We start from the raw sequence: 72089 nt of genomic DNA, 5'->3' as shown, positions 1-72089 counted from the left end.
ATTTCTATGTCAGTTTTGGAAGAGCGACGAGGCATATATACATTTAACATGAAGAGCACTAATTGTTTGGACAAACTCTGACACTTGGAAGTCTCCTTTCAGAGGCACTTATAAGTAGTAGTAGTAAGGAAGCATAACGCTATATGGATGAACGACTCTATACTAGTAAGAGCAACATTAGGCGGAGTTGCCTTGTTGTCACATCATCACGTTATGTATCATTTAGTTCATTCCTGAAACTTTATACCAATGTCAATTTCATTTTACCGCAACCGTTAGGAAAAGTTAGTGAGTGACTGAGTGAGTGTGTGAGTGAGTGAGTGCGTGAGTGAGTGAGTGAGTGAGTGAGTGAGTGAGTGAGTGAGTGAGTGAGTAAATATTTAACGTCACATCGGCAATATTGCAGCCATAGGGTGACGAGAATGATTAATTATAAAAATACAAATGAATTGATAGCACATACATTGTAAAACCCTGTCAACGAAGGACAGTAAAACTAACTAGAATATCACAGAGTAGAAGGTAAAACTAGTGAAGAGACCTAAAACAATGTATCTATAGAGGAAAGTACAATATAAAAATGAGCTATAGGTTGCCAACAACTGAAGGTAGATCACCATACTAAGGACCATGGGGACTTACAGTACATTTGCCTCCTGCATGGACCCTAGTTGGATTTACATCATCCCTTCAGCTGTTAGCAATTTAGACAAATCTAGCCATAAAGTAAAAACACACTTATTCAACGATTAAAAAGCTGGAAAACTGAAATTTACTTCAAATGTTTTTGGACTTAAGTACCCTCTCCGGAGGACAATTATTTTACGGTACTTCAACACCCTTTGAGGGTACAGCCACTAACGATTTGAGTTACTATTTTAATCTGCCAATTTTAAAATATTTATCAATTTACAGTTCAGTTAACAAATCTAATTCCTTTAAAAATGCAATATTTAAATGAGGACTAATATTGCCTAAAAGATCCTTCATAGATTGTGAACTAAAATACTGATCCCTTGTAATGGAATGCTCAACACCGTAGGGGAAACAGCCGTCGGTGTTTCAGTACGGCGTTTTCAGTGTGTGAGGTCAAACGGAACGAATTCCCCCAGGGTAATGTACATGATTGAACACGTTCTTATTTAGGTATCCTTCTGCTTTGTGGTGTGCACTAAATTCACAAGTGTGGCCTTATAGGCAGTGACCGTATCATGGCAGATAACGACACACTGAATTGACATCATGCAACATAGGAGATCTATGTAGCGAAACTTTCAGTTAAGCGTATCAAAGCTCGGGGAGACAATGGGCTGCGTCGCTAGTCTTTCAGAGAAGAGGAGGGATTACCTTTATGGCACTTCAACAGTTTTGTAGCAATATCGTGACCAGAAAATACATACACAACAACACATACAACACACGTGTTGTAAGCAGAATGTCACCACAAGTGTGTGAGTTAATATTAAGCGCCATATTGCAGCCATGTTTTTATTTATAAAAAACATTATATTATTTTTATTACATTTCATCAGTTTACTGATGAGCATACACATACATACATGACAACCATTATATACTAGTAGACAATTACATACATAACATAATGGTTGAAATACAATTTAAAGGTTGCAGAAGTATGTCTAATGGCATGAAGGCAAAATGTTGGCAGTTCAACATCGTCTTCGATATATTTAATGAGATGGTCTCTTTTTTAGTCAAGCTGTGTAAATGTTTTACCTTGTGATCTTAATGCTGCGGATAAGTGCACCACTGCTCTGTTCCACGTATCAATATATAATTTATATATTATTAAATCCGACTCTAATGGTGGTTTTATGTGACGTTTCCACACAACTGATCGTTTCTTTTTCTTTTTTAGAAGAAAAACAACATATACATACATTTGAGTATACTTAATTTGTTTTAAAAAGTATCTCGTTTGTTTTTGAAAGATATTTGTGAATAATGCTGCATTGAAAACATCGATGTTTACAGTTTGCAAGAGCTCTGAAGACTATTGTCCAGCCTTTGTCGTGTTCAGTTTCCTCTAGTTCATTTAACCACTGAAGCATGATATTATTCTACTCAATTTTCGCATCTAGCAACATCTTACATATTAACAGAAGTTACTTTACAATTTGTTCATATTGTGTAATGCCTTCCTATTTCAAGAAATTATTTTGCAATCAAATTCCGAAACTGAAATAGACAGTTGATTAATTATATCTTCATCATCAAGTTCGGATACAATTTGTTCAACAACCGATTATAGATTCAAATCGCTATTATTGCTTTGTATTACAAAGGCGTAAGGGCAGTAGATGGAACTGGGAAACAAATACACGTGCAGTACGCGAGAAGCGCTTACATAGGCCTACCTTACCAGTTTTTATTGCGCATACCCCACGTAATATAAGTCAGTTATAGCGATTTGAAACTGTGATCGTTTGTTTGTTAAACAACTTTTATCCTAAGCTGGATACTGGGATGTGAAATATGGAATTAGTAAGGAAAAAATATGAGGAAATTTCACTTTATTTTATCTACTTTTTTGTTTAAATTGAAATTCATCTTCGGTGCAAACACACTATAATAGAATTATTAATTGAAATTCATCTTCGGTGCAAACACACTATAATAGAATTATTAATTGAAATTCATCTTCGGTGCAAACACACTATAATAGAATTATTAATTGAAATTCATCTTCGGTGCAAACACACTATAATAGAATTATTAATTGCTACATCTTGCTAGGCCTTTGCTGCTTGCCGAGATAACAGCAACAAGAAACATCGACTGGGAATTATGATGAACAATTCAAAGATTAGTATTACACATGTCAGGAGGCAGTGGGACTTATGACACTTATGACGGTCAATAACTTAATTTGGCAATGGCACTGCGAAGATGCAGCCAAATACCATCGTGATTTGTCATCCATTCCGAAGGATATATGACCCAAGATATTTCTCTCCACGAAAAACCATGTTTACTCTGAGAAAGTGGGATAAATTCAGATTTTTTTCCAGATAAAAAACTAAAGGTCACGGTTCTTCTATATTTTCGGGAATTATCATTCTAAGTTTGTTGTATATGAATAATGTTTAGGCGTTTGAAACTGAGTGATGTGTGCGAAACCGCAAGTAATCTTGACGAAAGAAGTGACATTACATACAAGATTGGATTCTTACTTTGACGTATCTGAGTCGAGCACGGATTACTGTCATGGTAGAAACAGAGCTAACACACATTGTTTTTGCAACGTGTTGGGACGGCTGTAGATTGGTAACGTCATGATGACACACCAGTGTCACAACATTAGTAATACTTGGTTTTATAACGTTATTTTACACCGTAATAACGGCATTGCAAATGTATGTTGACGAAACGCTATGCTTCGAGCTCCTAAAACCGTTACAACAACGTTTCTTAAATCTTGGTGTCACAATTGACCAAACGGGCCAGATTTTAAAGATCAAGTACTTCAGTTCTTCTAATTCTTACCGTGTTTATTTTGCACTGCGAGTCAATATTGGTTATCATTAAAAAGTTCACGGGTTTCATATAGAAGATATTTATTGAAAAGTATAAGAACATAACCATCTTACCGGCTTGTGCCAGATGGACTAAGCAAACGGGCCGATATATCCGTTCTAAATGCCATGTCAAGGCGTACAAAATATTTCGGCATGCTCGAGACTGGAACAGAAACACAAACTCATCTCTATCGTGTTTCCATACGTTTCCAACACGTGGAAACACGAGCCTACGACCGGCCACCCACGCATTACGTCTCGTCAGCGAGACAACCACATTATCTATTCAATGAATCAACTAAAAACTGCCAGTCTTAGGATTGTGCGGAAACGACTAAGAGAGCACAACATTCGACCCGAACAGCCTGCAATACGTCCAATATTGCTACAACGTCATCGACAAGCTACTCTTGCTTGGCATAGACACCTACAGGGAAAAGACTGGAATGGCGTTTTGTTCCCTGACGAGTCAAGATATCATGTGCACAGATCAGATGGCAGGCCAACAGTGCACAAAAAACGAAGTGAACGGAATATTGATGCCCAGTTTCAAACCATACATATTTCGATGATATCCTGTGAGCAGTGTTAATGGAAATAAATGCAAATATCGTACAGTATTCGTACAGAATACTATCGTTTCTCATTATATAATGGTATAACATCATATAATACACACTTACTTCAGTCCAGTAGTACAGAATTTATTACACTGTCTTCGTTTGTCCAATTGAAGTGAGCAGTACAAACGGTACCTTTAGCCAGTATCTGATGTCGCTATAAAGAAATCCTGTTTTGCTTGTGGTGACCACCTGGTCGCTGCTGTTGCTGTTGAGTCCACAGGTGCGAGTCCTGGTCTCAAAGTTGAAAGACATGCACACTGACATCAGGCACTCTGAGGCACAGGAATAGACGGACGATGTCCCAAATATGACATAATTCATATGCGCTTCTAGAACTGAAGAAGCGTCGAAGCAAGTGCGACAACAGCACAGTCCTACATATGATAGGACTAGGACTCCGGAAAAGAGAGTAAAATGCATTTGCATGATCTATATGAAACGAGAAAAATATCGTAGGAGTATTATTAGTTAATTTTGAACAAGCTAACAATCTCTGTCCGATCTCATTCTTCAAGTAAAATATTATGTGTCCATCCATAGTCGTGTCTTTAGGTGAAGAGAGCTATGTATAATCCCTCGGTGCGTACAAGTGGATGAGTTAAAATAATTCATTCACTGTCTTATCGTGACTAAAACAAGTTGTAAATTCACCATAAGTGCATGTCAATTATAAAAACCACTGTCAAAGGTGTAAAACCATCTAGAATATCACAGCATTTCAGAAATAAAACTGGCATCTATCCCTAAAATTGGATTTCAAATTCGAACAAGACAGTGGGCTAAAGAACGCCAACAACTGAAGGTAGATCGCCATAGAAGGACCATGGGGACTTACTGTACGTTTGCCTCCTGAATGGACCCTAGCTGGATTTACATCATCCCTTCAGCTGTTTGCAAATTAGACACATCCAGCCATACTTTAAAAATACACATATGCTACGTGGAAAGTTTCAATGTACTTGTTTTGGAACTTACGTACCCTCTCAGGAGGACAATGATTTTAAGCTTTAAGCCCGAGGAGGATACAGTCACAAGCAATCTGACTTACTGATTCAAACTTCTAATAATAAAATATGTATCTATTTACAAATCATTTAACAAATCTAATTCGTTTAAAATGCAATAATAAAATGAGAACTGACAATATTAGAAAGATCCGTCATAGTTCATGAGGGGGCGGTGGGGTAGCCTAGTGGTTAAAGCGTTCGCTAGTCACGCCGAAGACCCGGGTTCGATTCCCCACATGGGTACAATGTGTGAAGCCCATTTTCTGGTGTCCCCCGCCGTGATATTGCTGGAATATTGCTAAAAGCGGCGTAAAACTAAACTCACTCACTCACTCACTCACAGTTCATGATTTGAAATAGCTATCCCACACTGAATATATCTATTGGAAGTTGTCTTTTTGTTTATACTGAAATACCTTAGCAACGTCCTTCTTAGACATTTACTTGACATTTGTTATTGAGTATTTACAAAATCATGGAAGAGAACGTTAGATCTGAACCTCCAGGCAAATACGTACTCATTGATTTACTACAACACTATATTTACCCAGTGATAGCTGTGTGGATCAGTTTTGATAAAATCAATGCAATTAATTTTCCTGATTGTCATTTGAGCAGGTTTGTTTCAATGCCGGACAGTACATAACTATTTGCTCCAGGCAGCAAAGTATAGATCCAATACTTTCTTCTTGATAACGATCGGTTTTTTTTCAAGTGTAACACTCAAACGTTCACAGGCAAAAGATCGACGACAACCCTGTTGATCTATCACGTGTTGACAAACTTGAAACGTGTGTGAAAGCCGCAGTTTCAGAGTGTTATTACATCTGAGACTCAGAATCTTAATCACACATATAGGGAACTAGAAAGTTTTTGCACTGCTTTGTGACCAAACTACGAGAGATTTTGATGATGTTTTCTATGTGAAACATCTATCTGAACACTTCTTAGTGAAACTGGTGACCAAATTGTCAATTAAAAATCAAAAAACGTGTGACCATTTGTATTTTGTTATTGCCCACACCTCAACAGCTAAAGAAACCCTTGAAAAACAGACCGTTGTTAATTAAATTGAAATACGGGCACAATGATCTAGCCACTTCTTCACATATACCGTTGTATCACGGTTCAGAGGATGCAAAGCTTCTAAATGTTGGACAGATGTTGTACTTGATAATGCAATCTGTTAGGACAAATGCGGTGTTCCCATCTTTGCATTAATTATTAATCTTTGAAATCATACGTGTATTCCTCTAACATAGTATGTGTATGTATATTCATTTGGAGGTAATGTGATAAGGGTCTTTATTTGGATTTCCAATGATTTGATTGGAAATTCGGGACCAACTATTATCTTTCATCACTTTCCACATATTTAGAATCTATTGTGAAAGTAATATTTTCCATCACTGATGACCATAAATACTAGCCGCACGTCTATCGAATACCGTGAGACTTACTACTATATTGTGTGGTGTATATAAAGTTATTTATGGCTCGGAAACCGCCACAGCCCGTTATGCAAAGTTGTCTTCATAATTGTGAAATACTGCTGGGTTCAAAGCAAGAGATGGCTCTTTTATATGCTGAATACAAAACGTCAATGCCAGAGGATAACTAATGTCGTTTCTACCAGTGGAACAGTTTCTGTAGTTGAAGAAAACAAATTCCCCAAGATACAAAATGTGCTCTTGTTCGCAGAAACATGCAGAAAATCGTTGTTTGTATTCCTCCTATATATTTTTAAACTGATAGCAAAATTCAACTAGCGGGGAAAAGAATGTTTCGCTTTTCCAAATTGATCGGTTGAATTTCATGAAATGCTTTAATGGGGTTGCTGAAAACACACAACAGGAATGCCACAGTTGATCCAGGAAGAAAGAGAGAGAGTCACTAGAAGCGCCGAAATGGGCGCTACCCTAGCTCATATTGCGCGAACGATCCGCTGCACACCACTCACAGTCCAGTGCTCCGTTGTTCAAAACATCCTTATCTCTTAAGGTCAACCTTATCTCTAAGATTACAACCATAGACCTTTACAAAGGTTAGTCTCCGCTGCACGAAAGAACCTTAACTAAAGTTAACCTTAAGTTAAGGTTGATAACTAAGGTTGGTCCGACCCAACCTTAGCGTCTCTAAGGTTGGGAAGAGAATATATATTGTACACCGAAATTCAGAGAAGTTGAGGAAGCAGAGTGTACAGAGAAAGCACGAGTCAACTGGACACGCTGAATTCACGTGGTAACCAGGGACGCTTCCATACTCCTGCTCAGCCTTAGTTAAGGTTACGGCTAAGGTTGGAGTCCGAGTTAAGGTAGCCCTAAGGTTGACTTGTGCAATGGGCGTATCTTTTTCTTAAGGTGATCGTAACTCTAACCTTAGTCTTTAAGGTTGTTCTTCTCTAAGGTTGTTCTGAACAACGGAACACAAGCTTTTACAACGACACGGGCAGACTGGTCGGACCCAGGACATACCCTGGAGTGAAAAACCAAGAAGTCCACTACATCCGGACGATTCACTTACGCATCCGTTTTGTGACAGCAAGGGCAAAAGCGGAAACGACACTGCGTCTTGGTATCAGTCGACGTACAGTGTCTAAAAGACTGCGTGCAATATTAATATGGGCCCACTGGCCCTTACATGGCACGACCTTTACCCCTCGACATTGATTTAATCGACTGCCGTGGACACAGTTTACAGGTGGTAAGTATGGAATTGGCGACGAGTCCTATTCACAGACGAAAGCTGCTTCAGCCTGTACCATAATGATAGCAGACAGCTTAGGTTGAATGAAGGGTAGACGTTCATTCAGGGGAACACATTTTGATTGAGGGGGAAGAAAAAACACAGAATACATGCAATTGAACCATAAGAAAACGTCGACGTCAGATAATTGGGTTTAAATCTGCACATTTCTTTGTCTTAGACTAATATCTTTAGCGATTAGCAAAATGTCTTTGAATTGTGATCCTGATTTCAAAGTTATCAGCACCATAAGATTCGAGCTTCCAAAGCTGATATTTCAGGAGAATACAGAGAAGAAGCGGCTTTTGGACATGATGTTAATCACTATCAGTTATTGAAACATCTTCGACACATTTGTATGAGGCATTGGAGGAATTCGGGGTATGGGTTTTCAGAATGAGTGTGATGTACATGCTTAGACTACCCATTGGGTTGTATATATCGGACAAGATGTAATCTATTCCATGCAACAACCAAGACAAAATGTGCAAGGGTCAAAGTGGCTGAAAAAAATCATTGTTCAATCCGCATTTGTTGTTTTTCTTCATGGTTTTGTATCTGTGAAGAAACCAAATGGAGATATGATTAAAGAACTTTACAAGTCGTTTACTAGAAAAGGATTACTGCCAGATCGATGACTGATGCCTCTGAGGTCAGTGGTAAACACTGCGTATAAACCGACAGTGACGTCACTTTATTGTTCTCAAGGGACACTGTTTCTCGTAATATCGTCAAATCTGACACAATCTCACTTCCCCGGGCATTTATATGAATAATGTCCCTCTGCACCAGGCATTATCTTAATAATGTCCTTCTATCCCGGACATTAATTTAATGCCCCCCCATGCACGTGCATGACACGGTCAGCGCCAGAGGCAGGAACTTAGAACATTTCTGTTAAATAATCAGTCTGTTGTTATGGGACCTGATGGTCAACTAGGTTGGACAAAGGCCTATCAAATTACTACCTTGCAGCGTACCATTATATCAGAGGGATATTGCAGAGAGAAAAATGTTGATAGAAGACATCCTAGGGCTGAGCATCAATCCTTGAGCCCCTCCAGTTTTGCTAGTGACCAAAAAACATCATTCCATAAGATTAACATGCAGCTTAACATGCTGAAATCTTCAAAGTGTCGCCATGACTTTGAAAATTATGTGACAGTGACAAGAATAGACTGGGCGCTGCGCCTTCTCAAGGTAAAGCTTGGTGTTAAATATGAAAATCCAGGGAAATGTTCTTGAGATATCTCACCGGTGAAGTTCCGGACTAGAATAGGTCTTCAACAACCCATGCTTGCAACAAAAGGCGACTATGCTTGTCGTAAGAGGCGACTAACGGGATCGCGTGGTCAGGCCCGCTGACTTGGTTGACACATGTCATCGATTCCCAGTTGCACAGATTGATGTAGATCACAGGATTGTCTGGTCCAGACTTAATTATTTATAGACCACCGCCATATAGCTGGCATATTACTGAATGCCGAAACGCGCTCGTATCCAATAAATTTGTTTAAGAGATCTTCATGTTATGCACGTGCAGTATCAGCAAAACTTCTATAAAAAGTGACGGGTTTTCGGTTTCCATAGTTCAGAGTTAAGCCACCAACACGCATTAAAGTGATGTCCAGGCTGAATGAAGCACAACGCAACAACGTCACTGGTAGTTTGCAAGCAGGTGGATTCTCCATCAGATGTTGCCAGAGCTTTGAATGTCCATCAAGCGCCATCACAAGGCTATAGAAGCGTCACCAACAACATGAATCAACTCGTGACCGGCAATGTACCCCGCTTACGGGCGATGTATTATTTTCAATGTACCCCGCTTACGGACGATGTATTATTTTCAATGTACACCGCTGGGAATTCCGATAGTACTTTTTTTTACCTCGAATAACCTCGAGGGTACATGAGCCCATGGCCCCCTCGCGACCACTAAACAACTTATATTGTAACCTTGAATGCAATACGCGAATGAGTAAATATTTAACGTCACATCGGCAATATCACAGCCATATCGTGACAAAAACAATTTATTCAATAAAAAGTGAATACACTTGGAAGATGAATGCAATAAGTGACTGAAATATTTCTTTGTCATATTTTTCATTGTGTTGTTAAACTGCAATAAAACTAAAGATATTTGTCGCTGCAAATACTTCCAGAATTTCTGAGGGGGGACATACAATATTCACTCACGCACTGTCCCCGTAGGTTTGTCGATGGGAATAAACGTTATATATAATATTATAATAAACGATGTTTATGATTCTGACTCCCAATAGTCTGACGCAAATATAAGTGTAGAAAATTCTATTCGGTATCCTTCAAGCTGTGGTTTAGGTGGAGAGAGACCCGTGAGAGAAATCCGTGGGTCATGATTAGAAAGGACATTTCGTCTCAAAATATTTACGTGCAACAGCGTGTAATTCCAATGCTCATGATATACTATTGGTAAAATAATAAACTCTCAAATGACACAATTATGATTAGGGGAGAACGACATCACACCTTTATTCTCAGAAGACTGGTTGAATTGAATTTGAGTTTCGATTGACTGTAACGGTATGTGAGTCAGTGAGTGAGTATGGTTTTACGCCACCTTTAGCTATATTCCAGCGGGGAACAACAGGAACTGGCTTCACACATGTTACCCATGGGGGCAGTGGGGTAGCCTAGTGGTTAAAGCGTTCGCTCGTTACGCCGAAGACCCGCGTTCGATTCCCCACATGGGTACAATGTGTGAAACCCTTTTTCTGGTGTCCCCCGCCGTGATATTGCTGGAATATTGCTAAAAGCGGCGTAAAACTAAACTCACTCACCCCCATGTTACCCACGTGGCTGTAACAATACACAAAAATAGCACAGTTACCTCTAGTTATCTGCCCTTAAGTTTCAAGTACCCTACGTCTTATCATGTGAAATAAGAAATCAAACCATTCCTTTATACAAACACATAACTCCTACAGAGCTTCACACATGCGAACATGCTTTGTAATTCAAATGCAAAATATTCTTTTTGACAAATCGAAATGAAAGAAAAGGCTTGTTTCAGAGATTTGCTAACAAATATTATAGTCTAGTCATACAGACGACACAATACAAACTGTTAGCCTATCAACAGCTTTAAAGAGCCAAAATGAATGTAGTAGTAGGTGATCGTAAAAAACGGACTATTTGCGACCATACACTTATAAGTCTCGATATATGGTGCATTGGTAACACTGTTCATGAAACGTGCGTGCGCAGGCATGTGTGTGCATTGTCCACCAATGAAATGTGTCATTGTTTAGACAAATTAAGTCTTCGATACATCCTGTGTTGGGTTTAGTTCACATGGCTGTAACAGTTCAGTCTTTCCTACATATCTACAAGTGTATCGCATATGCCGAATACGAATCATTGGGGAATATAAAACTCCACATCGCTGCCGTTACGCTAAGTATAATGGAATGACATAGATTATTGTCATGGTTTCCCTGCAAATGTCATCTTCGACAATCGGTTGTACCACACTGTAGCGATAATGCCATGTTGGTTTCGCTCCATATTCTTTCTAGGGCAGTAGAAACACTGTCCACTCGCACAGTACTTTTTGACCTTTAATTCATCGGGTTTAATACTATAACCGAATCGAGGCGTGTGAAAAATACGAGTCGACAACGAACCATGATGTGATTTAGCGTTGCGACAAATCATATGAAGCATTATCCAATGAATGAGATTACTTCATGTTTCATTCGAATAATATACAGGCGATTTCATTCTGATTTCCCTTGGTGTTATAAAATCCATGCTACCTTATGAAGAGAAGGTTAAAAATCACAAATAGCATTTACTGTTGGGTGAACACAGACAGAGTCTCAACAAACTCACTTAAACATGAAGATAGCGATATACTTTTTTGTTAGTGATTATACCGACATTAAACACGTCGTTTGCGTTACAGTGGTATGTGTTAGGATGCTCCAATTCTTTGTGAACGGAAACTCTCAGCTCTTTCAATATCAAAACAAGTTATCAAACATAATGTGTCGACAGCCAATCAGTTGTATGTTCTCCTGTGATAGAGATTGCTACCGAGAGTCAGTCTGTTGAGGTCACAGAGTGATATGGGCCGAGGAGACGATGGCATTCCCGTTGACCGATACTGTTTCTAAGATCTCATCTGGGTACCTGTCAGTGAAGTTGTGTATACTTGAACCATCCACAACAAGCTGCAAATGTAACATATTCGATTTATCCAGGGTACTCTAATTCCTATCCATTTGTCATGAATACCCCGAACTCATTCGATACCACAGGTTCGTTTGGAAACGGTTTTGAATGATTGAACAAACTTTGAATGATACCTTTGTCTCATGATCAAGAAACATCTTTAAACCCATTCACAGTTTACGTCATACAAAAAGATATAATAAACGTATCATATTTAAAAATTAGTAGAAGAGATATGATAGGATTATGGGTAATCAACATTTATATCCGTTCAAAGTTAGGAACCAAAGGACAATTGTTATGCTCCACGCACCCTTTGTTTGTTCCCTGAAAATATAATAAAGCGTAAAAGTCGCAGGACATTCTTGTTCGGAAATGGTAGCGTATATAATCGCATTTATTGAGAGAAAAAATCATTATGATCGTGAATGACTGGAATCCATATCAGCACTGACCTGTATGTTATCACATTGACTATTATTGATTTGTTTTGTAAGCATCACAGTCGTGCTGACAGATATCTCAATAGCAGGGGGGAAAAAGACTGGCATGGCATGACATAAAGTAAAGACATAAGACTGCTTTACTTATCCATGCAGCAAATGACACACCCGGAAAACAGCACTGTGATCTCTGACTGAATGAATGGCGACAAAGCGACACAATGATGTGTGACAAAGAACAACATACCATGTACATTCCTTGTACGAGTCGTGTCTCCACCAGAGACTCGACATTCACTGATAACGGCACCGAGTTAAGTGGTATCTCTGTTTCCCAAACACCAGAGACGAACGAGTTGAACACCAACTTGTTTTGATCCAGTCGGAAGCCGATATGACACAAAATATTCCCCCCTCCGCAAAAGTCCACGTGTACTCTATAAAAGATGGAGAACATTGTCAGTGTGTGTTTCCAGATGGAAGACAGGACAAGTTCACGGTTCATCAAGCTTTTCTGTTCAGTGGGAATCATCATTCAAAGCTCGTTGATTGATGTCGATGGAAAATATTGAGGCGTTTGAATCAAAGATGTCTGTATTAGAAACCGAATGCTAAATTTCAGCTACGGAATGAAATCAGAAGTAGAAGTGGATTCCTACTTTAACCAATCAAAGTCAAGCATTGCTTAGTGTCATGAAATCCATTAGGGGTCATGAACAGACTCGCTGTGTGAAAATCACTTTTCTAGTGCCCACAACTATTCAGTTCATCACACTAATTCATAACGGGAGCGTCAGTATCTTGCCTTGCAACGGCCGTAAGTGTGATGTTTATTGCTACTGTGAAGTTCCTGGAATTCCCACACGGTAAGAACAGCTGGACGTCAGTCGACTGTGGAAACTAAGAAAATGATATTTATAGCAAGTGAGGGGGTTAATATTTAACATCACATCGGCATTATGTCAGCCATATCGTGACCTGAACATATGTGATATTGGAGTGGAATATATGTATATTATATAACCCTGTTGACAAGGAAACTAAATTACTAGATTACCGCAATTAGAATTAAACCTAGCGTTGAAAGTTAAAACTAATAGCACTATTTGGACAATACGATATAAAACAGGCTATAGATTGCCAACAACAGTAAGTGAGAGAGTTACTATTTGACGTGACATCGGCAATATTTCACCTATTTCGTGACAAGAACAAACATGAATATAAAGAATATGTATGCATTTTAAAAACCCGTCATCAAAGTACGGTAAAATTATCACACTTAAAACTAGCATATGAAGTTAAAATTACCAGAACAGTTTGGACAAGACAAAATATAAAAATAGGGTATAGATCACCAGCAACACATTCTAGGGGCCATGGGGATTTTCAGTACCTGCATGGACCCTAGCTGGATTTACAGCATCCCTTCAGCTACCGGCGACTGTAGGAGCATTTAGTCGAATTTTCAAAATACCAAAAATTCCATGTTTAAAAAATCATGATAAGTGAAATTAACTTCGAAAATCTATGGCCTTACGTACCTTCTTAGGAGGACAAATGTTATTTATAAAATACGCTTCGCCAAGTTTGATATTTAATTCATCCTGTAAGTACTCACCATCTATGGGACGTATGTACCCGCTATGAAAAGTGTTGCATGAATATGCATAAGGTTGTTGGAAATTAATTAGCCAAAATCGGTTAATCATACAAAACATACTAAACAGTGAGATTGGTTTTACTCTTAACTAGTCTCTACGTAACAAAATACATAGCAGATTCATACGGCATAATATATGAGCACAGACGCAACATCGTAGTTACTGTGCCTAACTGTCCCTTATGTTTCCTGTCCCTGAATATTTTGAGATGGGTCGTGAATGAAATCATGTTAAATTCTATCTTTCTCTGAGTACTTCTTCAATCTGTTGTTGAGATACATGCACTCGTCGAACACCAGTTATTTTTCCACAAAAGGCCAGAAACGGACCTTGATCCAAAGATCAAATGCGGTCAAGATCTTCCATCGCTGCTACAACATAACCAACTTACTGGGGTGTCCCAGATGTACTGAGCGCAAGGGCCGACGGATCCATTCCAGTTTTCTGATGACTGGCAAACTCTGCTGTTACTTGTGGTGCACAACATGAAGTTGTCCCTGCAAGTGTACACTGCAACTGCTCCTTCGTATACACCATCATAATGCACCTCAGCATTGGCAACAGCAGGTGGAGCACCACAGCCTTGAAACTCTTATCAAGAGAACGTGATAAAGTGACATTAGCTGCATTGGCCATGATCACTTTTATTCTTGTTTCAGTGCAAAGGGGTTTTACCAATGCGTTTTGGGCAGTATCAGAAAAGGGCAACAAATAATACAATCATTTAGGTTCTGTTGGTTTGGTCAAACGTTCCTACCGACTGAACTGATTCTCAGCATGCATCTTTTCAAACTGCATCATAATTTCAAACATAATTATTTCAGAAAAAAATTATAAAGAAAAAAGGGAGAAACATATTTTAAAGTCAATAGCTTACCTGATTCACATGATACACGACCAAGTCTGTCTATGTGACATCTCGATGTTGGACAAGGATTCTCCGAACAGGCGCCAGCAAATGACTATTTAAAACAATGCATTCATGTAGTTAGAGTGCTTCCATTATAAACCGGCCAGTTGTTTCAAAGTAATGATTTCGAATAGCTGTTGTTTTGGAGTAGTTCTATGAAGACAATGCAGCCTGTGTTAGACCAAGTTTTCACGTCGACTGAAACTCGTTCCGGTGGTGAAACAGACAAATGAAAAGCTCGGGATATACGACTCTATTCGACCGAAGTGAGCTTCTTAAGTAATATTTCAGCCATATCGTGGCGAGAACACATTTGGCATTGAAAAGGAAGTATGTTATGTATAATACAATATAAAATTGAATATATTATAATAACATGTCGCCAAAGGACAGTAAAACAACAAGGATATCACAATTACAACTAAAACTAGTAAAACTAGAAAAACTAGTATTGTTTTCCTCAAAGCACAAATAGCACTATTTGGAGTATACAATGTAATATGAATAGAGATTAATACAAGAGCGAGTGTGTCATTGCTTTTACGAGACGGGTGTCAAAAGAATATGACACACTCGCGAGTGTGTTAATGTCTTTACTACCTATTTGTATCTAAGTTTTTATTTCTAAACAACTCCACGTAAAACGAAATCGGATGTTGTCGCTTGACGTAAAGGTCAAGGTCGCGTAAGAATACAGTGATACGGCACTATGGACGTAAACTCCCTGTGTAATGCTACTAAGAAAAGAACTCGACATACTGACTAGCTACTGTTGCACGAGTACAAAAATACAAGCACATTTTGAATTGAAATTTAAGTAAGTAACTGTAAGAATTGTATAATTGGAAACAGTGTTAATGGGAAAGTTATTCGTCGTCTGAAGAGTCACTGAGAGGAGAGCGAGCAACACGGCGACCGTTTGTAACAGCTCGGTCTCACTCACTGCCATAGAAGACTCAACATCAGCATTACTTGACAAGGCTTTGCTTGCTTGCTTGCTTTGCTTTGCGACATGCAGTGGGATGTTAGATTTATTTCGGACAAACTGCCGAAGACGGAACGATTGAAAACGCGCGACGCGAGCATGGAAACATGGCAGGCTGATTTTCGGTCGAAGAAAGGTGTGAATAATTGTCCACACTCTGTACATTTTTATGTCCAGACACTTGCATGATTTGCGTTGGAGCTACGTTATTGTCTTGCAACTTCTGAATCAAATGTTTGCGAGCACTGTGATAAGTTAGCCGTTTGCTGCCATTGACGTGTGCTCCACTTGTCGCTATCGAGCCGAATTTTTTTTCTTGAAATTTTATATCAATAAACAAGGTATGTGAAAAATTGTTTGTTTGTAACGTTTGGTATTTGATAGCATTTCGTTGGTTTGTTCTCGCAGTAGCGAGACTGAACATTCGTAGTAAATTTGTAGTAAAAAGTTATGAATGAAAAAAGTAGTTCCACATTCCAATGAGGTCATGGAGGTCATGCTCGGATAACTGACCAATGAAATTCGTTTTAGGCTTTATTACACGTGTGCAACATATGATTTTTATGTACTCGGTTATGTTTCACTGTATGGATAATAAAATACAATACAATACAATATATAAACAGACTCTAGGCTAAAATTTTAGAGTATCACAGGTATATAAAACTAGTAAGCTGTCGTAAATTTGATCATTATAGGCAGTGCAAACCAAAAGCGGGATACAGATCGCCAACAACTGAAGGTACATCACCATACTGGGGACCATGATGACTTAAGTACTTTTGCTACCTTAAACCACTATGACGTCAAGTGTAACCACCCAAACACATTCCAAACAAAGAGCACACAAACGTCAGCCTGAAGCTGCATGACTTAGTCTGTGTTGAGATCTGGGGTAGGTCGCCACGACTGTCAAAACTCCACCACGTAAGGCTGGAGTCCGTCGGCTGAACTGTTGTGGCAACATACTGGTGGTAGTAAATGAAATGCATGCCATGCATATCATCGGGAGATGGTTTTTATTCCCCTCATTTTTTTTAAAGGGTACACTTTGCTCAGTGAAACTTTCTTGCATAAAATGTCACAATATGAACTATTCAAGGCATTTCGAGACAAAAATGTGCTTCTTGGCAAATGTTTGGTTGGATTGTAACGCTCGATGTTGTTAATGTAAATGCCACAACTTGCATCCTTGATGTTGATGCAAATAAAATATCTTGCGTCCTTGATGTTCATATGAATAACGCATATGGGAGCTTGCATCAGTGTTGATGTAATTAAAACATCTCGCATGCTTGATGTGAACAAACGATTTTGCATCCTTGACATAATGTGAACAAAAGATTTTGCATCTTTGATGCTGATGTGAATATCAGATCGTGCATCTTTGATGTTGAAGTTATACCCGAACTTGCATTCCTTATGTGGATATGAATATAAAATTTTACATACTCGATGTTGTTTTTATACCAGAGCTGGCGTGTTTTTTTTTGTTGTTTTTTTGTAATACCAGAACTTGTATTCTTGATTTGGATGTGAATATCAGATCATGCATCCATAATGTTCATGTCACAACTGTTATGGTTTAAACATTACTGAGATAAAAGACTTGTGAGAGCCATTGAAACGAGCAAAATAAATAGTTCAAAATGCTCAGTAATATATTGAACATATACTGAATGTCAGAAATACGAAATACGATACTGTTCGGTCACAAATCTAAAATATTGACTCCCAAATCTAAACTATGAACGCGCCAAAGTTTTGATATTCCCATTAACAACAGATGTACAGATTGAAGATTGTTAACAGCTGTGAAAGATCGATATAGATGAGGATTCTTGAGAGGTGGTCTTGAAACGTTCATGTTAGCAGACAGATGAGCGTAAATCTACAATAGTAGACCTCCTATACGTTTCAGCAACCCTCCCTTATATAGACAGTATACGTCTGAATTTTGAAACGAGCATGCCACACTGTAACCATATAGAAATTATTCACGGCTTCAACAATCCCCAGGCAACTCTTTACATATGACAATACACAGCCTACGTTCTAAGAGTGAGTTCAAACTCAAATCTATCACTTTAAACTTGTGTGACCCATAAAAAAATATTTATTAGATAATTAATAAAAACAATTAACACAAACACGTCCTCATAACAAAAACACAAATTCATGATGTAGATACAATAGAATCATTGATGTGGATGTAAGTAGTACTTGTCGACGTTGGCTAAATTATCAATAGCGAGTGATTGAGTGAGTTCAATTTATTTGTAATATATTGCAAAGATATTTTCAGTGCGACGTTGGGTGAGAGAATGCTCATCTGCCTCAACGTAGAGGCGGTCAGCGTTCTAATTGTGGATTGATACTACAATCTCTGTCAAAATGTTGAACCTGATACTACGTACAGTGACAGACAAAACAGTGTTTTGTGGGACGCACTGATCCCAATTATAATGTTCAGACAGGGTCGAACCTATAGTCTGGCAGAAAATGTTTCAGGACGGTGTTTGGTTTCCAATTTGCTAGGAGGCTGTATAATTCTTCTACCATTGAGGATTTTAATTGTCATAATTTATCACTCGATAATAAGAAAGCTGTCATTATTTCAAGTCACAACAACACCTCACTTGTCAAGGGTGTTGAGGTACTTACAGGAACATCGACCCGGTCATGCAAATAGGCAGGTCACATGTCACATTCTTTCATTATGCTCGGCAGGTCATGTAACGTGCCTGAAAGCACGTGCATTTTGCATTAGTTAACGGTGTCAATACCGGTGTAGGGCTGAAGGGGTCATCTCAAAATGTCACATAATTTATATGATGTTTTCAAATTGCTATTGCGATTGTTACGAATGTGTATTTTATGTACATTTTGTTATTAATTCAGTAGTAATTATTATGGGTCACAACGTTTAGTGTTTTGAATAATAATTATAATGGGTCACAGTCCGTATAATAGATGATCCGCATTTTTAGGATTCAGGTTTTCCGGGAATTACCTGCCCTTGACTTCCTGTTTGTTTGCTTCGGGGAGACATTCACTCTCCTACCCAGAGTTCCATGTGGCGAACCAGCATAGTATCTCTGCCACAGGCAAGAAAGATGTGACGATTCCTCACATCTTACACAGTCCATCTGATAGTATGTATACAATTTCTCAACTTCTTTATTTTTGATGAGTCTATACATCTGGCATAGGACTCCAGGCAAAGGTGTAATACAGGCAGAAGTTGGTGGTTAATTAGTAACCACATGAAATGTCAGTATATACAAAAACTAAAACTATCCATGCTCAGGACACCGCGTGACCAGCCGATTGACTGAACTAAGGGCAGAAGTGGTGTTTTTGGCAAAGCAACGCTGTTCCAAGCTTTAGTTGCCCTAACCACCAGGATCTTGTTCTCCACCAACACAGAGGCGCAACCTGTGGCAAACAGGCTGATGGACCAAACATAACACCCCCCGTTCACAACGGGGGCTTTATAAGTTCTTACCGTTTAAGCCCGTTGTGCCGTCTCAACACACACAGAGAGTAGAGTGGGAAACTCAAGTAGGTATAAACAAATTACATGAAATAAAACCCTCCATTGGTTACACCTACTTGGGTTGTCAGTCCCGATTTGAAGAGGTCATTTTGCGGCGATGTCGTATTGGCCACACACGATATACACATGAATATTTGTTTAAAGGTGAAGATCTTCCGTTTTGTATCCCTTGTGATGAAAGAATCACAGTCAAGCATGTCTTGCTTGACTGTGTTGAATATTCCATCACAAGGGATAACTTTTTTAAATCAAGAACTATGAACGATCTTTTTAGTAATGTTAGTGCTCATTTAATCATTGCGTTTTTAAAAGAATTAGACCTGTTACATGACTTGTAAACAGATAAATATTTTATGATTGGAAGTTGAATTAGCAACTAAGATTGTTAGTGGCTGTATCCTCGAAGGGGGTTGAAGTACCGTAAAACTATTGTCCTCCTGAGATGGTACGTAAGTCCCAAAACATTTGAAGTCAGATTAATCTTCCACTTTTTTAGTCGTAAAATATGTGTCATTTTAAATTTTGGCTAATCTTGCATACACTCACCAGCAGCTGAGGGGATGGTGTAAATCCAGCTAGGGACCATGCAGGTAGCAGAGGTTCTGTAAGTCCCCATGGTCCCTAGCATGGTGATCTGCCTTTAATTGTTGGCGATCTACAGCCCGTATTTTATATTGTATTGTCCAAATAGTGGTATTTGTTTTAACTCTCCACACTAGTTTTAGTTGTACCTGTGATATTCTAGTTGTTTTACTGTCCTTTGACGACAGGTTTTTATAATGTATACATATTTCATATCAGTAACAAAATGTTCTCGTCACGTTATGGCTGAAATATTGCCCATGTGACGTTAAATTTTAACTCACTCACTCACTCACAGAGTAGAATGTAAATGTAAAACATTGCAAATAAGGATTAGCAGATTTAAACAATAATACCATTATACATGTATACGCAATCACTTGGATGAAGCAATCCGTAATATGGAATGACTCAACTTCGAAGGAACCGACCTGGGTGAACCTACTTGGGGTAAAATGACCCCCAACCATTATTAATGTATCATATACCACATGCTTGATGGACATTTAGACGTTTGAAGGTAATATAGCAACGTTTGGTATATATTTACAACTTCTTTATCATCTACAACAAATAACATATGATATATGCTAATAATGCATTATATGATTTACCAGTACCTTTGGCCAGATGCTGATGTCGCTGAACACAAATCCTGGCCGATCTGTGATGGCCACATGGTAACTGCTCTTGCTGTTGAGTCCACAGGTGCGAGTCCTTATCTCAAAGTTGAAGGACATGCAGACGGATGACATCAGACATTCTGAGGCACAGGAATAGACGGACGATGACTTCACTTTCCTAAATACATAATGTTCCATATGTGCGTCTACCTTCAGAACAGAAGACGCTTTAAAACAAGTGTCGCAACAGCCTAATCCGATACAAGATAAGACCAGGATCCCGGTAAAGACAGCGAACTGCATCTTTCTGCTTTGTGACAAATCATGCATTTGTAATGAATGTTGTATAAACTACAATATGTAACCTATGATTACTCTAGCTGAAAGCAAACATGGTCAACAAACAACATGTCCTCCCAACGTTGTGTCTTCAGGTATGAAACACCTGGTGGATAAAGCTCTTTTGAGTTGTCTGCGAGCTGAACGTCATACAGAACTCAGTTATAATTGATTAGAATTCGTAATAATTCATTCAAGTAGGACGCCGAGAAACACATACAATAGGTTAGCGGTTCACGTTGCCAATATGGTTTCCATTTCTTTGTTGCCATTTGAGCAGCTAGATTTGAACGGAGCTAACTGCACCAGGCAAAACATGCCTTCAAAGAATGCGTTTAACTGACACAGGAAAAGATAGCAGACACAAAAATATATCGCAGCTCAATAGATACTCATCCATTAGCGTTTCTGTACGAGTGATATTTTTGTCACATCGGCAATATTTCAGCCATATCGTGACCAGAACAATTAATCTTTATATTCAAGAAACTAAAAGCCTATTGACAAAGAACTGAAACTACTACTGTATCACACATATCTATTTAAACTGGTAATTTAATGTTTTAACACAAACCATGACTTATGAAACTCCAAACAAACAACTAAACGTTTTCTTGAAAATGACCCTGCTGACAACGACCTCAGACTGTCCAAACCAAATGATTACTGATCACAATGTGTTGTTATGGAGACAAATGATTTAATACCATTAAAACTGAACCCTTTTGCAGTGTCTAAGTGTATCCAAGGCATTGCCGGCGATGTGAAGAACATTGAAAGATTGCGTTCTGGTTCGCTGTTGATTGAGTGTGCCAAAAGACAACAGTCAAATAACCTTTTGAACACCAAAACTTTTGTATTTCTCGGCTCATGATACCCTTAATACGAGCAAGGGAATTGTTGAAGATCGCGAGCGATTTGCTTTTCTTACCTGTCGGAACTAGATATCTCTCCGAGATGAAGGATCAGGGTGTAATTTATCTTAAACGTTTCTCAACCCGTACAAATGACACAACCATTCAAACTAACACCTATCTGTTTTCCTGTTCTCTACCTAGTGCACCAAAATCACTGTAGGTAGGTTATTGTAACCTCAATGTTGAGACATACATTCCTAACCCTCTTAGGTGTTTCAAATGTCAAAAGATTGGGCACGGTGTAAATACTTGCACATTGTCTGTTGTGTGTGTTCACTGCAGTGAAAAGAAGCCAGCTGTGCTTTATACGAATCTCTCTGTACTAACAAACCTAACCCCGAGCATTTTATTACTGTTCCTGATGCTATGAAGAGTGCAAACAGGCAAGGAAGGCACGGAAGAAAGGTGAGCATTATTTCTGTCGCCATCATATGGTGCATCATTTGAATAAATTCAAAATTTTAAATGCGAAAGCTCGGCGTAGCTTTAAACAAAGTAAGCGCCAATCTTGGAAAAATTAGGCATCCAAAATAAATTCTCGAACACCCATGTCCAAGGTATGGAACATGGTTCAGAAAATTAAAGGCAAAGGTATTAAATCTAACGTCCATTTTCATATAAAAAAACAGCAAGAAAGGAAAACTATAAATTACAATTCAGATAATGGGGAAGATTATGATGAACTATTTTCTATTTTCTATGCTTCATACTGCTCTTGATCAAGCTCACGATACTGCTACATGGGCTGATAACATATCCTTGTGTACCAGGTTTTCGGACAGATATGAATACTATGCTATCACGTGGATGAATAAATAAAAACACCAGTTTCTTACCTTTAGATTATTTATTTAGGGATCAAATCAACACAATTCCCCATCTCCATCGAGTCACAGCGTGAAAAACACCGTGGCCGCCATTGTTCAGTTGGGAGACTCACTCATGAGAGTGACGTCACCTATTTTCGAATATTTGATTTGTCCATGTGTCAGATCCCCTGAATGTGCGACAGCGTATGGGACACTGTTCACGAAAGAAATCGGCCAAGCCGACGTTAACAAACAAAACTTATCCAAAACTTATTCGAAGTTCTGTTATGACCATCACGACACTTTAGAAACAGCAACATATTTAAACTGGCTGACAATCTTTCTTTCACGCCTCTTTCTCGTTGTGACATGGACACCTGAACTCTGAATTTTGACAAACTGTTTTAACGGGAGTGCAAAACTGTAGGGGGACTCAGTGTTTAGCTAGGTGTGTGTATTCCGCTCATTTCACAAAAATAAGTAAGACACAACTTTTCACCTCAAAAGGCTGAAATAAACTGTACTGGCAGCAAACTTCGTCATCGTCATCGTCATCGTCATCATTGATCTCAGAGTCGGAGTCGCGTATGTCAACTACCGGTGTTTGGTGTCTGTTCTGCACGGCAATGCTTGAAGTGCTGGGTTCGGGATTACAGTTCTCACATGTTTTTGATGATGATCTTGAATCATCTGCAAATGTCGTCATCAGTTATTGCCCGTCCTCTGACCATTGCACTCATGACTTTCCGCTTTTTGGTATGTCTTGGATCGCAGAAAATGCTTTCATCAATTCTCGCAAAGAAGTTGGAAACTGTTGATGTTGCAGCTACTGCTGTTGATGAACCGGTGGTGTCAGTCACAACAGGTGATGAAGAATTTGTCTGACAGGTCCCTTTGTCTTCCGGTTGATGGTTAGAAGTAGTCGAGCTCTTGAATACCGCCGCCGGTATAAAATGAGACTTACTGACACCGTTCTTATTCAAAGGCCAGATTCCACATTTTCTGAACGAGGCTTGTAGATTTGCTGGTGTAAGATCCGCTGAATCCGCCTTGCAACCCAAGTGACAAATGACATGCTTCTCAACTCCTTTCGTGGCATGTTCTCGCCCGATTGAACCGAGGCAACCAATATCCATCGGTTGCAGCATGCGAGAAGTATGCGCTGGGAGGACAAATAATATCAAGTGCTGATCCCTTGCCCATTCACTCAACAAAACAGACACATGCGACTTGTGACCATCATACAGGATCAAAAGTGGCTTGTCGACAGTGAACGCTGAATGGCAGGAAATGTTCAGAGAGATATTGTCTGAAGATTTCGCTGTTGGACCATCTAGATTTGCTGACAGTTCCTGTTGTACCAGGAGAACAACCTTCTGGAAAAACCTTCTAAAGGTTCATCCCGCATTCGCTGACCTTCGAAGATGAAGTACGGAATAATGACATTCCCAATTGCATCGCCACACCCTATTACCGTAGTGGTATTAGACCTTGGCAGAGTGACAGACACTGGAACATCCTGACTGGAGGATACAACTTTAGGAGCTGTATGGTTTTCCATCAGTCCCTTTTCATCTAAGTTGTATATTCTTTCAGGATATAGTCTTGAAATTATAATTGTCCATTATGGCTTCCAGTCGACTGTAGTACTTCTCAACAGTTTCTTGAAATGTTGATATGGCTCTTTGGAGTTCGAGTGATCTGGGCTTCTGCTCTGTTACTTCAGGCCACCTTTTCAAAACTCATAAAACCAGTGAAGTGACAATGGTTTGTTGTCATACTTCTAGCCCAAGCTGACTGCAAGATCTGATGCAATAGTTGCAACATCCTGTCTTGTGTTGCCGTATCCAAAAGATGACATACTCAGTACATGTTGTACCAACATCTCTTCCTCGTCCCTAAATAACAAAGCCTCTGGTCCCGATGAGTTACAAGAGATCTCAATCCTTCCACAAATCCTGTCATGTAAAGTGTTGGAAGGTTCTACATTTAGAAGTTCTAGCAGCAACAAACAAACAAAATAAACAAATGGTGTCTTGAAAACGGCTTTAAATTTTTTAAATCGAAAACACATTGCATACATTTTTGCCGTTTTGCATTTTACAGACCACATAACTATCTCTTGATGGCACTCCCATCAAAGTTGTCAAGAAGGCCAAGTTCTTGGGATTAATTTATGACTTACACTTAACATTTCAGCCACATATTAAATTCTTCAAAACTAAGTGCCTGAAGGAACTAGATTTGTTACAGGTTGTTTCAAATTCTACCCTCCTCCATCTATATCGATCTTCATTCCCCATCGTTTATGGTAGAGCCTGCAAAAGCAACCTAAAACTATTAGATTCTGTTCACCATCAAGGTCTAGGATTTTGTCTTGGGTCCTTTTGAACCTCTCCTCCTCCTAACAGTTTCTATGTTGAAACCGATGAACCATCTCTTACACAACGCCGTATAAAATTGCATTACCAAATTATACTCAAATGAATCTAACCCTGCCTATAACTGTGGTTTCAATCCCCTTTATCAGGTCTATAAAACAAGATCTTCTTTCTTCTCCTCCTTGGCACAAGGTGACCTAACATTAACCACATTTGAAATATCAGAAAGTAACGAATTACAATATAAACAAGAATATAACTAATTAAAAATTAAATATAGCCATTACAGATCCTTATTTACAAATGGGTTGAAGGATGGTGGCCCAGTAGCTTGTGCCACTGTCATTGGATCCAGAACAATATCTTCTAGATTGCCAGATAACAGCTCTATTTTCACAGCCCATATTAACAGATCTCAGATATATGCAAAGATAAACAGCATATAATCTATTCAGATTTTCTTTCTTGTCTTCAGGTGATTAACAATTTCCATGCAAACATCCACTTTTAATCGAAATTATGGAATTGTAGAATGATCTTGCTACTGGTCAATACGACATTGTCTTCTGTTGGTTACCCAACCACGTTGGCAATTCCGGGAACACACTGACCAATCTTGCTGCTAAGGCAGCATTCAACAAATCTGTAACACCACTTCTTATTCCATACCCAGATTATAAAACTACAATGAGATCTTACGTCCTTCATCTGATGCAGAAGAATTGGGACTCCCAAGTAGGTATTAATAAATTACATGCTATATAACCCTATATTGGCTACACCTACTTGGGTTGTCAGTCCAGATTTGAAGAGGTCATCATGCGACGCTGTCGCATTGGCCACACAAGATATACACACGAATATTTGCTTAAAGGTGAAGATCCACCGTTTTGCATCCCTTGTGGTGAAAGAATCACGGTCAAGCATGTCTTGCTTGACTGTTGAATATTCCATCACAAGCGATACATTTTTCAAATCCAGAACTATGAAGGATCCTTTTAACAATTTAAGTTCTCATTTAGTTATTGCATTTTTAAAATGATTTAAAAAGTTAAATGATGTGTAAATACATAAATATTTTATTATTGGTAGTTTAGATTAGTAACTGAGATTGTTAGTGGCTGTACCCTCAGAGGGGGTTAAAGTATTGTAAACTTAGTGGCCTCCTGAGAGGGTATGTAAGTCCAAAAACCTTCAAGTCAACTTAAGCTTACCAGGTTTAAGCTTACCAGACGTAGTATTCTTGCAGTTTGAATTCTGGCTAACATCTCCTACAATCGCCAGCAGCTGAAGGGATGGTGTAAATCCAAAAGGGGCCCATGTAGGTAGCAAAGGTACTGTATGTCCCCTTGGTCCCTAGTATGGTGATTTACTTTCTGGTGTTGACGATCTGAAGCCTGTTTTTTTATATTGTATTGTCTATATAGTGATACTTGTTTTAACTTGTCATGCTAGTTTTAATTCTAATTGTGATATTCTAGTTGTTTTGCTGTCCTTCGTTGACAGATTTTTAACACATACATGTATTGCATTTATAGTATTCCCAGAAATTATTGAGAATCATGTTGCGTGATGGTAACTCATTACGTTTATTAACTTCTGGCGTTTTACTTACATAAACATGTTAAAACACCATCCTTTTACAGTCTCAGTCTTGTTTTAGTACTTTGTTAGACCTCCTCGCTCAGCAATGCATGCCTGAATACACCTAGGCACACTACCCATCAAAGTTTGTAGGTAATCGTGTGACAGGGTATCCCAATATTGGACCACCTCGGCCTTCATATCTTCAATATTTCTCAGTCCCTTTTGGTTTATTCTGTCCTTCATGATTCCCCACACATTCTCAATTGGGTTTAGGTCTGGGCTGTAACTGAGCCAGTCTAAAACTTGAACATTTTCGCCCGACAACCACTGTTTTGTGTAGCGCGCAGTGTGTTTTTGGTCATTATCATGCTGGAAAATCCAATCATCTTCATACAATGTTTGTGCTGTCGGAAGAAGGTGACCATTTAGAATGTCAATGTATCTTTCTTTTGTCAAGTTTCCCGTGAAAACACACAATGGCGTCACTCCGCGAGCCGATATGCCACCCCACATGTGAAACTTCGGGCTACGTTTTGGTCGCTGGTAGATAGGTTTGACAGTATCTTTGGTCCAAATTTTCACACACTTAGGGAAAAGCCAAACAGAACTTTCATCCGAAAAGAAAACATTATCCCAATCTTGATTTGCATAAGCCCGACACCAGTTTAAACGTTTTTCCTTTTGTGCATCTTTCATCAACGGCGAGGGAATTCCACGTTTTTTCACCCAATTAAGTCTCTGTAATTCCTGCCTAACTGTTTCATTGCATACCTGAGGACTTCCTCTGCTAATCATTTCATTTCTGATGTTCTCAACACTTTTCAATTTGCCCCTACTCACAATCTGCCCACGTCTTCGGCGATCCACAACACTGAATTTCCTGGGCCGACCTGCCCCTGCTTTGTGCTCTATCCCGGTTCCTGTTTGAATATTCTTCAAAGTTCTGTATACTGTAGACAGGGGAATACCATGTCTACAAGCTAACACTTTAGCATCAGCCTCACCCCTTTCAAAATCATCTAGAATGAGCTTTCTTTTCTCTCTTGCTGTAAATTCTGCCATGTCAACACAGGAAGCCGTCTGCTCAGACAAGGGAGATAACTCTTGACGTAATGAGCTGCCTTCTAAGCCTTCAAGAGTTGTCTCCCTTATTTAGTATGCTTAGTGCATAGTGAAAGCCCTTTTTCCAATCTTAGCATCATTAGAAAAAAACAAAGATTTTCTCAATAATTTCTGGGAACACTGTACATGTTAGCTGTTCTCGTCATGATGTGGCTGAGATACTGCCGATGTGACGTTAAATATTAACTCACTCACTCACTCACTCACTCACTAGCCATGCATGAAAAAGACACGTATTCTGCAAAACATTTCTAAATATCGTTGACTGCATTCAGTTTTTTTCAGATGAGACAGTATATGTCCTTGGCAACTCATGGTTACCAGTAAGACCGACTAAGCATGTCGTAAGACGCAACGAATGGGGTCGGGTGGTCAGGCTGGGTGACTTGGTTGACACTTGTCATTGTATCAAAGTCGGGTAGATTGATGCACCATGCTGCTGATGACTAGATTGTCTGGCCCTGACTCGATTAGTTACAGACCGCCGTCATAGATGGAAGTATTGCTGGGTGAGGCACAGAGCTAAACTCCCTTACTCACTGTTTTCAGATAAACTGAATGCTATAGCTACCGAATTCATTCCTCACTCTTGTGCAAATCCAAACATTCATAAATGGGTTTGTGGCGATTGCAAACAGATTAGAGAGAATATGAAAAACGAGGCAAGCATCCAGTGGTGCATAATTTGAATATTGTTAAGGTAACCAGAACAAAAGCTCGATCTACTTTACAGAAAATAAACCTCCATCATGGAGAAGCTACGTGTCCAAGTTTGATTCCCCAACACCGATAGTTAACGTGTGGAATATGGGCCAAAGAATCAAGGGTAAAGGTTACAAAACGGGAGTTAAACACCTTAAAGCAGGAGATCGCCTTCTGGAAGATGCATTAGATATTGAAAATATAGTTAGTGAACCGTTAGGTAAACACTCGTCTTCATCAAACTGTCTTCCCGAATTCCAAAAATATCGAGTGAAAGCAAAACATTAATTCTTCATCAATCGCTCCGACTTCCAAAAATATCAAAGAAAGAAAAACATTGATTTCACCTCCGAAAATTGTGAAGATTACATCGAGGTGTTTTCACTACCTGAGCTACAAACAAGCTCATGAACCATAAACAGCTCCTGAAACATTTGCATGAATCATGTCTTGAAGTACTTTTAGACACTTTTTATGAAATTTGAATTTCAGGAAAAGCCTCTCCTTAGAGGACTGCTACACCTAATCCTGGCAGAGACATTGTAATTCTCGACCTATATCATAAACTAGCTGTGCTTGTAAACCTGTGGAACGAATGGTAAATAATTGTTTGGAAATAAATAATCTTATTACATATATTCAATGCGGTCTCCCACACTGCAGTATTTGGTCTGAGACATTATGTAGTATTACAATAAACAATTGTTCAAGGGTTTTAAATGATTCCCTCGATGGGTCCCTTTTCGTGGATGATTTTAATGTTTCTTGTCATGTTAAAATATGCATATAATAGAGAGGCAACTACAGTTATATCTCACTAAATTCATGAATGAAAACTACTAGTAAATCAAAAATTGGTATACATTCATGTAGTAAATATAATCCGCACAAAGATCCTGAACTATTTTATTTTTAAATGGCACATCAATCAAGGTTTTCAAAGGGGTTACGCATTTGGGACTTGTTTTTGACTTTCCTGTTACATACAAATACCTAAAGAATAAAACACGTGTTGAGCATCGCGTCTAATTCAAAGTGGGGAGGGGATCAAGCTACCCTCCTACATCTATATCGATCACTGGCCCGTTCAAAACGTGATTATGGCTCCATCGCATATGGTGGAGCCTGCAAAGGCAACCATAGAGTTCTTAATTCTGTCCACGTCCAAGGCTTTAGACTTTGCCTTGGATCCTTTAGAACTTCTGTTGACAGTCTCCACGTCGAGGCACATTAACCATCTTTCACACAACGCCGTTTAAAACTATTTCAAAAATATATACTCGCCAAATATAGAAACTGAGCATTGTCAAAATATTATCCCAGTTGATAAGTACGATAAGAATGTAAGAGATACATATAAACAGATTCTCTCAAGTTCTGTTGTAAGGTCAAGGACGTTATCTGGCGGATGAGGAAGACGGCGTAGAAGCCGATCCATCTCATCCCAAACATGCTCTGTCGGGAAGAGATCCGGTGAATTTGCAGTCCAAGGCATTAAGTCAGTGTTATGGTGTTGCAAGAAATCCATAGCAATCCTTGCAGTATGATGGCGGGCATCGTCTTGTTGGAATTACTATATTAACCCAGGGCCATGCCGTTGCAGAAAAGGAATTGCCACAGGTCGAAGAATCTGATCCCTGTGGCCCACACCAGTTAAGCTGCCCTGAACAATCACCAAAGGAGTTCTTTGACTTGCTTTGACTTGCTGTACCCCAAATAATCACGCAACCAATACCACCAAAGCTATACCTCTCCTAGATACAGGCCTGTGCATAACGTTCTCACACGCGCCTACAGGCACGTTGATGTCCATCACCATGGGAAATGTTAAATCTGGATTCATCATCAAAAACAATATTTCTCCACAGAAACAAGGGTCTGCTTACATGATTTCGGAACCTCATTCGACGAGCCTGTCGAGGACTTTGTGTCAGGTTAGGTCGTATGGCGGAACGTCGTGGTCTCAACCCGTCATCTGACGTAAACGGTGTTGTCGAACTGAGTTGGGGTGAATACGGAGAAGTCCTGGGATGGTCAGGGCAGTCGTCACTGCATTCTGAAACCTGTGGCGAAGATGGATCACACTTATCCATCTGTTCTATCCTGGCGTTGTTACACGTGGACTTCCTGAACCTGGCCGATCGATTGCGTCATTTGTGTTCTGGTAGCGTCTAACCAGTGCAGAAATGGTGTCCCGGTGGCATTGGAAATGTGCAGCCACTTGTCGTTGCCCCCACGGACAATCCCAGTGGCCTCATGACGTTGTGCTGACGTTAGCCTTGGCATGCTATGCGTTTCAAAGTGACAGTATTATGTGGCATTTATTTGCTCTGTTTCTCTTTCCCGGAATGCACGTGCAACAACGCATTGCACGTCTCAAGGACGAAATCACTACGTCACTGACCGTTGCACGTGCATGTATGTTGGATACATGGCACTAATCTCCGAGTTTAAATCCTTACGTATCTGCACAGGTTTGATAAATTTAGATTTTAAATTTTTGTATGCACAGTTTCTTTATGTGCCCAGTACATTACAAAACAGTAATAAAATATAACTAAACATATAACTGTATCTTCAGTCCCCTCCATGAGCATCTATGCAGCAAGGATTCTTCTGTTCATCCTCTTGAGCTCAGAATCAAACTACTAATTCATGCTGCAGCTGCGGCTGCTCAGTTAGTGAGGTCAAAAGTTTACCTAACATTGTCAAAGTTTTTAAGCAAATCAGAAACTAGAAGATAATCAATTAAAACGTAACTATAATACATTAATAACGTATTATAATAATCTAATATGATTCTTTTTCTCGACTTTTCCCATTACAAAAATCTGGCAAATATCCACTTTCAACCGAAATAAATGAATGATCCTGCTACTGGCCAATGCGACATCGTCCTCTGTTGGTTACAATGTGGTGGAATCTCTGGTAACACGACGACCGTTTTTGCAGCACTCAATAAATCTGTGACACCACTTCTGATCCCACACTCCGAGGAGTGGGACACCCAAGTAAGTATCAATAAATTGCCTCAAATTAATCCAGACATCGGTACACCTAGTCAATCTAATTTTGAAGAGGTCATCATGCGACGATGTCGCTTTGGCCACTGGTGATATTCGCACGAATATATACTAATAATTGAGGATCACGGTCAAGCATGTCCTGCACTCACTTCACCACAAGTTGTTGACGATCTGTAGCCCGTGTTTTTTTTTCGTATTGTCTTCTTTAATTACAATGTTTTCGTTTTTCATGTTGGTTTTGTGTTCATATCTGTGATATTCTGGTATTTTACTACTCTGGTATTTTTACGGTCCAACGTCGACATCATCGTTTTACTTTACAAAATGTTTTAACCATAGGAATTGTTTTGGTGACACTACGGCTGAGATATTATCAATAGGACTCACTTAATACTTTACCATAGCCACGCCACTCAAAGCCCCCATTAGGGCTAATAGTAGTATATATGGATAATCGACACGTCAACAGTCAAAAGGTGTGGCCTACAACATCAGATGTGACTTGACATCAACTACACTTGGGAAATGATTATGTAATCATAGCTCTTGGCCGAGGAAGCCGTGCCAATTCACGCTTATCAGAGTGGTACACAAAGTACGCCATGTAGACTACCAGTTGTCCGACTTCCATTTTTGGCTGAGCTGACTTTGTGTGCTGGGCATTAGGTGCCTGAATCTGAGGGTGCGGGTTTGGACTTGACTAACAAATTGTAATCACAAATAGTACTTTGGGGAAACATCAAGAATTAAAGAACTCAAAACATCCATAAAAACCTCCTACAAGGTTTTGTTAGTCTCAGTAGACGAGTGTAACGAATAATACTGAGACTAGGTTTACTGAAAAAAAGACTTACACAGCAAATCAGCCATTTCAGGACACATCATCAAATTTCATCACTACATTATCAGGACGTTAGGACACTGTTAACACATAAGCAGACAATCAGCATGATTACACAACAAGAAAAGTGACTGAAGCCCAAAACATAAAAAGTCACCACACGAAACATGGCCAAGGGCTACTTCATCCCATCAGCTTTTCGCCACATAGTCCAAGACTGATTAACACAATCTTCCCTCTCTGACCTCTCTAACTAATTCCCATCCCAAATTAGTTACCCCCACGTCCACTGGTAACCTTTTCAACATGTATATGTTTCAACTTGTAAAGACAGAAGATCACTATGGTTGAATTATTCAGGGATTATATCTGTTGGAAGCTGACTCTTTTTCGTTTCTGCTGAAATACCATAGCAACGTTCCTTATAGAGTTTCACTTGCCATTTGCTGTCGGCATTGAGCAGGAAAATATAGCTCCTTCCTGACTTCTTTCTTCTCCTCCTTGGCATTTGGTTAGGTCACTGGTTGACCTAACATGAACTACATTTAAGAAAACCAGAAAGTAATGAATTTCATTATAAGCAAGAATATCTTCAATTAAAAAGTAAATATGGCAATTACAAATCCTTATTTACAGATGGGTCCAAGTACTTTGCAGTACTTTGTGCCAGTGTCGTTTGGTCCAGAACAATATCTTTCGATTACCAGATAGCAGTTCTATTTTCACAGCTGAAGCTAACGCAATATTAACAGCTCTTAAGTATATTAAAAATCAACCTAACCATAAACAGTATATAAGTTCTATTCAGACTCTGTTTCTTGCCTTCGGACTGTTAGAAATATTTCATGCAAACATCCACTTCTAATAGAAATTATTCAATTGTGTAAAGATCTTGCTACTGGCCAATATGACATCGTCTTCTGTTGGTTACCCAGCCACGTAGGAATCTCTGGTAACACATTGGCTGCACGTATTAGTTCATGGTAGAGAACGTCTGATCCTCCAGGCATCTAGGTATGAATTTGTTCAGGCTGAATGTCGACAAGACAATAAATAAGTTGATAATCCATAAGCACTTAAAGCCTGCATCTTCTGCCTCTTCAAAAGTACAGTCTGTGTTCTATCTCATTCTTCCTGGAAAATACGTTTCAACTTGTAAAGACAGAAGATGAAAATAACTATGGTTGAATTATTCAGGGAACATATCTTCAGGAAGTTGACTCGTTTTTGTTTCTGCTGAAATACCACAGCAACATTCCTAATAGAGTTTTACTTGCCATTTTTATTGTGCACGTATTGGTTCATGGTAGAGAACGTCTGATCCTCCAGGCATCAAGGTATGAATTTGTTCAACAAAACTGTGGCTACATTTATCTTCTGTCACCAATGGCCGAAGGGATGGTGCAAATCCAGCTACGGTCCACGCAGGTAGGTAAGTCCCCATGGTCCCTAGTCAACTACCTTCAGTTGTTGACGATCCCGTTTTCGGTTTGTACTTCCTATAGTGAGTAGATGACAGATTTTTATGTTCTTATTTATAGTTTTTTATATTGATATGAATTAGATTGTCACAATATCGCTGAAATATTGCCGATGTGTCGTTAAACAATAACTCACTCACTCGACAAGTGTTTGTGGGATTTAGAATTTCCCCTAACTTATGTAGGACAGTGAAGCTTAAGAAAGGGATAATAGATCACAAGCAACAAAAGTTAGCTCATACTCAAGAGACCATAGTGACACGGTACGAAACACAGTTATTGCAATTCAAAAACGCGAGAGAAGGAAAACACTCTGAATAAAAGGAATTAGCTATGTTAGTTTGTCCTAAAAGGTTCTGAAAAAGAGAGTACGTATTGACATTATGGCATTAACTTATCCAAAAGGTCAGCCAGTCAAACCTCCTCAGTACCAGTGCAATGATATGATGAGTTGTGTTACTGGTGACTTACGGGTTTGAATGCTCTTCATGATACAAATACCAAACGTGAAGCATCACATTTCCTGTACCGACGATTACCTTGTCTTCATCGCTATATGGCTGTAATATAGCCGCCGCTACTCACTCAATACACACATACACACAGTTTTAACTACTCACTGACGACCGGGACTGCTAACCACAACATTACATTCACGTACTGGCTCTCTGGCATATTCAACACAAGGTTCTACACTCACTTAGGTTTACTCGATCCTTCTCTTCATGACAAGGTGACGTGGTCTTGACAGGACAGGAAAAGCTCATCTCCAGATATAGAACGTTGGGGACGATCTGCTGACTTTGTATCCCGCACCTCTTAATAGTGCTAACCCATCATTTCAAGATGTTCGAGCTTGCCCCACCCTTGTCACCTGACCAGATACAATCCCTCTGGTTCGTTCAAGAAAAATCGGAATCACTGTCAACTACTCATCGATATTTTTCTGTTTTTCTAGTGACATTTATCCTGTTCGCTATCCATTAGTTTATTACCAAGCAGGAATAGAATTGATTCCGCGACGAAATAACGTACCGTTTGACAAGTATTAAACGAGCCACGTACTGGCAAATGATCCCAAATTTGGGAACGCCGTCCAGAACATTCCATTTGAAACAAGATTGAAACAGGTATTTTGTACAAAACACAAAACTGACATCATGACGAGGGGACTCTAACCTAAGTTCGAAAAGGGGAAGAAGAATGGTTGCTGCGACCTGTGTTACTTCGTAGTACCCCAACACATGTACACAATGAGATCCCAGCCTTTTAAAGTTCATAAAGGCCATAAAGGGGACCATATATGGTCTGAGGTTCAGCGGCCACCTTAAGGGATTCAGTGGCACAGCTGGGGCAGAAAAAGTAGCAAAATGAGCTGTCCGATATTATTACCAAACTCCTCAAGGAAATGTCAGTGATTTAACACAACGAAGAGTCAGTGACGAAGCAGCCTTGCAAGATTTCACATAATGATCTTTTGATGGAGCCATCTGGTAAGTTGATGGAGCCATGCGGTGTGTTGAAAAATGCCCGCTCACAAGTAGACCGACATGGACAAACACGTCGTTTTTTTCTGAATACAAACAAACCATGTCGAACGATGTTGTCAGAAGGAGGTGGCGGAGCAGCTTCATCAACGATGTGCAAGGTGATAGTAGAAACCAGACTGGCGCATGGTGCATGCATTTGACTGATTAACCGAATTAACTGACAATACATGTACAACGTTGATAGTGGCAGGAGTATGAATATGAGCCATATGCAGAATTAAATGTGAATCTCCAGTTCCAGAACAATGAAGAGTAATTACTATGTTCCAATAATAACTTAGATACTGACTTATGTGCAATGTGAAACAAAGGATATCCCACATTAAGACGTTACTGAATCATGTTCAAAACTTTCCTTACTTCCGTAACTTGGAGGAAAGATGGACTCAGATGGTGATTAATTACTGTTGAATTCCCCCAACTAGTTCCTCAATGTATTGTCGAGTAGCTGTAAGGAATGTAAGGCGATCCAACAAAAGTTCATAGAAATAGAAATATTTATATACCTTGTATGTGTCCAGCAATTTCCTTAATGTTTTCGTGGTGCATTACAAAACTATGAGGAACGGATGAAATACCTATTTGTTTTAGACTTGGACTTGAGAAGCATGAGAAAAATTACTTACATACAACCATAATTGTTTGACATACAGGCCAGTTGTTCTTCACTGCAGCAGTGCCACAAAGGTGAACGACTATTTGATGCAACAAACACTGTCCGTTTTCTACAAATATCGATCGGTAAAACATTAATGTACGGAATCTACTTTCTTGTAGCCTTGTCATAACTGAATCGTACAAGACCGTAGTGACTGATCTGTATCATGTATCGATAGTAGCTCTGTTCTGTACTAATCCTGAAATATAATACATGCAAAAAAGAGTGACCATCTCCAACACGATATCCCTAGTACCCAAACTGAAAAGGGAACTAAATGTAACACTATGTCTGAAATAATGTTTGAAATATATTGTGAATAATTCTAACGCGCCTTATTACACGACTTCAAATCATATCATCATAGAACTCCTTCAGGGAATATGCATCCATGTTCATCTGTAACCTCATATTCTGTGCAGGTCTTCTAGTGAATCCTATAGCATTTCGTTCCACTCGGTATTCTAGGTGCTCGAATTCATTTTCATAAACAAAGATTTCCTATATATCCAAGGTGACACGATATGTCTGTTCGGGATTGCGCAGTGGGATTCATAATATCCTCATCTGCATCAGATTTGAGTAGTTTGAATGTGACCGATTGACCGACAACTTGAATTGGGCTGCTGTGCCTATGTTTGTGACTAACAAACATTTGAAGCCGTTTATCCTGGCCAGGAACTTTCAGTCCTGTTCGCTGGTCGTCGTCGTCGTTTGCACACACACACGGTGGCAGATGATTGGAATTGTCATTTTGCCAGTATTCTTTGGGGTAATCTCTTGTTGGGCCAGAGCTCCCATTAAATGAGCTACCATCATACAGATCTCATGATAGATTTGTGGCAACTGGAATTGATATCTTGTCGTAGTTATCCGGCTGGGAGAGGTCATTACCTGAATACACTGCGCACGGAGAGCATAACAGAGTATCTTGGGAATGCACATGTTGTCCCTGTCGATATTGAGCTGTGAAACTAAGGCAATTTTCTATTTTGAATTGGGGAGGAATTGGGACATGTTTCCGCGAGCGAGCATACATTTGTGGGGATTGATTGTTTACCAGCAACAGGTGGTGACAAGGTACCATTTGCCCTCAAAGGCACACCTGCTAAAGCCATAGCATATGATTGAAAATACACGACAGCCTCTTAAAATCTAAACCTAAAACCATATTAGGCTCAAAATTTGCAAAAACCTGAAAACATTGCTCTATTTGAAAATCACCATTAGTTATTGGAACTAGAACCAGTTTTATCCTAATACTGGCACTATAGTGTGACTTATCTCTTACAGAAATGACACGTATGACTTTAGAATAAGAATTTCGTTCCATAAGCTGAATCACTGCAAACGTCCAGATTTATAACACTAGAACATGCGTCTGAATCCATGATTGATCAAACTATAATACTCACGACTCACGGTGTGTAACACTGCTGTACACGGGCAATGTTGAGCACATGATTGTTATCCGGTGATTGAGGAGTGGACTGCCACGGTTGAGTATACCTGGGGAATTGTCTGTAGAAATGGGGACGTTGATTTTGTCGAGACTCATAAATATTGATCTGTGATGATACTGGGGTGAGGTGTGCTGAAAGTTCAGTTATCTGTCCTCTCAGAGTATCAGTTGCTAGCATGAAGTTCGTTCAGTCTTCAGCCAAGTAAGCATCTATAGATTCCTAAGGGGATAATCTGCGAGCCACAAAGGTTTCTAACCAATGATCAGTCGGATGACATTGTCCTTGAAAATTTTTTTCCACTTCCTTAAACATATGGAATTCGTTCTCTACTGAGTGTACCTGATCTTTGTACAACAGGTATGCTGAATCCTTTTTAAAAAGTGGAAAACGTAAATTCTATGTGTATCAGTCCATTCTTTAAAGTTAGTAAAGTGAAGGAAACATAGCATGAGAACTATCATTACCTGTGAAAAGTTATGACATTAAAATGTTATCGCCCATGGTGAAGTAAGGGTCAGTGCCTACCAACAAACTTCACCTTATCCTCTTTGATAATTGATTTATATCAATGAAAATTCTGTCCCCCTTGGCAGCGACGCGATCGGCAAGATTCAGTAACCATTTCGAAATATCACGGAATATAAAAGCCCACATCGCGTGCCCTAAGACAAACTGTGTCACAAGTATATTATGGCATGAATAAGTCTGTGAAACAAAAATGATACCAAAACTCTAACAGACTTGTGTCATTATTTTTATTAACACTGAGAATCAGTTGCTGTGATGGAACAATATAAATAATTTCCAATTTCCTTGGACATCTGCACAGTTGTGAGGTTCATGTCGCCATGAAACTGTCCATGATTCAATAAAAAGTAAGAAAATTCAGAATAAGCCTTGCACAATTTCACTGTTCATCTTAAGATGATCTGATATAATCTGGCATATATATTTAGGCTTGATAAAAGAACGTAGGATATGTAAAATGTGTAATCTGAATATCAATGAAGACGTGAACCATTTTCTTTGTATATCTGCAGTATATTTTTAGTTGAGAAATAAGTATATTAATAGCTACTACTTTTTAATCAAATCTAGGAAAGCACATTTAAAATGATTAATTATTTAAAAATATTACGTTACAGAAAAAATTACATTCTACTCACTGATCAATTGTTCACTGCATTTGTACTTATAGACATGTGGCGTCCTGAGTACAGAAATAAAATACTCATTGATATTGACTCAAATGCATGCTGTCCAAATGATAAAAGAAACGCAAAATGAACGTTTTCAACTCTGCTGATTATGGACATAATTTATGTATGTTTGTGTTCACACGGACTTGGTAGCCCATCTTGTATGTTCTCTTTACTGAGAGTCAGTCTGTAGAGTTCACACTGTGATGTGGGCAGCCGCGACGACGGCATCACCGCTAACTGATACTTCTTCTAAGATCTCATCCGGGTACCTGTCTGTGAAGGTGTGGGTACTGGCACCACCTATAAAAAATGCTTCAAAGAAACAAATAGAACAACTTCGATTATCGATTATTCTAGTTCGCATTGGTTAGAGAAATGACCTTGTCTCATTCCACACCAAAGATCCGTTTGGAAACTGCTTGAAAGAATCAATGAGCTTTGCATAATATATGTGTCTCATATTCAAGAAACATCATGTAAACTGATTGATAGTTGACGTTATGCTAGAAAGAAAAATATAACTATTATATGGCTTCATAAAAGTCATGTTTAATAAAAAGTCATGTTTAGTCTAATGTACGTCTAATGTACGAAGAATGTACTGCAGTTTCTGACAGCACCTGATCGATGTTAGTTTCTGTGTCATCAAGGACATATATGTTTGTATTTAACTGTCGATCCAACAGACGATCACCCATTAAGGACATGCCAGATGGAATAATTGCTGGCAAAAGCATATCGTGATAAAGTGAGAAGATGATTTCTGAGGAAAAACATACCATGTACATTCGGTGATTCAGTCACTGTTATTTTCCTTGGGTGATTAGCTGAAATAGATTTCAGAATGGCCTTTACATTGTTGTAAAAGTTGCACTTATGTGCTTTTATTATTGTGTGCGTGCATGCATATGTGTATGTGGATTTTATCCGTTGTTACATTCTTTTAGTTTGATCCGGTAATCATCTTTCATTCGACAAGCAGACACTTTGTAGTCTGGTAAACTGATTCTGCCATGTTTTAGTGATCCTACGTCCTAGTCGAATGATGTCAGTATCTCACCTGTTTCACATGATGTACGACTGAGTCGATCTACATGGCATCTGGACATCGGGCAAGGCTTGTCCGAACAGGCCCCAGCGAGTTACTATTCAGAGAATACATTCATGTGGTTAGGATGCATCCAGTAAACAAAGTGAGGATGGTTGAAATTCTGCTTACCGAAATTTTTCAGAACCCGTATCTCCAGCAGATGATGAGTGCTGACTCAGAATATTGACGTGTATGACCAAAATGGACAAGGCATAAACAATCGGAAGATAACTCCAGGAATAGTCTTTCGTCTGTGGAAATATTTTCTGAACACAAACCACAAATTACACTAAGAGTCGATAATAGTATAATTTTAACACCAACATAAGCAATACGACTTGCGTTTCCAACTAAGGTAGGTGGATCCCTCTTATACGTCTATTCAATCCTGTATAGGTACGTAAGGACACATCCTTCAAAGTCTATTTATTCGTACTATATTACATATGTGGTCGTTTAATTCATCGCTAATTTGCTCAAAATTGCTATCATCTGAAGGTATGTTTTAAATCCAGCTGGCAGGCAGCCAAAGTACTGTAAGTCTCCATGGTCTTTAGAGGAGCGATCTACCTACAGATCTGTAACCCATTCTTTGCATGTTGCATGCTAAATTATTGTTTTATGATAAATTGTTATTTTTAGGTTTTAATATGTGATAAACTAGTTATCTTATCTTTGTTAGCAGATTCTGTCTAACCTTGACAGCTGCAACTCTCATAGTCATAATGCTGCTAACACCATGCTGATTTGACCTTATTCAACTCACTACCCTGTATAGATCGAGACCCATGAAGGTCCCGGGGTAGAATAGGCCTTCAGCAACCCATGCTTGCCATAAAAGGCGATTATGCTTGTCGTAGGAGGCGACTAACATGATCGGGTGGTCAAGCTAGCTGACTTGGTTGACGCATGTCATCGGTTCCCAAATGCGCAGATCGATGGTCATGTTGTTGATCACTGGATTGTCTGGTCCAGATTCGATTATTTACAGACCGCTGCCATATAGCTGGAATATTGCTGAGTGTGGCGTAAAACTAAACTCACTCACTGTATAGATCGATGTTCATGTTCTTTAGTCATTGTGATTGTATGGTCCACACTATATTACGTACAGAACACTGCCATATATGTGGAATACTACTGAGTGTGGCATTAAGAAACAAACAGACACTAATTTGACAGTTTCAGTGTTAAACCTTTAGGCATCTTTTTCATAATGATAATTATCATTTTATTGTCGATGTTTTAAAAAAGATGAATTGAGGGCTACAGTTTGAGGCATATATTTTATAGATAGATGGTTTTTTATGATTGCAAGTTTAAACTTCCTCAGATGGTAACATTCTTCCGGGCCTTCTTGGTTTGTCACCAGCCTTCGACACCCTCGACCACATGATACTGCTTTTCTCGCTTCGAAGAAAGACGCTGTGTCACAGGAAAGGCTTTCATGGATCAGATCCTATCTTTCTGCCAGAAGTCAGGTTGGCAACATTGGCGGTGTTAGGCCGTAGGTGAAGACCCGGGTTCGACTCCCTGTGGAGGCACCCATGTTCGGGTCCCGAGGTGGGCACATTTGTGTAGCATCCTTGGGTAACATAAGATCCACATCGTCTCAGTTCATCCAGCTGTAAAGTGGATGTTTAATTCATTGTGCCTAACAGACACCATGTCTGCATAGTCCCTAGGGAGTTGAAATAGTATCAGTAAGTACGACAGTGTCCTATGACCGGTACAATGTGCTAAGATATCGCGCCATATAAGCCTAATATTACTTACTATTACTGACTAGTTTTTGCTAACTGTTCCATGATGTTTAAAGGTACTGTTTACACATGAACTGATGTATCGTAAAAAAAAGAATTCTAACCTTGAAAAGGCTTGTGTCACAGGTTCAGTAAATGAAACAACTCAGAGAAAATATGAGTCATAGAGAATTCTTATCAAAGCTTTAGACAAAAACACAGCTGTCCACATGCACGATATATGCCCATGCCCATGCAAGCCTGATGCATGTTCCTCATGCAAATCATCTGTATAAAGTTTCAAGTTGGTTCCCCGACGTTAGTGGAAGAAGTCATGTTCGGTTTCATATATTTGTATGACAAAAAAAGTGCATGTTTATAATGCGCACATGTCCACGCATGGAAGCATGCTCAAGGCCCTACTTAAGTACATTAAAATACATACATAATATAAACAGAGATAAGAAAATTACAAAGAATGGGGGCATAGTACATAAAGATTAGTGATGATAATATTGGGAAAGAAAGTAGGATTTTACATTTGTTTTTAAAATGTCCAGAGATTCAGGGTGTTTGAGGTCAAAGGGGATAAAGCTCCACAAGACAGGGGAAGTGCAGGAGAAAATTCTGTATCCAAAGGTTTTGCGTTTGTAGTTTGGTGGAAACCTTTATATTGAAGGGGTTATTTTTACACCATTAGACTCCACCCCAAAATCAGTTGAATTCATACTCTATTTTTTACACAAAATCATTCGAGGTTCGACATTGGATTGTGTCGTTAACTTAGTTGTACACTGCATCGATTGATTAAGATGATGATGTGGATCATTATGTTGTCACACTTATCTTTTCACAGACAACTGTCACATAGTTCGAATCTTGAGTTCGGTGATAAAAGCAAAACAAAGTTTATGTTAAACAAACTGTAATACAAAAGCCAAACCATTGTGAAACAAGACACATCTCGTATATCAAAATGAAAATAATGAACACCAACGGTGCCTTTGGCCAGTCGCTGTAGAGAAACCCTCGCTGGCTTGTGATGACCACATGGTAACTGCTGTTGCTGTTGAGTCCACAGGTGTGAGTCCTGGTCTCAAAGTTGAAGGACATACAGAGTGATGACATCAGACATTCTGAGGCACAGGAATTCGAATAGACGGACGATGACCTCACTTTCCTAAATACGTAATGTTCCATATATGCATCTACCTCCAGAACAGAGGACGCACTGAAACAGGTGCCACAACAGCAAACTCCTACAGAAGAAAGGACTAGGACTCCGGTAAAGAGTGTGCATGGCATATTTAGACCTGAAATCAGACATTATTATTCATATATGTTCAACAAACTCCAGTCTGTATCCAAACTCATTCTTCAATTGAAAAGTTGAAAACAAATAAGTACATGTCCATCCACCTTCGTGTACTCAGTTAAGGAAAGAAATCTACAGTTCCTCAGTCAATAAATCCATTTGTTTGCTGACTGTCTTTGGTTTCAAGTGGCATTTGTTGACAGTCCTTGACATTTGTTTTCTTGTAAGTACTGGTTCACAATGGAGAATATCGGAACGTCCAGGCAGCTAGGTCAGAATTTATTTAGGTTCGGTGTGGACAATACCATACATAACCAGTGCTGGTTGCGTGAATCATTGTCACAGAAATTATTGCTATTTGCCCTGGTAATGTGCCTGAAGGGTTCAAACATCAGTCTGTCAGAGTATGAAGCTTATCAATAATGGGCAATGCAATAAATTGTCACATACACCATTTAAACATAAAATTTCACCTGAACAGAGACAAGCCAGAACAATACACTTTAGCACAGGTCAACAGATCACAAGTAACCAACGTTGGGCTATATTCAAGGCACTGTTGCCACTTACGATACTTAACACAGTTATGGCGATTCAAAACCACGTAGCGAAGAAAGAAGAGCGTATGCACCCTCTTAGAGGTGGAGCAGTAAACTCAAATGTATTGTGAAAGTCACATACCTGTTCTTTCTTAAATCCATGGACTGTGGGAAATGTAACTATGTTTAGCACTGCCCCTTGTCGAATAATCATTTTCCTCTATCTTCAGGTTCACTTTGCAGTATTTACCCCTTTGTTTTCTGTCTTCTATTAAAGGTCTTATCGACATTACTAATGGACTGTCGGCATTAAAGCCACCGAGGGTTTTCCAATTCACTTTCAGCTATTGTCATTTCGTCTTCTCTGATTGCTTCTCCGTCGTAAGCGTTTGTCTTGATGATCTAGGCAGTAAGAGCTCACCTTTGTCGATATTGCCCTAGTTATAATCTAGTGAAATGTCCTGAAAAGACGAGTACATATTGGAATACTGTCGCAACCAAGACTGTCAGACAACAATAGCCAGACTGGTCTAATACCATTGCGACGTTCACGTCTGTTACAGATGACTTATTTGTTTAAATGACACTTCAGAAAAGATACAGGGGACGGTTAAACATCAATAATCGGATCTATACTTTCTTGTAGAACCGAATAGTTTGGTGCTAATGTGATATGTTTGTGTACGCAGTGACAAATGAAAGTTAAATTGTTAGTACCACCAATCAATAATACGTGCTTTTTCTTGATTGTGAACTTTTAGGTTGTCCTCGGTTCACCTGGTTGTCTTGCTTTGTGAAATGAGAAAGGTAAGATAGAAGTAGTAGTATTATGTGTTCAACAAAACCCGCCTTGGCGTTAATAGGGAACATTTAATATTTCTTTTAAAGCAAGTAATGAACACTTTGCTCAAATACATAACGTTAGATTGGTGTTCCTTGAGAATGAAAGTTATATTGTATCACCCATCCTATTTCTATTGTTTTTTCGATTCACACTATTTTTCATGTCTATGATGCCCTCCTGTTGGTGCGTCTTTTTGTAGTCATGAACATGAAGTATGTTTTACTTCTCAGAAATGTTTCAAGGAATTTAGCTGAAATTCAGCTGATCTTCGGCCGGAAGGAGAACGAAGCATCATAACTGAAATACCAATCTGATTCCAAGTAATTTAATCAAGGGTAAGGCAAATAGGTAACTCTTTTCTTCAAACACTTAACGTTAAATTGGTGATCCTAATGTTGATTTTCTGTCAATGCTGCTCATTGCAGCATTTACAAACAAAGATGAAAGAGTATAATAGAAAAAAAATGCGTAGAGAAGTTACAATTGTATTACATTCAGTGTATAATGTATTGAGGATGTAAGTTTCTTGTTGTTCACTCAAATCTCATACCAGAACTCTGTCTTTTATCCACAATGGCCTCTTGGCATTATAAGGATTATCGTGCAGGAAGAAAGATGGGGGATCATATGATCGTATGTAAGTTTCAGTCTAGGAAAGTTCCATGTTTCGAACTCTAAGTTTGGTCCTCACTTGTAACTACTGAATTCATTGTTCATATCGAGAATTGCATAACTCAGATTACTTGCCTTTCAACCTCGACTCAATGATGTTTGCATTTCAATGGGGAGTATTATTTCCAAATAGCTTTCGATTGAAAGACAAAATGCGGCCTGACAACAATAATGTATTGTAGTGATCGGTGCTCCCACACTTGTACATTGGATGCTGCTCCTAGATTTCCGGATACGATCGACCCACGTGATCATGTTACCCGTCAAATGTGACAGGTTATAGATCAGATACGAACGACAGCAGACGCATACTGAAACCCAGAACATTAGTCTGTTCTCCCCTCTCGTCAAGCTTACAAACCCCGTTATTCTAATTATTTCACGGTTCAAAGCATACATGTGGACGAGTTGTGTATTGACAGACATCAACATATCACCGAAATGCATGTGGATCACATCGGCAACATATTAGCCATATCGTGACGGCAACAATGCAGTTTATATCAATATTAAATTAAGTAAACTAGAGAAAAAAAGTGTCATCAAAGGACAGTAAAAATACTGGAATATCATAGATATATAATTAAAACTAGTGCGCTGTCATAACATTAAATCACTATTGACAACAGTACAAAATTTTAACAGGCTACGCATCACGAGTAACTATGGACCAAGCGGATAGTACCGTCTCTCCTGCACTCCTTCCTCTGTGACAGTACGTATCAATGTAATCTGTTGGGACAGTTGATGTCTTCTCAAAAATTTATAACATTTGAAAGTATAAATGCATGTTACTGTTGCAGTTATATTCATTTTGATTTCCAACAAGGTGGGTGGAAATTTGGGGTCTGACATCGCACTGTCCAATTTCATCACCTCGCATGTCCAGTATCTTTAGCACACAAAAGATAAACATTTAGAGTGAGTGAGTTTAGTTTTAAGCCGCACAGCAATATTTCAGCTATATGGCGGCGGTCTGTAAACCTCTGGACCAGACAATCCAGAGATCAACAACATGAGCGTCGATCTGCGCAACTGACATGCATCAACCAAGTCAATGAGCCTGACCATCCGATTCCGTTAGTCGCCTCCTACGACAAGCATAGTTGCCTTTTATGGCAAACATGGGTTGCTGAAGGCCTTTTCTACCCCGACCCTTCACGGGTCTACACATTTAGCAGCTGCTATGAAAACCACGCCATCCATCAGTGTTTATCATGGATACCAACTATACGCTTCTTTTCAGTTTTTTACTGACGAGACTGTGCTGTGAATGCCATGCTACAGGGGTTTTATTTTCACCCAGTGTAGAAACTTGCCGCATGGGCATGATTCACATGACGATATTAACGCTCGTGGTTTGTGGTGTGTTTACCAGTTCGTTATTGGGTCTGAGGACCCGGGTAAGCATTTTGATGAAGGCACCTCTGTTCGTTGTGCAATGCTGTATTCCTGCAACTGAAATGCAACCCGGTGCAAAGACCGAAATGACGTTTTACATTTTGCATACAAAACTTTAAGGAACAACTGACCTCGTGTTTCCACGGAAACAGTTTCTATTTGTTATAAAAGACAAAACAGCAGTTTAAGTTTTTGCTGAGTCTTATTAGTAACGAAGACAGGGAGCAAATGTCTCTTGTTGACGAGAACAGAGGGTGCGTTGCAAACAACCAATCGCTTGCATGCGATGTACAGCGATTCACCTCACAACGGAGCACTAATTTCCAGTCGTTTGCAATCGCAGCAAACGTTGCATGAGGTCGCTTCGTTCTCAAACCAAAATGGCGGCTTAGGAAAATTTGAATTCGAAAGTTCAACAAATTGTTCGGCTGCCAAATGGACAAAAACAGCTTACATTCCAGCATCCTAAGCTTGTTCCACAGGTTCAATGTAGTCATTAACAATCATAAATTCATCACTCGGCATCGAGACTCTCCTAATACGTTCTTTATTTGCGCCAGACGAGCAAACGGCAATCACTCCGCCATTTTTGGAAGACGCTTCGAGCCCTTGCAAGCCCAGAATAAGCGATTCATTTGCTTATTCTAAGCGATTTTCGGCTTGCAACGCTCCCAGAATCTGCAAGCGACAGAATGCGCGCTCGTTCGCAAAAGAAGCGGAGATAAAATCTTTTTGTTTATTACCGGTGACAGATGCGTAATATATATATAGTGACGATGTATTCATTAAACGTCAACATTAATTACACGTTTTTGTTTCCCCTTTACATCTAGAGTGACGGCATGTTATTAGGAATTGATATATATCCATTGCCCCAAATTCAAAATGGACGCCATTTTAGTTTCACTATAAATATTTTGTTGAGGACTAAATTGTACTTATATAAAAAAGACAAAACAAACAATCCAATTTGGGTCAAATGTTTAATGCAGTATTAGTATAGAACTAAATTTCAATGATATGGTCGATGAAAGCTTCACATTACTAACATATATTTGATGGTCGATAACTGCGCCTAAGCTTCGGTTGTAGTTATTCATATTGTTTTCTGTCAGATAATCATTATGTTTATATTTTCGAGGTAAAACATGTCCCAGTTCTAATCACAATTAAACGACGTTCGAAATGTTAACGTTCCTACAATGCATCCGTGGAATGCTGCGTGACTAGTTAGTTTCACCTCTAAATTTGGTAAGTGGTAATAGAAATGCGACGTTCATACTGCCCCATACGGTTTACGTTAATTTAACCGGAACGTAAACGGTCTTCAAACTGTTTATGTTTAGCTTTCACTTGGCTAGTTCCTTCTCCCTAATCACTATACTCCTGAAGGCTAAGTACCACGGTGTATGGAGATTGGCTTTCTGGAGAAATCTTGGTCCAAACTTGTCCTGACACTGACTGAGGTACTGTCATGTTTTACTGGCTGTCTGGTACAACAAGCAGCATACTCTGTGTCTTGGTAGATGAATTTCCAGACCCCTCTATATCAACAACAGTGACACCACTGTACTGTAGAAGTTCTCCATCCGCGCACTCGACATGAAGAAGCTGCTTCACTGGTTCCAGGAGAACATCAGGAAAGTTCTGTCGATAAAATGCCTCAGCTATAGATGAGATCGTAGCTCCAGTGTCAAGTAAAGCCTTCGTCTTGATCCCGTTGACAAGTATGCTGGTTTCAGTTGGCTCGCCAACCAACTCGGACACTAACTGTTGGTGGGAATTGACTTTATATCCTAGGTCTATGGTCCGTCCCTCCCCATAGGCCCCCGCAAGTTTCCCTGGCCCGGAAATGGTGCACGACATCCACGCTGAATATGACCTGGCTGTCCACATCGGAAACATCTAGGAATGTCATCCATGGTCTGAGGTCCGTGGAACCATCCTGGATCTCCTCGTCCTGTAGGATTGCCTCGTCTATGACCTTGATAGAAAGGCTTGTTCCCTCGACCATTGGTCGAAGTCGACGTCCCCTTTCCTATCCCCTGAAAAGTACGGGAGCTGTGGCGTCTTAGCTAGCGTAACTGTAGGTGGAATAGATGGTTTAGGTTCCTGAGTCGACTTGCTAACCGATGAGAGAGCTAAGAGATCCTGAGGGGTATCAGCTTTGGGTCTCAAATCCAACTCCTTCAGTGATGAAACAAGTTGTTTCACCTCCTCTTCTGACATCCCCGATTCAGCCATGTTGAGCAAATAAAGTACACAAATGGCACACAACTAAATAATATAAGACGCAGGAACTTGGTGAGAAAAATTCGCGAAAAAAATACAACATGCAAGACGTGCTGCATGAAATATGCGCAGAGTTTGTAACACAGCTTTCAAAGTAAAGCTTTCGGTGAAGCAATCAAAGATACCCTAAATAAATATAATGTTTAGGGACTATTCATATTTAATTACGTCAATGGTATGAAAGGTTAACTTAAAGAGTATAAGTTACATGTTTAAATAAGTTACTTGTTTACTTTGATTTGTGTTTAGATAATAAATGAAGGCAGGTACATATGTGCAGGGGGCTTATATACCGGTATATGGTATGCTACATGATGAATAATTACAGGCAATACGAAATGAAGATAGGAGAAGCAGACAATGAGATAACAACCCTTAGTTACCTGAATGAAATAACCAAAGGAATGAATGAACACAACACAAACCATATAACTGTACCACAAAGGGAACCAACATACTAAACTATGGACACAACTAACTAATATAACCTAAGCATGCATGTTTATTAGGATACGCCACTAGAGTAAACTAAACGAAGTAGTGATTACTGACATAAATAATTGTTTTACTAAATACTTAACACTACTAATACACATTCATACACACAGACACAACGTGGTTGTATAGCGCGGATGTGTAAGTAATACTAGTAATTAAGTTATCCAGTTAAATAACTGAACTAATCTTAACTAATACTTAACTAAAGACAGCACAATAAATTCACATTAGAACGTAAACACCTTAGTGATAAGATATGGTAGCTCCGGAGCAATATACTAAAGGGTACCCAATGTTACTTCAGCTAGGATAACATCATAAAAAAAGTAATATTCAATGTATGAAGTGCAGTTGGCCGAACTTCACGAGGAGGTCAGGGTCATGCAAGTGTCCATATGTGTGGCCACACAAGTGTCCATATGTGTGGTCAATCAAGGGTCCATATGTGTGGTCACACAAGGGTCCATACACACACACACACGTCTCAACAGGTAAACAGTTTCCAACAGTGTCTATTCACTGAGCGATGATTATGTGTCGTGGGTTGTGTCATCATTGCCCATGGTTATTGTGGTCATTACTTCATCATCTGTGGCAGACGTAGGCCCGTCCTCTATGGCAGTGTCCAGTCCAACGTCCTCACTGGGGGCTCCACGATGTAGTAGCATTAGGATGCGGACAAAACCACAAAGCCACTGGGGTGTGAGGAGGTGGATATTTTATTAAATAAACGTAACAAAGACGATTTAGCCTGAAACATGGTAAAACAAATCTCATTAATACATATTTACTACATATTCACAAATACGTAATGTAAACACATACAAGCGCATACATTGCTAAACATAAATGCATTACCATGACAACATCTGATATTTATATGGTTAGTACCATTATACTACATTATTTACATCACACGAGATATTAACAATCCCATAAACAATAACCAATGTAACCACCAACTATGAAACGCACAGCAAACCATAAGGCTAGAGATTACCAACCTTTACACACGAAACACAGTCCAGATCACCATGATCTCCATCCAAATGTAAAATGAAAACACAACCTGTCTGATAATGACAACATGAGATACTGACATGGAAACTAGATCAAATTAACCTTTAAATGCCTTGATACCTTACACGCCTGGGTGACCAAAGACCAATAGAACTTACACACTAGCCTGAGCAAAGGACATGTTTTAAGAGGAGTTTTAGCAGAAAAGCAGGGCAAATGGGTATTACTGAAATAGATTACATTGAGACTAGATTGGTGTTTAGAGAGCTAGGGTTAGGATATAAAATGTTGAAGATAAAATAACTGATAAATTTAGGTAGATTTAGGCTTTTTAATGAGATAGTATATCTCATAAAAATAATATCATGGCACAATACTTTAAAAGATTTACATGTTTATTATATTTACAGCAGTAACTATATACAGAGTTGACTGCCACACGAGCATGTTGATGAATTCAAATTATGGTTCACATGTCTTACATTGTTGCTAATGTATGTATCTAGTATATGTCCGGTTTCGTCTCGATTCGTCTTAAAGCCATATCGCATATAAAAACAATGTAGGCTTATTGGGATTGGAAAATGCACCCCGATACTGTTAATCTTGCCCGACGTGAATCCACTAAGAAGTTACAACTGTGGTATAATGAAACGGATGGAAATAATGCATAAGCCTTTTAAATTGTAAAAGCTATGATGAAATACGGTCAAATTCACACTGTGAAATACTCGGTTGTCTGGTACTAATAGGCTTTAAACAGGGGACACGTACATCATTTAAAGAAAGTCTATATTAAATTATATAACGACGGTGTTTAATATTATTCAACTAAGATAATTCTGGTAGCGAAACAAAAATATCAGATCATTTGATCACGCTGAGTGCTTATTACTTGAAATAAACATGAAGCTACCACTCACGCAGGAGCGTCATAAATTATAGTCTAATTTTATCCAATTAGATAATTCTGGCAGTGAAATAAAACAATCTGCCTGAAATTTCTCCAGGAAAAGAAATTCTGCAAGAAATTTCTGCAGAAAAAAATCTGCCAGATATTTCTGCAGAAATGCATTTTCAGAGCCAATCTGTGAGCTTATTAACACGTGAACACACTGACACATGAACTTTCCGTGTTCATCTCATCGAGATCTTTCCCATGATATAAAATATGTCTTTGTAGCTTGCTCCCTTCTGTGTGTCAAGTTAGGACTCGCTGGCCATTCCTAAGTTGTCCCGCCCGGCCGTAATACAGTCATACCCATTCCTCTTTTGGGAATCATTAATGTTACTTTTTTGTCTCGTGGCCAAGAAACATCATGCATACGAATCGAGTGTTCACGCCACACAAGAAACAAAGATAACGGTATCATATGCTTTCAAATTATTAGACTGGAGATATACTGAGGAACTAAATAAGGGCAAACTTAAGAAACCTTGGATAAAAATAGAACAACACTTGTTTTATGTGATCCCTTATTTTTTCCGTCAGTAAAATGATGCAACCATGAGTAATCGCGATTCGTATCCATTCAAAGTTAAGAACAAAAGAACAATACTTATAACCTGTACGGGAAGGAGGACACAGACCTAGGGTACTATTTTTCCTGTAAGTCACTATGGAGGTTACACCTTTTGGTGAACGTTGATTCGTTTATTCCAGGGAATGAAATGATACCGCATCACACGCGTAGGGATATGAGGTTTCCACACAGAGAAATGCTGTTTTCATTTTGCAGTTAATATGCTGGGTTACCGATAATCATTAGCTATTTTTTTAATATCACCAAGCCGCCCCTTCTCTGTCCCTCGAGTGACGTATAAAAGTCGCATGTCGCATGTCGCATTCGCATTCGTTTTCGGAAATGGTAGCATAGGTAACTGCATTTATTTAGAGAAAAAATCAAAATGATTTTGATCGTTGCTGTGCTTCGTTGCATCAGACGATACCTTCGTGGTAATCCAAATACACACTGGTTGTCCCCACACTAACTATGTTTCTAGTTTTGTGAGCATCTTTGCCGTTCTGATATACATCTCAAAAGCGTAGAACTACGTAAGATCACCAAGTAATGTATAAAGAGCCAAGAGGCATAAAACCGTTTTACTCATCCGCACAGCATGATTCTAAAGTAATGACACAAAGAAAACACAAACCGCAGTGTGATGTTGGTGGACTGTGTGGAACTTCTGCACGTACGTGAGTCTGTTCTGTTCTTGCATTACGACAAGGACTACCCAGGAATGCACTTGACATTTAACTATCGATCAGATAGACGTCCACTATAAAGTACGTACCAGAGGGAGTGATTACTGACTAAATCAGATCATGACAAAGTGATAAGATGATTTGTGAGAAACAAAGTGAGCACCAGTACACCGCCAGATCTATCTGTGTGCCAAGGTTGGAGAAGGAATAGTGAACGGTTTTGAAGCTCTGATGAGGAAGCGACACGTGCACGGAGGGAGCGCATTTTAATACCCCGTAAGGGGGATGAAAAGAGTGAGTGAGTGAGTGAGTTTAGTTTTACGCCGCACTCAGCAATATTACAGCTATATGGCGGCGGTCTGTAAATAATCGAGTCTGGACCAGACAATCCAGTTATCAACAACATGAGCATCGATCTGCGCAATTGGGAACAGATGACATGTGTCAACCAAGTCAGCGAGCCTGACCACCCGATCCCGTTAGTCGCCTCTTACGACAAGCTGAGTCGCCTTTTATGGCAAGCATGGGTTGCTGAAGGCCTATTCTACCCCGGACCTTCACGGGTCGGGATGAAAAGAACGTTTGATCACTTCAACTCTGCTGATTTTGGACATATTTTATGTACGTTTGTGTCCACACAGATTTGATAGTCCATCTGCTGTATGTACTGGCGCCGCAAGGACTTTCAGGGTCGGTCTGTAGAGTTCACACTGTGATGTGGGCCGAGGAGACGATGACATCACCGCTAATCGATACTTCTAATATCTCATCTGGGTACCCTGTCTGTGAAGTTGTGGGTACTGGAACCATCTACAAAAAGCTGCAAAAAAACAAATAGAATAACTTCGATTATCCAGGGTATTCTAGTTCGCATCGGTTAGGGAAATGACTTTGTCTCATTCCACACCACAGATCCGTTTGGAAACTGCTTTGAAAGAATTAATTAACTCTGCGGTATACATTTGTCTCATATTCAAGAAACATCGTGTAAACGTATTCATAGTTGAAACAAAAATATAAGTATTATATGATTTCACATCAGTAGAATGGAGACAATGATAAAGTCATGGGAAGTCACGATACAATCATGCCAGATGGAATAATTACTGACTAAATCAGACCATGACAAAGTGAGAAGAGGAAGATTTGTCAGGAAGACCATACCATATACATTCCTTGATTCAGTCGTATCTCCACCAGAGACTCGGTACCCACTGCTAACAGGACTGGACTGAAACTAGTCTCTGTTTCCCAAGCGCCAGAGATTAATGTATTGAATATCATTATGTTTACATCCAGTCAGAAGGTGATATGACACAAACTATTCTTCCCTCGGCGAAAGTCTATATTTACTCTGAATCACAGGAAAGAACAATTGTCAGCGTGTACTAAGGAAAATGTTTCCTGATCGAAAACAATATAACGGTTCTTTCAGCTTTTCTGTTCGATTGGGAACATTATTCTGAGATTATTCAGTGTTGTCACTGAAAATAATTTAAGCGTTTAACCTTGAGTTCCTTATGTGTAGCAGCATTTTGGCATATGGAATGACATTATAAACCTGATTGCCCACACTTATTCGTTTTATCAAGCTATTTGAGCGTTAGTCCTTTACTTTGCGACGGCCGTGCACTGTGAAATTCCTGGAATTCCCACAAGTTATGACCAACTTGACGCCAATCCCCTGTATAAACAAAGAAAACGTTTTATATAAAATCTTTTTCCTTTGCCTTCGACAGTTATTTCGCCCGTTTCGTAATGCTTATTGTTATCGCATTTTATGCATCCGACTGCGATGCACAGGTCTTCAGCAACCCATGATGCCATAAAAAGCGACAATGCTTGTCGTAAGAGACAACTGAAAGGACTGGGTGGTCAGGCTAGCTGACTTGGTTGACGCATGTCATCGGTTCCCAATAGCGGAGATCGATGCTCATGCTGTTAACCACTGGATTTTACAGACAACTCACCAACTAACCCACCCGTTATGTATCCATTATAAAACGTTACATGAATATATGCCAGTTTGTTAGTAATATGTATGCATAAACGTTTAAGCATACAATAATCTATACTTCAAGGAAATATGTGTTTGTGTTCTTATCAGGTGTGTATTAGCTTTACAGTACTCCAGTTCTAGCACCATCCTTTGCCCACAAACGTCGTCGTGCGTAGACCTTTTTGTTTTGTGCGCTTGATTATTTTGTGATAGCTGTTCAATGAAATCATATTCCTTCACATTATTTCTTCCCTGTGCTGTCGACAAACATGCAGTCGTCTTACCACTTATTTTTCATTGCACCTGCCATTTCTGTGAAAACTTTTTTTAATATCATACTATCTTACCGGGTTGTTCCAGATGTACTGAGCGCACGGCCCAACTGATCCACTCCTGTTTCCTGTTGACTGGCAAACTCTGCTTTTACTTGTGTTGCACAACATGAAGTTGTCCATGCAGGTATATACTGCAACCGCTCTTTTGTATACACCATCATAATGCACGTCAGCATTGGCATCAGTAGGTGGAGCACCACAGCCCTGAAACTCTGTGAAGGAAGCGTGATAAACCGACGCTGATTTCTATATGAAACAATCGCCATTTTAAGGGTTATGTTCCCTGTGGGTTCGATGAAATAGGTTTAGCCTGACTTTTGAATATATTGTAACAATGTGTGTGTGTGTGTGTGTGTGTGTGTGTGTGTGTGTGTTTCAGTGCGAGCGCGCACGCTTTTAGTTTTATCGAACAACCACCATTTCATTGCACAAACAGACACTCTGTCCAAGGGTAAATTGATACAAGCATCTTCTTGTGATGCTACATGATTTCACTCCAAGCCGAATGATGTCAGTATAGTTTTATGAACGAAAGAGAACAATGGCCTGTTCTTACATGATATCAAGCCGAATGATTTCAGTAACATTATATCAAAAAAGAAGGGGAAATGTCTTTACAGTCAATATCTTACCAGATTCACATGATACTGACTCGATCTACATGACATCTGGAATCGGGCAAGGTGTGTCCAAGCAGGCACCAGCGAGTTACTATTTAAAACAATACAGTTATGTGCTAAGGATGCATCCAATAAACATAATTACCATGGTGGAAATTCTTCAAAACGATGTCTTTCAAAACCCGTATCTCACATTTCTAAGTGACTCAGCATACAGATAAACATGACTAAGATGGGCTGGAATATTGCTGACTGCGCGTAAAGCTAAACTCACTCACTCACTTACTGAAAAATACACTTAGAGCTAATAATTGCATCAAGGGATTACTGATAAGACTTGAGTTCCCGAATAGGGTTGCTGGGTCCTTATTGTATCTCTATTAAATCTTGTGTAGATCGATGTTTATGTAATTGATCACTGAGATCGTCTGGTCCAGACTTGATAAGTTACAGTGAGTGAGTGAGATTAGTTTTACGCCGCACTCAGCAGTATTACAGCTATATGGAGGCGGTCTGCAAATAATCGAGTCTGGACCAGACAATCCAGTGACCAAGAACATGAGCATCGATCTGCCCAATTGGGAACCGATGACATGTGTCAACCAAGTCAGCGAGTCTGACCACCCGATCCCGTTAGTCGCCTCTTACGACAAGCGTAGTAGCTTTTTATGGCAAGCATGGTTTGTTGAAGACCTGTTCTAATTTTGTTGAGTACTTAAAAAAAGTGAAAACACGTCTTAAACGTAGACCTGACTTGGTTAACTTGAGAGGACATTACCTTTAAGTGAAATATCTAGAAATTTAAACACAACTAACCAATATACTGTTAGATAGCACAGACAGTTTCACAGACCACCGTCATATGGTGGAAGTATTATTGGGTTTCATATCAAAAGAGGACAAACATTCTGGAAAAGATACTGAAATCCAAGTGAGTTAACATTTGGCACCACACCGGCAATATTCCAGCCATAAATTGAAATCCAAATGTCCGAAACATTGTTAAATGGTTCATATTTGAATGTTCATTTCATTATTTGAAAAGGAGTATAATGTAACTTTACCTTTGGCCAGTTGCTGATGTCACTGTAGAGAAATCCTGCCTGGCTTATGATGGCCACATGGTCACTGTTGTTGCTGTTGAGTCCACAGGTGCGAGTCCTGGTCTCAAAGTTGAAGGACATGCAGACTGATGACATCAGACATTCTGAGGCACAGGAATAGACGGACGGTGCCCCCACTTTCCTTAATACGTAATGCGTCATATGTGTGTCTATGTCGAGAACAGAAAACGCATTAAAACAGGTGCCGCAACAGCCCAGTCCTACACAAGATAGGACAACGACTCCGGTAAAGAGTATAACCGGCATCTCCCTGGTCGATAAGAAATGAGATATGTAAGAGGGAATTACTATTCATTTATATTCAATGAACTACAGTCTGTATCCAACCTCATTCTCCGGAAACCAAATAGATACATGTCCATCCACCTTCCTGTTGTCAGTTAAGGAAATATATGTGCAGTTCGTGTATAAATATCTTTGCGGACTGATCAGATCATATCGGAACCGCCAGGCAAAAAGAATTGATTTAGGCAAAAATACCGATAAGACCATACACAGGTCGTGCCAGCTGAGTGATTTATTGTTACGAAATCAATGCAGCTAATATTTCCTGATTGTGATTTGACCGATTGGACTTGGCAGTAGGAATAAGTTTGCTCATGCGTTAACAGGTAAAATGGATTACAGCGCTGTTGAGCTGTGCCTGTCAACAGAAGACAACAGATGACACCTTATTACAAATAATAACTAATAATTATGGCTTTATTTAAGAAATAACTTCAATACCTTAATATGGAAGTTCTATTAATGTACATTGCACATATCAATAAACATACGTTTTGTGTCAATATTATCTATGAACGTCTGATGCTGCAGTTTTCAGCCTGAGTTAATAAAAGTTCAGTTTAGTTCAGTTTAGTCGATGTTAGTTTGTCCTGAAAGGTCCAGAAATGATGAGTACATGCCAACATTATGTAACAATCAATAGCTTATCCAGAGTGTCAGCCAAATCTTTCTGATACGCTATTGTTTGTTACAGCTGACGTATTTGCTTCTGAAAACTAAGAATGAAAGGTTTAACATCAATAAACAGATCAATACTTTTCTGTATGATCGAATTGATTGGAGATAAGTTTAAATATGATTTCCATTGTTTTGTTTTTTTTCATTCAAGCTGCTTTTCATGCTTATGTCGATTTGTTGGTTTGTCTTCAGTTCACCTGTCGTCATGGCGTTAATAAACGTGAAACATTGGCTTTACTTATCAGAAATGGCTCAGCTGATTCATCTGCTTTTTAGCTAGTTTACTGCTTGTTTAAACGAGAATATCAATGCAGGGTTTTGTATTAAAAGTTAAAACACAAAAATATAACTCCGCGAACACGTAGCGTTAGATATTTGTTCTGAAGTTAACCTTTGTATGGGTTGTCTGGTCCAGAAAACATCATTATGGCTGGAATATGCCACCTGTTGCAGCCTTAAACATAGATTAAAGGTGCATTGTAAGACGCAATGTCCTCTGTTTATCAGGGTTGTCAACATTAGAAGATTTCCAATTTCCAATTTCATTTCTGATACTTCATTATCCTGGATTTTATGGCCACTTGCCTCATTGAACCCTGTGTTCATAGAAAATGTAAAGTTCGAATTGTGTCCATGGTGTCTGTATCAGTAATTTTAGCATGGCAATCAACAGTCGTGCTGAAGAGTACAATGAACCTGTGGGATGTTCATTCATTCTTGATGATTTACATATTGTGACATTTCTGAGCAGGCGTTAAACAGTATTCACTCACTCACATTACACTTAGTTTCGGCGAAGGGGTAGACGTCTTTATACGATTTCGGCTTACCCCTCACATCAGTCCGACCCATATACAACTGTTGAATTCCAAAATACAAATGTTGAAAGTCCCAAAATACAGTTGTTTGAAGTCCTATTCATTATTCTGCTGGGTCCTTGAACCACAGTACCTATAGTCATATTTATGTCCAATAGTCGTGATGTACTCTTGTGACAATGATGTATACTATTAATCCTAGATAGTTTCGCCAATGCGACTTGAAGATGTATTTTAATTCAGACTCTAAACATTTGTGTTGCAACCAAAACAAAATATAAAAGAAGGGTATCTGTTTCATAGACTGGCAATAATTATTGTAAGAACCATTGCGGTGTAAGAGCGCGACACCGAAACATTTGCTATTCTACTAATAACTGCAAGGCATCAAAACCCAGTGCAGTAGTAAGTGCTCGTAAAACACACGAATATTTGCGCAGTTCCACCTTTCACTTTGTCTCGATATTACTTGCATCATGAAAATTGATTCCTGATCAAAAATAGATTTATTGGCCCGAAATCAAAACTGTCGTTGTATTGAAATACAAAGCCTTCATTACAAGTTTACATACCTGTACATTTCAGTCTTCGTTTATATCTGAACAGAAACGATTTGTTATAGACAGACAACCTTTTATTGCAAAGAATGCCACATTTCGTCATTGATGCTATCACTGTTATCACGCAAGTGATATCATTATGGACGAAGACAAATTTTTTATGAAGGATCCTTCCATTAAAACAATCAATATTTGCTTTTAACTAATGTCTATATATTACAAGAGGCCTCTCTGCAGTACTTATATTTTCATTTGCCCATATAATTTATTTTGGTGTAGCCCATGTCATGTCCATGCTCCATAGTCATCAGGCCCAGAATGATTAGTGGTAGGGCACAAAGAGGAAAAATTCGTGCACTTTTAATATAAGCAAGATTTTCAGTGTATTCTTGACTCAATGTATCAATTACGATATTGTATTTGCTTTGTAGCATATATGATTGCTTCCAAAATCCAAGATGGCGGTCAATTTTCTAAAAACGGCAAAACTTTGATAACACATATATGTCTTGCTTTTTATATCAGAACATGCAAAATCAAAAGTGGTCTTCCATCATAACGTCATAAGATTGGTTGATGTAATAGGCTAGAAAATAGATTTAATTTGCTGAAGAAAATCCAAATTATGTGGTAAGTAAATGTCAAATAATGCAAAAAACGACAATTTTCAACCTGGTTTCGACTTTTTTTTATCTCAGATATGGTTGGTGGTATTCATGTTGATCAAATTCATAATGGTTGCTACGTCAAAGGAGATATTTTAAAGGAAAAAGTAAGAAACTGACCAAATTAGGCTTTTTTTCATGCCTTAGCTTTGATTACCAGATCATGATCACTTAATACAAGAACATGATTTGTAAGACCATGTGTGATCACTGACTGTTTTTATAGCTTTCCAAAGAACAAGATTGTTGTAAGGAAGTATTAACATCAAAATCATCTACATCGTATTTGCCTCTCTAAATGATCTGTTCATGTAGTACGTATTATTATGTCTGTAGGGTTTATCCGTCCACACAAACCTAAAACACCATTTTGTAAATCATTAGGTATATCATTTTGTGATTAGGAAGCATTTGGTACTATAAAGGGCAACCACTCCACACTTCCAGCGTTTATAAGTACCTTGGTCTGTATTTCTTTTATACCCTTTCCTGGTCCAACCACACAAAACAAGCGTCAGTACAATCCTTGAAAATCTTAATCGGTGTTTGTGAAAATATGAGATATCTCACATATATGGGAAATGTCCTTTAACACATCCTTTAAAACATTCGATATGAAGATAAGTCCAATACTTCTATATGACTTTGAAATATTGGGTCTACAACAATATGACAGTATTGAAAGAGTCCATTTATATGCATCCAAAAAACATTTCTTGGGGTAAAACTGAACTCGTGTAATATGATGGTACGGAGAATTAGATAGATTGCCTATGTTTATATACTCTTCCATTAAAGCAATGAAGTATTGGGTAAGAAGATTATTGCATATTCCATGCAAAAACTGTTATAATATGATGAAAGGAGGAAGAAAATGGGAAAAGAAATTGGGTGACTGATATTTAGAGAGCTGCTGTACAAAACTGGTAATGGTTATGTGTGGTGTGATCACAGTGTTCAGTGTTCAGTTACATGCATATTTTATAATCATTATGTCATTTGCACAAAGAATGAAAGATATGTGGTTTCGGTCTTGGTCGGAATCAATACTTCTATCCACAAAATGCTCATACTATAATCAAAACGGACATACGTTTTGAAGACTATTTAGCAAAAATCGACGTAAAAAGGTTTCGTACAGCTCTCTCTCGTTTCCTTTGCTCTTCCCATGAATTATATATTGAAATTGGCAGCTACACAGGTATACAAAGAGAAAACAGAATATGTCAGTTATGTAATATGATTACTGTTGAGGATGAACTACATTTCCTTTTAATCTGTCCTGTCTATACGACTCTACGAACAAACTACCTAAAACCATACTTGTATAAGCACCCAAGTGTAAGAACATTAATTTCACTATTTACAGATACTACCATGCCACTATTACAGAATCTGGCAATGTATATCTACTTCGCTATGAGACTAAGAAAAAGTATTGTTACAGATACGAATTTATAAATGACCTCTGTATTACTCATGTAAACTCGAAATTTACTACAAGCTTGCGACCTTGTAAGTATTGATTGATTGATTGATTGATTGATTGATTGATTGATTGATTGATTTAACAGGTACACGTCAGTGGGAAAGTGAATTATAAAGTCACTTTTCTTGTAAAATTTACGTGAAAATGTAGATGTAAGTCGGCTGTGAAACAAAAGCTCTATGTACTACTATTTTTCATGTGCATGTTGCATGTTTTGTATTCAGACTACCAGCCTTGTCCCCAAAACGTATGTAATCTGTGTGATCTCCATGTACGGTGTCTTACGGCCAGGAAAGCAATCACGCTTGGGTGTGATCGTAGATGTTTGATATGGTGTCTTTTCTTCACAGATGCCTGATGTTCCTTGATATTCATATTTCGGAGCGGGGCGCCTACGTGCGAGCCACCACATTTAATGTGATAGACAACGCCTGAAGCATCGTTACTCTTTCTTGTAGCTGCTTACACTCTCTCTTCTCTCTAATCTGCCTCTCTGGAACACAACATCCATGTTGCCTTGGTTGTTTAGTAGTCATTCAATAGGATAGCTGGATGTATGCATGGTATGTTGATTGGAAATGGTGCTGACTCTTGACGTGGTGTTTTGCCTTTTGGACTGATCTTTCTGGTTTTGCTGACTCTGTTGGCTTATGTCATCTCGGTAAATCCGTTTCATTTTATGTTTTGTAGACAAGGAGCTGGTAAGCCATTTGCAGTATGTTCTTGTTTCGCAGCGATTGCTACCGAGGATCAGTTTGTATTGAGGTCACACTATGATATGGGCCGCGGAGACGAAGGCTTCCCCGCTGACGTAGACGTCTTGTTTTACCTCATCCGGATACCTGTCTGCGAAGCTGTAGATACTTGAACCATCTACAACGAGCTGCAAAGAAGCAAATACAACATGTTCGATTATCGGTTTGTCAGACACTTCAAACCGCAGATTTATCTGGAGGCGGTTTTAAAAGAATGAATAAAAAGAATCGTGCATCGTGCAAGAAAAATCGCAATACAGATCTCAGATATGCAGAATGGAGATACTATATTTGTTCACATTTAAGACCGAGACAACAAAACAAACACAACTGCGTTAGTCAACTATTCACCAAACCATAAAGAAATTTGTGAGTGAATATGGATTTATGCCACTTTCAGCAATATTCCAGCAATATCACAGTTGTAGGCCCCAGAATCGAACCTGGGCTTTCGGTGTGACAAGCGAATGCTTCAATCGTTAGGCTACCCCACCCACCGACCCATCGATAGAAAGGCCTGATGAACAGAAAATACATGTATCATTGTGTTGTCACTGCAATGTATGATTCCTCGTATATATGCGAGTCTGTTGTATCATTGCATCTTATCACGACCAGGAACACCCATAAATTAACTGGACATGTTTGACAGCATTTGGTGGATGTTTATTTTTCGACCTGAACTGTCGATTAGACAATACCCTCCCATCGTCCAGACGGAGTTATTACTGTCTGAATCAGAATGTTACGCAGCGAAAACATGATGTGTGGAAAGAACTACATACCACATACATTCCTTTATAAAATCGTATCTCCACCAGAGACTCGGTACCCATTGTTAAAGGGACAGGCGTGTTTATTATCTCTTGTCCCCATTCCCCCGAGACGCGGGAGTTGAAGATTGTTCTGTTCTGATCCAGTCGGAAGTCGATATGGCACAGCAAATTGCCCCCTCCACGGACGTCCACGTGAACCCTTAAACATGGGGACAATTTGTCAATGTAACCTTTGATGTTTTTCATACATAATTTTGTACGAAATAAACCTTTCTAAATTTAATGTGGACTGTAATTTATGATGCAACATTATGGTAAAAATACCAGTTATTTTACTACGCAGTACTACGTTCAAACATGTCAACAAAACCATCGTTTCTAGCAAACATCTACCGCAACAGAAATGTAAGTAAACATAATATCACCATTATTACCAACAAACAACACCATCAGCAAACAACAACAGATGCCAAAATATGTGAGTGTTAGTGTGCACTGTTAAACACCACGCCCTCACTTCGCATCGTTGAGGGCTTATATACTATTAAGAAAAGTAGGGGATATTGGAATCACACGATAAAATGCATATGACAAAGCCAAAGAGGGACAGATGATGATGAAAAATTAAGGAAAAATGTGACAATTTATTCCATTCCTTTGGAAATCTTTCCTCTGTATGGATACCTATTACTTTTTCTCATGTTCACTGGTATTGGCTAGTAAAATGTAATGTCTCTACTTTTTGTGAATGGTATAGGTTTGTCAGGGCAATTATGAATGAGAACTTAATTGAAATTTTACCTCTCAATAGCCGTTGGTGTAATGTCCATTGTCAGTTTGAAACTCTTTGAATGACCACAAGGCAAGTCCAGCTTGATGCCAATACCCTATGAAAATATAAGGAAAGTAAGAAATATGTTCATCGACTAGCTCTAAACTTTCTGTATACCTATGCTAACACTTTCTTAAGGTTCGCAAATACATAGCATTTTCTTACCCGTATTGTCATCCAATGTACGCATATCAAAGGCTAGATAAAAAGTGATGAATACGCAAACAATGTTAAATCATACAACAACACAAGTTGGCTCCTAATGTTTGATCCTATTTTCAGTTGTTGTATACATTTAGCAGTAGAAGTTATAGTGGTGTTGACAATCAAAACGGTAGAACATGTTTGATGTTCACATATAAAGTGTTTGATGTCATTTCAGAATTTTGCTCAGTGTGTTTGAAAACCAATCTTGATTATTTATTGCTGCAAAATTTTCATTATTTGCAGATTATAAAATAAGTTCACATGACAAGGGAATTATTGAATGCCTTTCCCTAGAACAATTTCCTGCTGTTAGATGCTGTTTGTCTCACAGTTGCACCCACATTTGTTTTGTCAAAATGAACAAGCTTCTACATAGATTTTTACATGTTTTACATAACGTGTTTCAAACGACATGAAATCGGAACTATACACCCCGATGTCACTTCTAAACTAGCAAACCGAAACTAAATTCCTAACCCTACTAACACTCTTACCAGAGAATAAACCTTTCTATACAAGCATTGACCAGCAACTTTGCGACCTTTGAACAGCAGTGACAACACCTACTCTGTACATCTGGAACTGAATTAAGAAACACCTCAGACTGAGCAGCTTGTAAACTATTGAACATTCTGAGGAGAATAGAGATATCATTTAGTTTAGTTTACAATGGTTGCTGGTTGTCAAAAATAGTAAGGCTAACGCCATCCATTGTTAGTTGAAGTAAGCAACCTCATGGAATGGTCTCATCTTACTTTGATCACAGATTTCATTCTTCACCATTCTGATTCTGATTCTAAAGGTGCACCTGAGAAGGCATTGTCAAGCAGCAGTTTTGAATAAACTGATCTGAAACTTGCTTTTTGGCAGTAGGCTACAATCATCCTCTTGACCGACAAACGGATTGTGTTGGAGTGAGTGAGTGAGGTAATAGTTAACGTTACATCGGCAATATCTCAGCCATATCGTGGCGAGAACATTTAACATTTAAATGAACTATATGCATGTGGTAAAATCAATGAAGGACAGTAAAACAACTAGAATATCACAATTTGAATTAAAACTAGCCTGGAAAGTTAAAACTAATATCACTATTTAGTCAATACAATATAAAAACAGGCTATAAATCGCCAACAACGGAAGGTAGATCACCACACTAGGGACCATGGGGACTTTCCTACCTACATGGACCCTAGTTAGATTTACACCATCCCTGCAGCTGCTGGCGATTGTAGGAAAAGTTCACCAAAATTAAAACAACAAGAATTCTACGTTTAAAGAGCCTGGAAAGTTCACATAGACCTGAAAGTTTTTGGACTTACGTACCCTCTCAGAAGGACAATAATTTTATAATACTTCAACCCCCTTTGAGGGTACAGCCACCAACAATTCAAGTTACTAATCCAAACTACCAATCATTAAAATACATCTATTTTGCAGAACATATTATTTAAAGTTCAACCAAAAAATCAATTTCTTTTAAAAACCCAATAATTAAATGAGAACTGACGCTGGTAAAAAGATCCTCAGTTGTTTTAACTGTAAAATACTTATCCCTTGTGATGGAGAATTCAACACGGTCAGGCAAAATATGCTTGACCGTGTGTGTTGGAATGTGTTGACTGCGCATTTATTCAATTGTGTTCTTGTGTATGTTTGAACTTCTTCGAGCTTTCAAAAACCATTTCTAACAACATATTAGCTTGTTTGTTTGGGTTTTTTATGTGAAGATTTTAAATTGTATCATTATATGTACCTCTTACTGTTTGAAAGTCAACTTATAATGTATACTGCGGTTCTGGACTGGGTTAAGTGGCAGTTTTGGCCACACTCAAATATTTGTTTTCTTGCCGCGAATCGCTTCATTACAGCTAATATGTCTATCATCTACGCACTCAAAATGAACTGGAATTAAACTTTCAACATATTGTTTCCTCCCCTGTGACGTCATACGCCCAGCTAACCATTTGTATTATATTCTACATAAGGAGAAACCGTGGAGGTCAGAATTGGAAAGACAATTTCATCCCAGTTTTGCTGTTACTTCTCACATGGGTACTATTTAGCAGCTGTCTGTAAATAGCCGCGTCTGAACCAGAAAGTCCAGTGATCACCATGAGCATCGATCTGTTCATTTGGAATACGATGACATGCCATGACCAGATCAGTTAGTTTGACCACCCGATCCCATTAGTAGCCTCTTAGGATACATGGTCCGCTGAAGATCAATGCTTCATGGGTTGTTGACTCCATACTAGGATCCTTTATGCTTTTATGTTCAGCGTTAACTCTGTGCCACACAACCATCTTACCGGGTTGACCCAACTGTTCTGAGCACATGGACCGACAGAACCGTTCCAATTTCCTGTTGACTGGCAAACTCTGCTGTTTTCAGTTGAGCACATCAGGAAGTTGTCCCTGCAAGTGTATACCGCCACCGCTCCTTCATATATACCATCATGATACATCTCAGCATTGGCAACAATAGGCGGGGCATCACAACCTTGAAACTCTGTCAGATAAAAGCGTAACGAGGTAACATATTGTCTGATCTAAATCTTAAGGAGAGATAGGTATACTGCCTTATCAAATCGGTCATCACGGCATCATGGAATCTAACCCTGCCAGTACTTATGGATATATGTGTCGGGTAATATGATGTATGTCAGAGATTACAGTCTGTATAGACCATTTTTGTACGAGTCTCTTTTTATACACTCTGTTTCCTTCGTTGTTGGTGTTAAGTCACAAAGCTTTTAAACGTGATCAATAAAACACCGGAATAATGTTTTGGTGGAGTGATTTGCATTAGTGATGTGCGGGAGATAACGGCACTCATAATCTTCCCGCATACAATGCCGCAGTCAAGCAGCAGTAGCTAATTCAGGCCAGGCCTTGCCTTAACCCTATACTGCTTGATGCCTGGCACATTAAAACACCATGTACAATCTGTTAGGATTTAGGATAGGGCCCACCTGCGGATTCAAGCAAGGACTCTTCTTTCGCCATGTTGTCGCTCTATTCCGAACCATAATTTCACCTGTCCGAGGATTTCACTAAATGTCTACACAAAGAAGAACTCACTGTAATGCCAGTCAGTTAATTACCTGTTCCACATGATGCACGACTGAGTCGATCTACATGACATCTGGACCTTGGACAAGGTGTCTCCGAACAGGCGCCGGCGAGTGCCTATTAACACAACAAATGCAATGGTCAGGGTGCCTCTGATCTACATAATGAAGGACGAGTTCAGCCAAGCTGATGTGAAATAACTTTTCAATTTTGCTCTACTTGAGAAGGAGGCTCCCCTTTACAAAACAAAATTTTACCGAGGGTAATCCTATTTTGTAAAAATAAATAAGGTATTGTCCAATACATAGCTTCTGGTATCACAAAATGTATACAAGCACACGCACACGCACACGCACACGCACTCGCACACGCACACGCACACACACATATATGTGTGTGTGTGTCTGTTCATTCCACAATTTTCAATTAAAGCACTATATTGCACCTATTCTTAATCAAAATCTGTAAATATAACTGAGTAAGAGTCATTAATTGCACTGTGACTAGAAAATGGAAGTCCTCCCTTTTTGTTAAACAGGCTTGAGGGTTTTACCCATACTGAACCATGAACCGATGCATGGATTCAAATATGAAACAACCATACTAGTTTCTTTCACTTCAGGTTCTGCAGGCAAATCAATGGAAGGTCACCGACTATCTTGATTAGTATTGAACGATATGACACCTTCCATATACCTAAATATTGAGATTCATTATAACACTTTGAGTTTCAGAACATTACGTTTGCTATTCCTTCCTAAACACATTTGCAATAAGTAGAGCTCGATTACTGCCCCATGGGGTTGTCCACGTCTGTTTTAAATGTTGAATCCGGAAGGTTTAGGACAGTACCTTTGGCCAGTTGCTGATATCACTGTAGAGAAATCCTGCCTGGCGTGTGATGGCCACCTGGTCACTACTGTTTCTGTTGAGTCCACAGGTGCGAGTCCTGGTCTCAAAGTTGAAGGACATGCAGACTGATGACATCAGACATTCTGAGGCACAGGAATAGACGGACGGTGCCCTCACTTTCCTAAATACGTAATGTTCCATATATGCATCTACATCCAGAAGTGAAGACGCGTTGTAGCAAGTGCCACAACAACCTAACCTTGCATATGATAGGACCAGAACTCCGGTAAAAAGTCGAAAATGCATTGCCCCCTTTCGTATGGATAGGGACACAAGCAGTATTACTGCAGAATCAACATTTATCCCATCTGATACTTTAGCTGTACAGCTGGAGACTGCTGCCACTGTGGCTCACAAGAAACGGGGTGATCCAAGTATTTATCCTCAGTGAACAAAACGCGTATCTGTGTATTCCCCTGCGGAAACTGAAAAATGTTTCTTTTTAACTAAAGTCACGCCCCTTCACAAAGAGAAATACGTTTTCTTTCACGTTCTTTTTATGTGCAATTTCATTGTGACTTTGGCTGATCCAATCCTATTTAGGAAACTCATTGATTTCCCTCTCAAAAGCAAACAAATATGTATTGATTGAGCCCACAACAACGCTCGAAACTCGTGACAAGTACTCAATCAACTGAGCTGAGTCTTTGAATGTCTCCGGAAAATCTCCTTTTGAACTTGGAAACAGGCATGCAAACAATGCTCTTCATTTGATGCATGTCATATTTTCTCCAAGTCACTACAATATTGACTCACTACAAACTACTGTTTTTGTTCAACTGAACCCAGTATGCATTATTTCACCTGAACATCGGGACTTTAAGCTTTTTAACAAACATGACATATTCGTATCAAGCGCTCTAACTTAATACATGATACTTTTTTTCTACTTTCAAATTCAATTCTACCACTAAAATTTGAGATTTGAATGTTTGACAGTGAAGGGTGATTTCGAAATGCGTCACTACTGGCGAGATTTACGATGCATGTACTTTTCTGTATACTTGCCTTAAAATGAGAGTATGGTGTTGTACCTTCAGTTGTTAGTGATCTCCTGCTTTTGTTTATCAAAGTGAGGGTAGAAGAGGAGGGGCATGTGTCGTACGCTTTAAATAGGAATTAAGTAACAAACGTAGAATGCCAACACATTCACCAAAGGTAAGTAGATCTAGTACGTTTTTGTTTTCTGAAAAAAAGATACTATTTGAAAGATGACGTTAATGTTATACAATGTGGTGACGTGGTAACACTTTTTGTACAACGTATACGTATTTTTTCAAACTGCAACGTCATTACTGTGCGGAACTGACCACATAGCCAACAGTTACTGACCTCCCGGCAGCAAGTGAGTGAGTGAGTTTAGTCTTACGCCGCTTTTTAGCAATATTCCAGCAAGCACAACAGCAAATGGGTTTCACACATAGTACCCTTGTGGGGAATCGAACGCCGGCCTTCGGCATGATGAGCGAACGCAGTAACCACTAGGCTACCCCACCGCCCCAGGCAACAAGTGTAATAACACAGTAGCCTGTGTATCGAACCATACCTCTACCTGCACCACGCGAAATGGGTATAATAAGGTCTAACATTCGTTTATCTGTTGGGCACTAATGACGCCATTTCCAAGGGCCATAAGCCGTGTGTGTTCACTGTGGGCATAGGACTCTCGATTAATGTGGAAAATATTAATTAAGGGTTAAGTGTGGCGTCGCACAGGTATTTGAACAAGCCTAACCGAACATAAGATGAAGTTTAGAACTATTCATCATCACCATGTTGCATGTCATTGTGGCTTACACTCCGATTAAAGCGTGTTACATGCCTAACTGACCCTGAAGTAGAAACCTAATCTTAGTAATTTACAGGGTACCGTGCAGGTTACAACTCCGTGCTCAAACAGCATCCGTCAGAATTCCTCAACTCTGACAACCATTAGATACATGAACATCCTCCAGTTACAAAAAAATTATTCCGTTCTTATACAGAACTTCTTGTTAGAGGAGATAAAGGTGTCCAACGTGCCATTTCATTTTAGAGCTAACACACTGCCTTGCACAGAAGCCGAACCAGGAATTTCCCAGTCATCAAACAACGTCGTGCCGACCATAGCAGAAGATTGCCGATTCTCATCTCTCTCTCAGGCATCTACTAATTTGTAAAGACCCTTTCACACTTTTTTTCCAACTGACAGGAATCATAGAGAATCAGCCAAAAAAATATTTCCAAAATCGAACCGCATTCGGAAAGTAATGTCAAAATAAGCACTTATTTTCAAGCTTTATAGGAATGCGACTCCCAAATGCTATCATTCGTTTCAGTGACAGATGGATACATTTTTGTGCTATTCGGTGCCGTTCTCATGACGTCATGAGTTATTTGAAGAGCATTCGGGACGTTATGGTTGTATCCCAGGTGCATTCGAGGTACATTCGAGCTGTATTCCAACTTCAGTCGAAATATTCTGATATATTTGAAGTGCTACAGTAATCGAGATACATTCCGTCTCATTCGAGGCGCATTCGAGACATTCTGACAGGATTTGGAAATGGCTGGGTTTTTTTTAGTTTTCTGTTCTTCCTCGAATGTATTCAGAATTCTTAGAATTCAGAATTCTGTTCGAATGCAGTAAGAATACTTAATAGAATGCAGCAAGGATGCTAAGAATGCAGTTCGAATGCACCTCATATGTCGTTCGATATTTTTCCACTTCAAATGGGCTTCACACATTGTATCCACGTTCAAAACATTCGGGCATGTTAGAAGAATTATTGGAATATAATTTCGGAGTGCAGTAAGAAGTTTTAGAATTCAAATCGAATTTCCGGGAATCTCCAGAAATCCATTCCGACAGCATTCCGGTTCATTCCGCCTCAAGTGTCAAGGGGGTATAACAAAAAACGTACAAGAATCCGAACCTTACTATGACAGTTTATTCCCTCCAAAATATGGCATATGCTACAACAACAAATGGAATGGAAGTAAGCTTCAGGAGGGCATATAGGGACCCAACCAGCAACCAGTTGTCACCATTGAACATATCTACCTAGATTGATTCAACTAGATGTGTTGACTTCCATTTGTTCACTATAACCAGTTAACATTATAACCCCATTTTTGTTCAATATCTCTCAACGTTTAATTACATATCTGTACAGGATTGACTCCTCGGTTATGTTTGTTCATTGTAATTACCATTCAGCGCCAAGACCATTATCCTATACACCACTTAGTAGAGAAGCTGACATTTGTAACCGGTTTCATCAGAGGCATTTCAGTTGAAAGGCTTCCATTTCTGCAGGAATCTATAAAGGATCCTCTGGATAATTAAAGGCTTTGTTTAATTAGTCGTAAAAGACAAATAGCGCATGCAGATGTATTGGATCAAACCTATTTGTATATCCAAGAAATCTTCATCAGTTAGACGGAAAACTTGCTTATGTAAATACTTCTCAAGGTAATGAGTTGGAATGGCTGGTTAGTACACATTGTTGAAGATCGTGCTGAAACAATGTACATTTGCACAAATGGTATATATACGGTCAGCACTATGAAGTCAGTGGTGTCTACGAAAAAATATCAGAATGGAGTTATATTTATAAAGCTTTGCGCTAACTGTGCCATGAGGTATTGATTTCAGGTCATACTCAAGTATACATAAGTACGTAGTTTTTCTGATATTGTCATATTTCTGGCATGTAAAACATATGTACGTAAGTCGTTTCCTCGAAGTCACATGTGCTGCGTGGGGTGTCTGATATATGGCGCCTGTGCTTTCAATGTTTACGTCGCTGCAGTTAAGTCCGAAACGACAGTTGACAATTTGGCAGACTCTGTAATCATAGTTTAGTGAGTGAAGTGAGTTTTACGTCGCATTCCGCAATATGGCTGCGGTCTATAAATAATCGAACCTAGATCAGAAAGTCCAGTGATAATGGGTTGCTGAAGGCCTATTCTACCCAGGATGTTCACTGGGGGAATCTTAAATTAATGTGTATTAGTGTAAGGTAGTATATTGTCATTAACCCATTTGTGGATGGATGTGGGGGCATCTGCTGAATGTACAGCAACTGCCACAAGGTTCAGGAACGTTCTTACCCGACACCGGACCTTGGAAAAGTCCTGCCATGTGACTGCGACACGTATATAATCGATTGTTAATGCGAAAACTTCACACTGATCAATATCTCGAACAGTAAGGCCGTTCTGGTACACGGCGCAGCTATTTACCAAATCACTTTGCAGGATCTTCCGATCCATTAAGATGAAAACACTACTAAGTTTGGATCATGTATGTTTGTTGTTTATCAATTTTCCAACAGAGAGTTTTTTTAAGTCGTTGATTGTGGGAGATCAGAACAGAT

General features: G+C 39.1%; 2 protein-coding genes and 2 pseudogenes across 2 annotated transcripts; all 4 read right to left on the bottom strand.

The window, feature by feature from the left end:
* Positions 1 to 12014: 12014 nt before the first annotated feature.
* Positions 12015 to 21201, bottom strand: LOC137279183 (uncharacterized). Its single transcript, XM_067811675.1, has 6 exons — positions 20896 to 21201; positions 15117 to 15201; positions 14631 to 14830; positions 13381 to 13466; positions 12823 to 13012; positions 12015 to 12131 (listed from the first exon to the last, which is right to left on the bottom strand). Exons 1-6 carry the CDS (start codon positions 21199 to 21201, stop codon positions 12015 to 12017), a joined length of 984 nt encoding a protein of 327 aa, XP_067667776.1.
* Positions 21202 to 23649: 2448 nt separating this feature from the next.
* On the bottom strand, positions 23650 to 48445 carry LOC137272840 (uncharacterized; annotated as a pseudogene).
* Positions 48446 to 54201: 5756 nt separating this feature from the next.
* LOC137272831 (uncharacterized) lies at positions 54202 to 56922 on the bottom strand (annotated as a pseudogene).
* A 5015-nt stretch (positions 56923 to 61937) lies between these two features.
* LOC137279173 (uncharacterized) lies at positions 61938 to 67974 on the bottom strand. The gene is made up of 6 exons (XM_067811664.1): positions 67669 to 67974; positions 66849 to 66933; positions 66054 to 66253; positions 63504 to 63589; positions 62712 to 62901; positions 61938 to 62054 (listed from the first exon to the last, which is right to left on the bottom strand). Exons 1-6 carry the CDS (start codon positions 67972 to 67974, stop codon positions 61938 to 61940), a joined length of 984 nt encoding a protein of 327 aa, XP_067667765.1.
* Between the last annotated feature and the right edge of the window lie 4115 nt (positions 67975 to 72089).

This window comes from Haliotis asinina, chromosome 1, assembly GCF_037392515.1.
Source record: "Haliotis asinina isolate JCU_RB_2024 chromosome 1, JCU_Hal_asi_v2, whole genome shotgun sequence".
NCBI lineage: Eukaryota > Metazoa > Mollusca > Gastropoda > Lepetellida > Haliotidae > Haliotis > Haliotis asinina.
This window is presented reverse-complemented; position numbering and strand designations above follow the sequence as displayed.

Coding starts and splice junctions, on each gene's coding strand:
- LOC137279173 (XM_067811664.1), bottom strand. CDS start 67,974: ATGCATTTTCGACTTTTTACCGGAGTTCTGGTCCTATCATATGCAAGG. Junction 66,934..67,668: donor ATATCAGCAACTGGCCAAAG/GTACTGTCCTAA, acceptor TTGTGTTAATAG/GCACTCGCCGGCGCCTGTTC. Junction 66,254..66,848: donor TCGTGCATCATGTGGAACAG/GTAATTAACTGA, acceptor TTTATCTGACAG/AGTTTCAAGGTTGTGATGCC.
- LOC137279183 (XM_067811675.1), bottom strand. CDS start 21,201: ATGCAGTTCGCTGTCTTTACCGGGATCCTGGTCTTATCTTGTATCGGA. Junction 13,467..14,630: donor AGTACATCTGGGACACCCCA/GTAAGTTGGTTA, acceptor TAGTTTCCACAG/TCGACTGACGTCCAGCTGTT. Junction 12,132..12,822: donor TCGTACAAGGAATGTACATG/GTATGTTGTTCT, acceptor TTACATTTGCAG/CTTGTTGTGGATGGTTCAAG.